General features: G+C 36.7%; 3 protein-coding genes and 1 non-coding gene across 4 annotated transcripts in view; 1 reads left to right on the top strand and 3 right to left on the bottom strand.

The window, feature by feature from the left end:
- Smp_134480 (hypothetical protein) overlaps positions 1–2334 on the bottom strand; it is a 12130-nt gene extending 9796 nt beyond the window's left edge. Inside the window, exons 1-3 of the mRNA XM_018798740.1 lie at positions 2260–2334; positions 2035–2222; positions 1924–1980 (exon numbers count right to left, since the gene is read on the bottom strand). Coding sequence (XP_018653652.1) covers positions 1924–1980; positions 2035–2222; positions 2260–2302 — 288 coding nt within the window. The 5' untranslated portion in view covers positions 2303–2334. The remainder of the gene's footprint in view (positions 1–1923; positions 1981–2034; positions 2223–2259) is intronic.
- An 8257-nt stretch (positions 2335–10591) lies between these two features.
- Smp_134490 (putative thyroid hormone receptor) lies at positions 10592–47120 on the bottom strand. The gene is made up of 7 exons (XM_018798739.1): positions 46450–47120; positions 36533–36793; positions 30743–32301; positions 27011–27154; positions 22301–22438; positions 19617–19998; positions 10592–11224 (listed from the first exon to the last, which is right to left on the bottom strand). The coding sequence occupies exons 1-7, from the start codon at positions 47000–47002 to the stop codon at positions 10917–10919; spliced, it is 3345 nt and encodes a 1114-aa protein (XP_018653651.1). The 5' UTR covers positions 47003–47120; the 3' UTR covers positions 10592–10916.
- Positions 47121–47872: 752 nt separating this feature from the next.
- Positions 47873–47939, bottom strand: Smp_tRNA_00137_Gln_TTG.1.1. The gene has a single exon. It is a non-coding gene (tRNA).
- Positions 47940–70113: 22174 nt separating this feature from the next.
- Smp_022990 (putative voltage-dependent anion-selective channel) overlaps positions 70114–71097 on the top strand; it is a 3909-nt gene continuing 2925 nt past the window's right edge. The window contains exons 1-3 of the mRNA XM_018798738.1: positions 70114–70296; positions 70346–70509; positions 70540–70650. Coding sequence (XP_018653650.1) covers positions 70144–70296; positions 70346–70509; positions 70540–70650 — 428 coding nt within the window. The 5' untranslated portion in view covers positions 70114–70143. The remainder of the gene's footprint in view (positions 70297–70345; positions 70510–70539; positions 70651–71097) is intronic.

Here is a 71097-nt window from a genome sequence, read left to right as displayed (position 1 = left end):
TCTGATAAATACCCAAAAAGGCGATCTCAGCAAGTGTGATAACTGCAGGGGCATCACTCTTTCTCTCAATACCAGGAAAAGTCTTCAACAGAGTATTGTTGAACAGGATGAAGGATTCCGTAGACGCCCAGCTTCGAGACCAACAGGCTGGATTCCGTAAGGTTAGATCGTGTACAGACCAAATCGCAACTCTACGGATCATTGTGAAACAATCAATTGAATGGAATTCATCACTCTACATCAACTTCATTGACTACGAGAAAGCATTTGATAGGGTGGACAGGATAACACTATAGAGGCTTCTTCGACACTACGGCGTACCTGAGAAGATAGTCAATATCATACGGAATTCCTATGATGGATTAAACTGCCAAATCGTGCATGGAGGACAACTCACTGGCTCGTTTGAAGTAAAGACCGGTGTCAGGCAAGGTTGCTTACTCTCACCCCTTCTCTTTCTCCTGGTGATCGACTGGATCATGAAGACATCAACATCTGGAGGGAAGCACGGGATACAATGGACAGCTGGGATGCAGCTGGACGATTTAGACTTCGCAGATGATTTGGCTCTTCTATCACACACGCAACAACAAATGCAGGAGAAGATGAACAGTGTAGCAACAGCCTCAGCAGCAGTAGGTCTCAATATAAACAAAGGGAAAAGCAAGATTCTCCGATACAATACAGCATGCACCAATCGAATTACGCTTGACGGAGAAGCTTTGGAGGATGTGAAAACCTTTACATATCTGGGCAGCATCATTGATGAGCACAGTGGATCTGGTGCAGATGTGAAGACGCGGATCGGCAAAGCAAGAGCAGCATATTTACAACTGAAGAACATCTGGAACTCAAAACAATTGTCAACCAACATCAAGATCAGAATTTTCAATACAAATGTCAAGACAGTTCTACTGTATGGGGCGGAAACTTGGACAACTACAAAGGCCATCATCCAGAAGATATAGGTGTTTATTAACAGTTGTCTACGCAAAATACTTCGGATCTGTTGGCCAGACACTATCAGCAACAACCTACTATGGGAGAGAACAAACCAGATTTCAGCGGAGGAAGAAATCAGGAAGGAGCGCTGGAAGTGGATAGGACACATTGAAGAAATCACCCAACTGTGTTACAAGACAAGCCCTCATATGGAATACCGAAGGCCAAAGAAGAAGAGGAAGACCACAGGACACATTACGCCGAGAAATGGAGACAGACATGAGGAGAATGGACAAAAGTTGAATAGAACTAGAAAGGAACGTCCAGGTCAGAGTGGGTTGGAGAATGCTGGTCGGCGGCCTATGTTTCATTGGGGGTATCAGGAGTAAGTAACAATTAGATTCACGAATGTCACACCATTGGTAGTCATTTAAGTTAATTTTGACATAAAATTAGTACGACTGCGGTAATATGTCAGCGACAAATTTTTACTGTCCACTTTGCTTTTATGTGTCTACGAATTAACCGTTTAACGACAAGTTCCGTTGAAATAGTATACCTCTTGGGGATAAAGAAGACTTTTCCTTAAAATGAACAAGATTTTCCCCCATCATCCCCTCTTTACTAGCTGCCCGGGTAGGATTTTATTTAAATCAAAATGTTTTTTGTTGTTTTACAACCTGACCGCAAGTTGCTTGATCTTTTTATGCTTCGTAAGAGATGCCCCAATAATAAACTAAGGAAACTATTAACTATATTCTTGTTAATTATTTGACATATCAAATGTTTAGCAGGAAAAAAAACAATGCCTTGGGGACATTGTAACCAACATCCTTAGATGGAAAAAAACCACATATATCTTAGATTAGTTCAGACTGCCACAAAGCAACATTTCATGTGACTACAGCGCCACACAAATAAATATAACAACGGACGGCATCAAAATCAACTTGAAGGAAAACTGGCGTTTAACTTACGTACCTTGTTATTCTTGGCTAAACGACCGCTTTCATCATCACTGTCATCTGACGAATCCAACTGCAAAGAAAAATAAAAAGTATGCACGATATTATGCAACAAATATACACTTACCGCCTCTAAATCGGGGACGGAAAGCAAGACCTTACCGTCTTTTGTCTTGACAATAGGAATGTTTGGGACGAGGTTAGGCAGCTTAGCACTTTTAGGGACTCTCATTTTAAACTCAGGTTCAACTCGGTCTTTTAATATACTGCCAGCTGCTGTAGTACTCTCATTGCTGGCAACCAAATCTTCTTCATCTTATTGATGAAGCTGTGACTTTTATACTACACCTACCATTTGACTCCTCCCCCGAACTCCCATAGGACACTAAGGCCATCACACGGACCTGTGACGCAAATTTCAAAAGTGACGGGAGTTTTCCTAAATCTAAATGTTTCAAATTGTTGTGGCTGAAGCTTTAGCCTAATGGAATTCTGTATTCACTAGTAGTGGGTTACCGATACCTGAAAATACGGACTAAAGTATAGTTAACTGTGAAAAGAGAAATATTAGTAAATTATAGTGAAAAACTGTCTCAAGTCCCTAAGAATATATCAGGTTTACTCTTAAAGGACTCCCGGGAAGTCGCTTGGACCATCTCATCTGGCAGCGAATTCAAGAATTTGACTGCTCATAAGTAGCAAAAGGTGTCTATATACTCCATTCTGCTAAGTCTTTAATTTATAGATGCTACCTCAAAGGTTTGTGTTGGGACTGAGCTTAATGAGTGGGTGCTCAGGTATGTTTAGGATGCTATAAGTGTTTAAGAGTTCATCACTGGGACGCCGACACTCTAATGGGCAAGGAATCAGTGAGTTGTGTTAATCTTCTTAAGAATTGAATTTGAATCCTCAGACTGATTCCGTGTATTCTCATCCTTTAGAAGCGAGTTAGGAAACAATATATTACCATGTCCTAAGTGAGGTATGTGTGTAAAACTGTTAAAGATTAAATGGAACTTTCTAACATCAAACTGATCGAAGTTGTGCTTCATTGTTACCAGTAAAAGGTTTGCTCGAAAGGCATTTTGGTCGCAGTTAGCATAAGACCCTAGATCACAGGGTACCAAAACTCCTTGATCTTTTTCAACTTAGAATACTTCTTGAGAGAAGTTACCTGAGTGATGTGCGTAGCCTGCGGAGTGTATAAGATAGACTACTTCACACTTTGAAGTGCTTAACTTAGTAGGCTTGTTGTTATCTGCCCAACTTTGAGGTAGAGTCAAATCCTCTTAAGTGCCAGCTGAGCATCTTAGTTGCAAACTTCTCTCCAAATTTTCATGTCGTCAGCGGAAAGTAATAAATTGGATGATACTTCCTGAGGAAGGTTATTTATACAAATTAAAAGGAAAAGAAATCCTTGGACTGAATTATGAGTGGCCCCACAAAGATAATGTTTAGCCCAAGGAAAAGTGAATGATCATTTCTATCTAACGCGACCCAGTTCATTAATGGTGACCTGAAGCCTAGTAGTTTGGGCTTATTGATGAGAAATGTTCACCTGGCCATATCAAAAGCTTCTGAGAAGTCAAGGTTTGTAACGTCAACTTTCCCCTTGGGATAAGGGATTGTTGTCTGTATATCAACCGCAGTCACTATATTTGTTTGTAAAAGTGATTCTTCCTGGAAACGTGTTGCTGGGGTAAAAAAGTTGATGGATAATAAGCGCTCGTATAGACTGTCGTGTATCAAGTACTTTATAACTTTTTAGTACAATGATAGAAGTGTAACTTGCCGGTAGCCTGAAGGTTCAGTGGATTGGCCTCCTACGAAAATTGATGTAATGTGAGCCAGGTTCCGATTCTATGGGACTGTGTCTCGGCTCAGCAAATGTGAGGACATCACATAAAACGGTGTTGTCAAGATTGAAGCCGATTCTCTTAGTATAGTCGAATGAATCATACCGGGGTCAGGAGAAATGTCTTTATTCAAATGCTGCAGTCTCTGGTATATCAATCTAACGTATTGGATCACTTCTCAGAGTTCATTCAGGTTTCAGGTACAGCTCTCGTAGACATGGTTTGTATGTGATTGTTGAAACGTTTGAAAATATTGTTCGGACATCTCCTTCGCTGTTGGTTGGATCACTAGGACATAACAATTAGTAAACTCCGGCACAGAATTTTCGAAAAGAGGCTGCATGACGGAATGATCTTTTCGGATTGGAGACAAATTTATAGGTTAGATTTATCTGGCACTGAAGCCTATCCCATTTTATCCATTTTTTGCATTGACTCCTTGCTTATTTGAACTTTTTTTATATGCCGTCTTTACTAGTTACTTTGTATTCCGATCAGTAGTATCTTTCTAGTTTTAACATTCGAAGAGTGCGACTCTTTATGAATGTACGTTGCTCGTAATTTTTAGGGACCGTTTGCGAAACGGACTAATTTGTCGCACGTAAGATCGTACTCAGTAAAAAAAATCCCAGTGTGTCCACATCAAATTGAAGGTGGAGTTCCAGGTTCACTTGCTGTAAGTTGTTTTGTAAAGCTGACACACCCAGCCGCCTTGAATTCATACGCTTTTTGTTCGTAGGATGTTTTAGCCCAGTTTTACTGATAAGACAGAAAGTTGTGATGACGTGATCAGTTTTCCCATAGGAGCCAGGACTAAGTGGTTGATAACTAGACATTCTTCATTTGTAAATATATGGTCTAAGCGTGACGGCGTCCGGCTGTTTCTTCACTGAGTTTCTAAATTCATATTAGCGAGCAATCCAAAATCTTCAATGAGGTCGAACGACCGAGTTTTAGTAGAGTTGTCACCTTCAGTGTACGTGTGTGTCAGCGAAGATGACTTTAGGAAGAATAAAGTCTCTTAGAATCAGGATGAGTGCAGACGGAACGGATAGAGTGGGATAATCCTTCCAGTACACAATTTTAATGCTTGCGACGTCCGTATTTAGGCAACTTTTGCTTTCTGTTTGAAAAGCGTGAGCTTCATTCTGTTTGTCTGAGTGAGCCTGGTGTAAAAGGATATTAAATTCAATAATGTAAGTTTCAAGTTGTAGGTAGAGATAGGTGTTAAACGCTGTTAGAAGTAGTGCAGAAATCTACATTTCCAGCTACCTTAGAACTAGACGGGGAATTGTGTAGTCTTCAGGTGCATCTCTCCGACAGTTTGTGCTAGTGATCAGACTGTCCGTTGTTAACAAGCTTAGATAGCTCTCCATCGACGTCCCGAAGAGGTCATTACCACGGAGTAAGTAGTTAACCTGATGTTCTGTGTTCTTCGTTAGAGCATCGTTTGGTAATTGACGACACTGAATTTCAAACCATCGTTCGCTGTCCCATTTTGAGGTGATACTAAATACCTTATAGTTCTTGTGAATCTTCTCCACATCTTGAGGTTCCCCGAAGTTTACGGTCGTCTACATGGAGAAGCTCAAATGAACTTGGGTATTCTGGTAGGTCTTTGATAAATATGAGAAGCAGCCGAGGGCTCGGGATGGTTTCTTGTAAGACCCTAGACATTGAAGCCGTTCAGTTTGTTTGCAATCCTGATGAATGGTATTTTTCACTATCATGATATGATAATGTCATAAAACAACTCTGTAATACTGAGTATAAATTTTGGGCATTATTTTTATTGCTTTATTGCTCGATCGTCTTATCGCTGATCGTAATTATGTTTCGAAACCACATTTGGAGTTACCGTAGTCGCAGATTTCATTGAGCTTGGGAAACTACGGATATGGGTGATCAATAATAAATCTGTCATATTTATCTAAGTATGGTATTACAGATGTAGCATATTGCTATGTGGAAACAGATTACTATCATTACTACACAGCACGATAGTGAAAGTCATATCAGGATAACAAGTCACTTGTTCTAATTAGTGAAGACCGTCAGTTACATTGATCAATATCGTATCTTATTCTTAGCCCTATATCCGTGAACAACTAGTTTCGGGATCTTTTCTGTCATCACTTGGATATAGCACTAGGCAGAAATCTGGGGGTTTGGATAAGGTCCTGGTTGTTTAATGGTATACGGGGTTCAGGTGTTTGAGTTGTGAGAGCAAAACAATGTGCATTAGGCTGATACAATTATCCAATGTCAGTTTGATGTTTTGGTAGTTTTGTCTAAAAATTGGAATTCTTGACCTATTATCAGTGGCAGAAGTTATGGCAGTCAGCTTCGGTTGCAACTTGAAGGGCTACGAAAACGATAGAATGTGGAGGTAATATGGAGTGCATCAAAAATTAGAATATGCGGAAAATTATGATGTATACTAACAATAAATCATATTCGTAAATCCATTGCTTCAGTTCATGAAGAATAGTCCTAGAGTACATACATTTTACTCAAGCATTATTTTAATTAGCTCTTGTGAGGAGTTGGTGGCAAGCGATTATAAAAAGTGCATATTCGTAATATGTAAGCGCAGACCACACTTAAACGTAAGTGTTTCGGTACCGTTTTAGTACCGTGACGGTTGCCTTTCAGATCCTCATGGTAGTCCAGAGATAAAACCATGTTCTTTAAGTGACTCAAGCTAAGTCTTAGGCTGTAAACCTTGATCAGGTAGCTGCTTTTTGATCTGTTGCAAAGGGTCAGCAATTAGTCACAAGGTTAATTAGCTTACAGTTTAGCCCCTCATTCGTGAGACCCTTTTAATGAGACCCTCGTCATTTCCTTACGGAGATTAACCTTCTTTTTATGATGGAAAGATTTACAAGTTTTAAGAGGCCGGTTATACTTTTAAAATGCCACTGGTCATACTCAAGTGTATGTTGCTTCGCCTGAGTAGTCAACACTGGTGTTTAAGGCGTTTATTTGCATACGGCAATGGCAAGGCTTTCTCTAGATAATGAAGTGCTAATGACAACAGAGCAAGTAGTCACTACACCGTATTATAACGTCGTCAGAAGTTAACCAAACAGAGAAATGCCTTCAGTTCCTTGAGTGTGGATGGTAAGGTGTACTTCATTATTGCACGTACTTTGTCCTCACAAGATAAAATACCTTCTTGCTTAATGATGTGATCTAAGTTCACACTTGTCCGGGTTGACTATTATTCGATTATTCTGAAGGCGTTGGAATAGTAGTGTTAGGTGCTGATAATGTTCATCTATGTTTAATGATGCGATTAGCAGTTTATCAATATAGACGTGAACAAAATCTAAGTTCCGTACTATGCTATCGATAAATCTTTATAAAGTTTGAGCAGCATTCCGTAGTCCGAATGGCATACAAGGCACTTCAAACAGACCGAAAGGAGTCGTGACAGCGGTTTTCTCGATGTCTTCAAGAGCAACTGAGATCTGGTGATATGCTCGTACTAGACCGATCTTACAAAAAATAGTCGTGCCCTTGAGTGATGTCGTGATGTCATGTATGTGGGGGATGGGGTAGCTATTGAAACGCGTAACCGCGTTTAATGCTCGGTAGTCTCCAAATGGTCTCCAAATAATCCCATCCCTTTTGCGTACCATGCGGAGAAGTGAGGCCAAGGGACTGTGAGAAGGACGAATAATACCAGTAACTAATAACTCACACTTAGCGAAAGCTAATTTGTCCGGTGCCATTCGGTGGGGTTTTGACGTGACTGGGGGGCCGCGGGTGACTATATGGTGTACCATACAATTGGTTACTGATGAGATCTCCTCGAGAGGTTTGATTAATTGGGAGAATTTCTGAAATAAAGCGTGGAATATATCGTCACGCGAATGAAATATGCCTGTGATTTCGTACGCGTTGGAATTTACAGTTGGACAAAGTATCGATTAGCTGCAGCCTATGTGACACGATTAGCAATTCATAGAGCTGTAGGAAATCAATACCGAGTATGGCTGTGGGAATATCGGCAATGATGGACGTCCACAGATACTGTTGTTGACTGCCCAAGTTGAAAGTCAGCTGTCCTGTACTGTAGGTAGGGACGACTGAGCCATTCACAGCGCGTAGTTGAAGCATCGTAGCTTGAGACCTATCGTTATCAATAGGTACGACAGAAACTTAGGCACCTGTATCTGCTAGGTACCTAGTGTTCGTGCAATAATCGTGCAATTATCGGAAGGCAACTGATGGTTGTAGTAAGATGTATTTGTTGGCGATCTCGTGGTATCTAGATAATACCGAAATCATGCCAAAGTTTACAAGCGGGACTACTGAGCGTACACGACTTCGTGCAAGGTCACAAAGCAACGGTAAGGTGTTTTCTGGTAACATTAAACAAACAGTACAATAAAACAATCACTGGTACAATCGGTTATAATAATCAATAATTATATCAATGGCGTTCTTTTCATTAAAGTAGGTTACTACAACTGTATCAACTGGTACCACATCAGTAAAGCTGTGCTGTCTGGGTAGAAACCACAATGTAGCGAAAAATAAGCCTACTTCATTCAGAGTAACTCTAAATTCAGTACACTTCATAAAATAATTCTTACAGGCATATCAGAAACCATCAATAAAAACCGTTTCACACAATGAGTGTGTCATAAGAGATACCTCTAGATTATCAGTAAACACCCAAGAACTAACTGACATGGTGGTGGACGGAGTGTCTGGGCTGATAGATGGTATTCGGGATGAGGCTCACGAACACAACTTCACACATTGGCTGTGAATACAGAAAGGAGGAGGACCTAAATGAGGTCCTTCAGGCTTGATACAGACGCAAGAATGTTCGATACTACCGGTTCAGGTAATATTCCTTAACTTCACAAAAGCCTCAGATACAGTACCACAAGCACTCCTCATATAGAAATTTTGAAAGATGAGTTTCATTGACTCGCTAACTTTTTGCCTCCGAAACTACCTGAAGAACAGGATTTCCTGTACCACAGTAAACAGAGTGCACACGTACTAGATTATCTTGATATAAGGATTTTCACAGAGGACCATCTTAGGTTCGCTCATCTTCCTGATCCTTACTAATGACCTTCTAGATAGACGTAACTCAGAAGCACCAGTCTATAGAAATGATGAGAAGATCTGGAGGTCTTTCAAGAGGCAATCACCCTGGAACTGTTTCTAACTCCTCTTGAAACGTACACACTGCCTTATTTTAAGGTCTGCAGTGTTGTCACGTCCCCTGTCTTTAGAAGAGGCATAAATCTCTTAGACCAATCATCAAGACGAGCAGCTACATGAGTGACTGGTCTAAAACATAAACCATACGAAGATAGGCTCCAACATCTGGGATTATTCCCGCAGAGCTACCCAAGAATAATATATGATGCAACATATTAAGTACACCAAGTCACCAAAACAAATGAACCCTATCGTAACTTCACCACCGTGCTCCTTGAAACAACATATTAACGAGAAAAAACCCAGGTGCGCTCCCACTTTTTCTCATTAGGAGTTGTCCCTACTTGTGATGCTCTCCTAGACGAAGTGAACACAAACCTGTCATTGGATAGTTTAAAGAGGAGACTTGACAAACAAATGCTCACCAATAGATTACAATCTCCTGCTTCGACCAGCTGTGCCCTGATGCATGTTTTGTAACTTGCCTAACGTTATCATCACCGTTTACCAGTAAATAAGTCGTACGACAAAAGTTAATCTTCTGATAGTGTTCTTATCTTGTTTTGAATATCAAGCAATCGAGTGTGGGAAGCTAGATCTTAGATCAAATGGATTAAATACTAATTTCAGTTGTTATCTCACTATTATTGAGTTATTGGTCAAAAGAAGCTCATTGAGTAACAAAAGGTTATTATTTTTATACATTCAAATGAGATGAATCAATCAACTGTTTTCCTAAACGACCCCCCCCCAATAATAACTCTATAACTGACTTGTATAACATAATAAGAAAGGTAATTTAAACAACCATTTATTACAAAACACTAGGTATATATATATTTATTAATAAAAACAATATTATCAGTAGTATTATTAGTAGTATTATAGACTAATAAATTAAAGATGTGAAATAAAATGGTATACTATGTGTTTTTCTAATACCAGGTTTATTGACAATTTTTTTTCTTTCAAATCAGTTAACTGTTCGTTAAGAAAAAGAAAAAACAAACGAGTCGACAGAAAACTGACTAATTGAATAAATAATCACAGGTTTCATTCATTGAGCTTATAGGAACAATATTCTCCCTCCCTCTCCCCCTCTCTCTCTTTGTCTCTTAGATACACAGATGAAAAACAATCAAAAAAACTATTCAACATTCAATTTGTTACATACAATAAGATAATTCACAAAAAAAACAAAAAAAAAAATTTATTTTACTTTTTCTAATCCGATAATTTTTTTCTAATTTGAAAAAGAGAAGAGAAAAGAGAAAACAAAAAAAACAAAAAGAGTAAAATTTATAGATTCCCTGAGACTAATTTACTACTCCCCCCTTTTTTCTTTTTTTTTATAAAATCGTATTATATAACTTTTTTTTCTTTTTTTTAAATAGTAAATATTTTGATAAAACTCTAAATTCTTTGTTTTTTTTGATAAAAAAAAGAAAAAAAAATGTGAAAAGACTTAGTATTGTAAACAAAATTGATTTTTTGTTTTGTTTTATCACATTCAAATTTTTTTTTCACTAACAGTAAGAATGAAAGTTATTTTTTTACCCCCCCCCTTCTTTTTTTGTTTTTCTTTAAATACATGAAGTTTGTTTTCTAAAATTTTACTTCAAATAACAAACATGCCAATTATGTAATAAGGTTAACAAAGAAAAATGATAATAATGTTTACTGGGTTTATGTCATGTTCAATGACTAAAATATGAGAGTTTTAATAAATCGGACATTCATAGGGACATTTAAACCTTCATAATAATAATAAGAAGTAGGAGGAGAAGAAGAAGAAGGGGGAGGAGGAGGAGGAGAAGAAGAAGAAGAGGTACCTCTCATTATAATGTTATACATTTGAAGAATAGGATTCGAAATATATAAACATGAATGAATGCAAAACTTCGCAAATGCAATGTAGATTTACATTTTTTTTCTTTTTTTTTGCTTCTTGTTTCAATACTACTTATTCCATAGTGTTTATTTTTTCATCAGCTAAAAATAATTCATGTAAGTACCATGGTAACTGATTATTATTATTATTATTATCACTCATTCCATAAGTTTGTGAAAATAAATCTTGTGCACACATAGTAACTGAACGTAATTCAGTTAAAGTCATTATAATTCTTGGCCAACATTGTGAACTAGATACTGGATATAGACCGGATTGTTTAATTTGACCACGTGTACGATTAACATAACGATTAAATGTTTCTAAAAGATTATTTTGATTATTTTCTATAGATTCTACATCTAATAAATCACTCCGATCTAAATTGTTATAGAGAAATATAAAGGAAAAATAAAGATAATGAGAAAAACAAACTGTAGTATACAGATTTACTTTTTTCTATTTGAACACATAAATATTTGTACAAGGGGGCACCAAATATATATATGCGCCACAAAAATCTCATTTAATTTGTGTGAGGACTGTGATAATGCCCAGGTGATACCCAGACCGAAGCAGGTGGTTTTCTTAACGGGCCACAACCGGAGCCTTTGACCTGAAGATCTGATCCACAAGGCAGTGGAGCATCATGAGGCGATGCATTCCCATGGTAGCCAGTGACCAACGATTGATTCATACACAATTTGTTCCTTCAGGATACTGGAGCCCATGTACACCATTGGTTTGGAATGAGGGTTTTCCAACTCCCCTAGGTGGACTCGCCGTGTCCAACAACCCTGTTAAAGCGCTGGACATTTGCTTTTCGTCCTCTCAATTTGGTTAACAACACCCCCGACACGATAAGGCAGTGAGTAGAACTTCACTTGCAGAGGCTATATACGCGTGATCATGTGAGAGCATTTCGAGAGGGAGAGTGGACTCTATTCACTCTCGGCCCTACCAAGGCATTTGGGGGCGGCCATACCACGTTGAAAGCACCGGTTCTCGTCCGATCAACGCAGTTAAGCAACGTTGGGCCCGGTCAGTGACTTGCATGGGTGACCGGCTGGAAAGTATACAGATGCCAAGTAATAATGATTACAGATAGAGTAGAATAAAAGAAGGCTATGAGAGACCTAACCTATACATATATATATAGCATTGGTATAGGAAATCAATAATTATTGGTTTGAACTGCAAAGGCAGATGTATATAACCTGGTGATTGAAAGCATTGGCTAAAGTGGGTTATCTTATTTTTTACACAGAGTCCCACTATTGTTTCATATGTATCTTCTTTTCAATCCGTCTTTTAGAACAGTGTTCCGAATGACTAGTTTTCTTAAAAATCATAGCTGCTATACTGTTTTGATCCATTGGTTACTCGTAAATTTAAGTTCGCCTCGTACATTAGCTTGTGTTAAAATCCATTTATGACAAGCCCTACATTGAACAACAGCGACTGGCTGACACATAAGATTATAGCCAGCTGGAACGAACTCGTCAAGATATAATTAATTTACATTAACTTAGTTCAATTATTATTCTTACTCTATTCAAAACTGGTTAAAAGTCTGTTTGGTGTGATAGATTAATTATTAAATCAATTAGATCTATAACCATTAAATACAAACATTACACCACCTGGTTCTCATATTTTACCAAGACATTCTGTAATTTTGTAACAAAGCACAATCGGTTGTCCCCACTTATGTTCTCGTTCACAACTATAACAATCACTGTACTGGTGTGATTTGAAAAATTTTAAGATTATGAATTATACTACTAAGAATTTGAGAAAGTAGAAAAATGACTACTTGAAAAAGAAACTAGTAGATATATATAGACCATGCAATTTATTTATTTATTTAAACCCATAAATATTGGTACAAAGGGCACCAGATATATGCGCCACACAAATCTCATTTGATTTGTGTGAGGGCTGTGATAATGCCCAGGTACCCAAACTGAAGCAGGTAGTTTTCATAGGGGGTCACACCCCGAGCCTATGACCAAAAGGTCTGATCCACGAGGCAATGGAGCAACATAAGGAGATGCAGTCACATGGTAGCCAGTGACCAACGATTGATTCATACGCCATTTGTTCCCTCAGTATAATGGAGTCCATGTGCACCATTGGTTTGGAATGAGGGTTTTCCAACTCCCCTAGGTGGATGCATTGTGTCCACCAACCCTGTTAAAGCATCGGACATTCGCTTTCCGTTCTCTCAATTTCGTAAATAACACCCCCACCACGAGAAGACAGGGACTAGGACTTCGCTGGTAGAGGCTGTATACGCGTGGTCGTGTGAGAGCATTTCGAGAGAGAGCTGACTTTCCCCACTCTCGGCTGTACAAGGACACTTGGGGGCACTCCATGCAATACATTCCAGGTTGTTATGTTGAAATCATGAATAATAAAAACTTTGACTAAAGTTAGTATTTGGAGTGTCTAAACTAACTTGTACGATTTTCAACATAACATTTTATTAGATAATGAACAGAACACTGTAAATTTTAAAAGCAAATTTCCCTCTGTCAAGTTGATTCCACCATACACAATACTATGTGCTAAGTAATATAAACGATATGAGTTAAATATCTATCATATATTACTTCCAAATGCATGTATCAATTTACATGTAAAATGCAAAAGGATATAGATTGTTAAGAGAGAAAGATGACTGGCTCCATTAGGTATTTCCTGCAGTTCTAGTGAGAAGCAGTAATCAGTGGAGTTCAACCAGGTCTGTTGTGAGATATCAACTCACTGAAGACAATGGTGAATGGTTGCTCAAAATCGTGGATTGGTTGAAGTTAGACATTCACACCGTTGGATGCCTGCCAGCTCAGTGGTTTAGTGGTTAAGCGCTCGCGCGCGAGACTGATAGGTCCTGGGTTCGAATCTCGTGAGGCGGGATCGTGGATATGAACTGTTGAGGAGTCCCACAATATGACGAAACGGCCGTCCAACACTTCCAGGTTTTCCATGGTGGTCTAGATTCTATTGACTCATGATTACAACTATATAAAATTACTAAAATCTCCACAAAACCGCCTTCCAATGAGAAAGATGAAAGTCTACTCCTTTTAATGTTCATCTTGCGAAACACTTACACCTTTGAGGAAAAAGTTGTTCATGGAGTTCAGTAGTAAACCATTTACTAAACAAGGGACACAATGTGAATCTAATGCATTTATTCAACGCTATCAATAAACAACTCAATTGCATATTATTAAAATTAATAGAGACTGTAGCAACTAGAAAGTTTATACTTGACCTTTGAGTCAATAGTTAACCTTCAAATGCCTTGGTAACAGCTTGACCCTTTTTTTCAACTAAATATATTCACAATTTAGTGAGTTGACCTGATATGTTCACTTTTCTATCTAAACTTCTAAAATTTTGTTTTATTCACCAGTAAAATTGTTTTACTATTCTAGAACTGTTACCTTAACCAACTATTTAAGGACCTGACTCTGGGTGACAAGGCTCAGAATCGACCACAATAGAGTCTTCCCTTAAACCTTGAGATTGAAATTACTTTACACCTTTCTTTCTATGAACTAAGTTATTCTCCCTGTATCATATTCTTATGTACAATCCTTATTTATATATTACTACCATTGAAGTAACTGCTACTATGTGTTCGGTGTTCATGTTGTTGCGCTGATGAGGTGTGGCAACTTGAACCGATGCATATTTGTGCCCAGTTCTACGTTGTAGCTGACTGACTGATCCGCCTTTCTTAAAGCTCTAATTCTTTCTTCACACTGATTATAGTTTATTTATTATTTTCATAGTTGAAATCATGAGTCAATTGAAGCTAGACCACCATGGAAAACCTGCAAGCACTAGACGGTCGTTTCATCCTATTGTGGGACTCCTCAGCAGTGCGCATCCACGATCCCGCACTCGCAAGATTCGAACGCAGGACCTACCAGTCTCATGCCAGAGCACTTAACCTCTAAACCACTGAGCTGGCAGGCATCCAACGGTGTGAATGTCTAACTTCAACCAATCCACGATTTTGAGCAACCATTCACCAATTGTCTTCAGTGAGTTGATATCTTTACAACAGACTTGGTAGAACTCCACTAGTCACTGCTTCCCACTAGAACTCAAGGAAATATCTCTTGAAGTCAGTCACTAGTGAGCATATGATTATAGATCAGAAGGGGTTTTGTGGAGAATTATTCATTATTGTCTGACGATTCAATTTTAACCATTATATTATTGATTGGAAATGATTAAAAATATTATATTGCATGTAGAAATCGATGAATTGGTTCTTATTGTATAATTCATTTAATACTAAAAATATAAGGGTATAATAGAGTACAATATAGCGATTAAATACGTGCTATCATAGTTGAGTATATGTGATACGTCTGATACTTGAAAGTTTGACAATGACTATCTAATCTCTTCCTAGTCTTCCAGAATTCTACAAAACTTGAACAGGAAGCATGAACATAAATTTCTCAACTAACATTAGATTGTGTACAGAGAATAAAGGTGGTCTTGACATTCTGGAAGTTTCTGAAGCATACCAAATTTGGTAACAAAGTAAATAGCTATCTAGTCAAGATGTGACACAAAAGCTGTTATCGTTCCAGACATTTCCAAGGAGTTTCCATTACATTATTTATTTATTTATTTATTTAAACACATAAATATTGGTACAAAGAGGCACCAGATATATATATGCGCCACAAAAATCTCATTTAATTTTTGTGAGGACTGTGATAATGCCCAGGTGATACCCAGACCGAAGCAGGTGGTTTTCTTAACGGGCCACAACCGGAGCCTTTGACCTGAAGATCTGATCCACAAGGCAGTGGAGCATCATGAGGCGATGCGTTTCCATGGTAGCCGGTGACCAACAATTGGCTCATACACCATTTGTTCCTTCAGGATACTGGAGCTTATGTGCACCATTGGTTTGGAATGAGGGTTTTCCAACTCCCCTAGGTGAACATTCCGTGTCCACCAACCCGGTTAAAGCACCGGACATTCGCTTTTCGTCCTCTCAATTTGTTAAACAACACCCGTCGTGCGAGAAGACAGTGAGTAGGATTTCGCTGGCACAGGCTATATACACGTGTCCATGTCAGAGTACTTCGAGAGGGAGAGCGTACTCTCCCCACTCTCGGCCGTACCAGGGAAGATCACCATGTAATAGCGATCCGACGATGTGTTTCCAGCTTTTTTTCAGCTTATGAGGGTTTTTTCAAATAATTATTAAAGGCTTCCAACATTGAGGCATACTTTTTCATCATTGACTGAATATACTATACAGAACCTCAAATTAATTGGGAAGCAATGGATGAAAGTCTGAGTTTGCAAATCAATAGTTAGACAATATTTGTCAATTTAAACAGTTTGGACACATTTCTGCTGTTACTCCAATGTAACTTACTACTCAATTCAAAATTTGTTCAGATTAGTAATATGTATAGTCACTTATTCATTTCTTAACTATGTGAACCACTGAATCAACCTCTTATATTAGCAATCAATATAAGTTCTATCATTATATTTCTTGACACATCATCAATGTAATTAAGTCATTTAGATACAGGTATTATAGTATTTAATCAATTAAATCGGTCTAAAATCATTAATAAGTCATGTAATGTTTATCAAGATATTACATTATAGTTGATGAGTAACTATAGTTCTCCATATACGTGATCTATCTAACAAATCTTTGTTGAAAGAATACTTCTTATATAAACTAATATCGTTCATGGTTAGATGAATGTCAATTTTACAGACTATAATATTTTTATTTTCTTTGTAAAATCAACAAAATCATCAATATTTATATATAGTTCAAATCATGAGTCAATTGAAGTTAGACCACCATGGAAAACCTGAAATCATTGGATTGCCGTTTCGTCCTATTGTGGGACTCCTCAGCAGTGAGCATCCACGATCCTCCTCGCGGAACTAGAACAGAGGATCTTCGATCGCGAGCGCGAACGCTTAACTTCTGGACCACTGCGCCGACATCCGACGGTGTTAATGTCTAACTTCAACCAATCCACGGAATTGAGGGACACATCCACCATTGTCTTCAGTGAGTTAATATCTCCCTACAGACCTGGTTGAACTCCACTGGTCACTGCTTCTCACTAGAACTTGAGGAAATACCTCGGTTGAAGTTAGACATTAACACCGTTGGATGCCGGCCAGCTCAGTGGTCTAGAGGTTAAGCGTTCGCGTGGGAGACTGATAGGTTCTGGGTTGGAATCTCGCGAGGTGGGGTCGTGGACGCGCACCAATGAGTAGTCTCACAATAAGACGAAACGACCATCCAGTGCTTCCAGATTTTTGATGGTGGTCTAGCTTCAATTGACTCATGATTTCAACCATATATAAAAATTACTAAAAATCTCCACAAACAACCCCCAAAATTATCAATAGTTTAAAGCCGGATTTATGTGTTAATCTTTACTTACGTTATTGTCAGTTTATTACATAATTCTTTCAATTTTCCACTCACATAGTTCAAATTTTACCTGACTGAACTCGATTCATGCCAGATATGAGAAGAATGAACGAAAATTGGATAGAACTAGAAAGGAAGGCCCAGGACAGAGCGGGTCGGCGGCCTATGCTCCATCGGGAGTAACAGGCGTAAGTAAGTAAGAACTCGATTCATCTTACTCTTAATTAGTATTAATTTATGCTCGACTACTTCATAACATAATTGATTGATTGTTTCAGTTCTATCATATCTTGTTTCTATGTTTAATGATTCAATATCTTCTTATCTACAATACTTTTTTAGAGTGAATAGTTGAATTCATACGTTAATTAAAGCTAGACCACTATGGAAAACCTGGGAGGAATGGATGACCGTTTCACCCTAGTATGGGATTCCTCAGCAGTGAGCATCCACGATCCCGCTCGTGGGACTTGAACCTCTAGATCGATGTGCCGGTATCCGATGGCGTTAATGTCTAACTTCAACCGACTCCCGAAATTGCGCGACCGTCCACCATTGTCTTTGGTAAGTTATCGCCTCACAACAGACACCGTTAAACTCCACTGGTCACAGTTTCTTTTTTAATTGTGTTCAATCTTATTACATTTACTCAAATCATCATTTCATTATAACAATATACATCCACATCTGACCAATTTCATTGTTAACTTTATGATTGATTTTAAAATATCATAGATTGTATGCAGATAACGATGAGAACTGAACGAAATAAAGAAAGAATTCATGTTACTTTGTCTCAATTCTTTGTTCTTGATCTCTTCAATACAATTTATAGGTAGGTTATCAAAAAGGGTCATGGATAAATTAATACCTGACATAGGGTTGTATCGAATCAAATCACCATATTTTACATTAATTAACACAGGAAATGAAGTAGTTGACATGTTACATAATCCAATGATGTCAAAATAATATTTAAATCCCAAATCTTATCACCTGATCATAGGATGATAATAATCTTACAGACTTTAGACCATACATAACCTTAGTCACATAGTCAATAACATTAATAACCAACTGATGTTAGCGGGACATGGATGGAATTAAGCATGTTCCATGCACGATTGCGTTGGTGCACGTTGATTGGATAAGAATTAGCAAATCAGCGCTAGTCGATACTTGGAGTAGACTCTAGAATCTTTTCATGTAACAACTATAAATATACTAACGTATCTATCATCGCGGTCCTTGCTTCCATCTACTCTTGTTACTTTGGATATAATTTCTTTCCTGTTCAACCCTGTTCTGATTTGGGGACTTGTCGAGTGAATTGGTACCTAAGAATGCTAAGCAATAAGAATAGCTGGGTTGTAATAAGAAAGATTATAACAACTGAAAATGTTTCAATGTTTTTTAGTGAATGAAATGGATTCTACTTCAAAATAAAGTTATAAGTAGTATCAATAAGTAAACTTCTATTGAAACTTGTAAGCAAAGATAGATAGTAGCTAGCAGTGGAATACAGTTTGGCGCGCGTTTCGTCTTATTTGGGACTCGTCAACTGGATATACCTGCATCTCAGAATTGATGTTCACTCCGGGACTCGAACCCAGTACTTTTCGCTTCAAACGCCATCACGTTATACATTCAGCTACTGAGTTCTGATAGCCACTTGCTTGTGCAATAGGGTGAAGTTTAAATTCACTCTGAGATGCAGATACATTCAGCTGACGAGCCCCAAATAGGACGAAACGCGCGTCAAACTGTATTCCACTGCTAGTCACTATCCATCTTTGCTTATAATGCTTGCGAATTAAGGCTATATCGAGACAATACGCACAGTATGCACATATGGTCAATAAGAGACTGACCAGTTACAGTCTATAACATCAATGAGAAGATTCAAACAAACAATACTAAGTGAACTTCTATCTAAACTCACTTAGTATTGTTTTGTTTGAATCTTCCCATTGATATTTTAGGACTGCAACTACTAGCCACTATCCATCTTTTCTATCTAAACTATTTACCGATAGGTTATTATTAGTTAGCTCAATCAATAAAATTGATTATCCTAATTCTTAAAGGAGTTAGTATCTCTGTCTAAAGAAACAATAATCAATCCTAAACTGATACAACCATTCGGTAATCATATATGATTAACCAATGAGTATATATCATTCAAAACATTGAACTCAATGATAACTTAACATTGAATGTCCTCAAATTGACCTTATTTCTAGCCTAAATGAATTAGATAGAAAGAAAATCTAAGTAGACAAGTTGATGAATTATAAAGCGATATCTTTACTTACCAGGAGACATTAATAAAATAGCTGCCATCATTGCAACATCTGTTTGATCAATATTTAAACGTGCCATTTTTAATGCTACACCACGAATTAATTGAGCACATTTTTCATCAGATATACCAAGTTTTGGATATTGATTATTAGGTATATATGGAGGTGTTATTGTATTATATTGATGAGTTAAATTTGATTGATTATTCGATGGTCGTGATGTTGATGTTGTTGTTGGTGGTGTTGTCGCTGTTGTTATTGGACCTCGAATCAATAATGAATGATCAACTAATCCTTGAATTTTAGCTGATTTACTAAGACAATAAGCTGCTCTTAAAGTGATCAGATCAATACAACAGCCACATAATAAACGAATTTGATCATCTGCTTCAAGCTTTTATAATAAGTAAATAAAGGGAAAGGTTTTAATTGTTTTTGTAATTAGTAATTTGGCTTACTACGGTAAATCAGCACACTATAAGTAATACGATAATAGTTCATCATGTGATCAACACAAGATGTCGGTATCGTCAGTTTTCATAAACTACATTAGACCGAAATACATAGTCATTAAGTGATATCATAATAGTATGCTATTATATAGGTCGTGTCATTAATACATATCCACTTTTACTTATGCATATGGTGTCCGATCTGGACGAAAAGTATGTTTAGATAAGATGGTAGTTGGAAGTAGTCGACAGGAAACGCTGGACCTATGTTTCGCGCTACTTTGCACTCGTCAGCAAGGTGTACTTGTAACTTTGAGGGATCTGATACTCCCTGACGGATTCAATCCTGTGTCACTCAGCTTCACAGTCAGAGACGTTGCCACTAAGCTATCTAGGCCACAATCGACTTCCTGTAGGACTGAGATGTATTTACAATTGATTGATCACTGGGTAGTGATCAATGTCATATGTGTCAAGTTCTTCATAATGCAAATCGAATCCTATCAACCAAGTATGTTTTAAATATTGAATTCTGTTGAAATCAATCTCTTAATAATACATCACTAGATATTGATTAAACAAACACTGTGCTGAACAAAAGAGTTGACCCTTATTGACCCGAAGGTTATCACATAATTTAATCCAATAAAAACATTGTTTAACCAATTGACCGAATTTTTTACCATCTAAACTGATAACAATGGATATAATTAGGTTGTCTCTTGTTTTTATAAACTTTTATAAAGCCAGAACAAATATTAATGCAGAATAATATGAATTATATTTGGTGGTTTCTAGTCAGTTGCTTACAACCAACTGAGATTGCGAGGAACCAGGGCTCTCAACAGTGCGATAGCTCAGCATTTATTTGACACCGAGCGTACCATTAATAAGTCTCATGCTTCCAAAATTATTATCAGACAAAGAAGTACGGCTGCTCTCCGGTTTGCTGAAGCGATCGCAATAAAGAAAACTTAAACCGGATATATGTATTCAAAAAGAGACTGTAATAAACTTATTACTACCCTGATAATCCAATTTTTTTGTTTTTTTGATTATTAGTTTTGTTTCGGTTAATATTTGGTATTGTATTATATTCCTCTTTCATTACCCAATTCTTAAACCACCCTTTCATTCAAACATTTCCGCTCACGTGATTCTCTTAAATTATGTGAACTATTCAATTATTACGTAACCCATCTTATACTTTATTACCTCTAGAATTATCACACAATTTATCTTATCTGCCTCTGAACTCCACTCAACTATTATACCACCCATTCTTTATGTTTCCTTGATTCCAACACCTAATTACATCTGACCTGTTCTTGGACAAAATTACCATAAGCATTTCAAAAGCTATAATTACAAGTCTCGATTTTATCAGAAGGGGGTCTGTGGAAATTTTTAGTCATTTTATAGTTGAAATCATGAGTCAATTGAAGCTAGACCACCATGGAAAACGTGCAAGCACTGGACGACCAACTCGTCCTACTGTGGGATTCCTCAGCAGTTAGCATCCACGATCCCGCCTCACGAGATTCGAACCCAGGACCTATCAGTCTCACGCGCGAGCACTTAACTACTAGACCATTGAGCAGGCATCCGACGGTGTTAATGTCTAACTTCAACCAATCCACAAAATTTCGCCACCATCCACCATTGTCTTCAGTGAGTTGATATCTGAGGAGTCCCACAATGGGACGAAACGGCTGTCCAGTGCTTCCAGGTTTTCTATGGTGGTCTAGCTTCAATTGACTGATGATTTCAACTACATAAAAGTGATATCATCTATTAGTTAACTAAATCTTTCACAAACTATTAATTTGAAAAATAATTGATCTATTTATATCTTCAAAATCTAGGTAATACTACTTCGTATTCCGTTGCTGGCATCAATTCCTTCAAGATTACATATATTTCTTACTGATGAGTATCAGCTAACATAAAGCCTAAGTTTAGGTCTTCCTTTCAATAATCTTCAGTCATCTAATACTTTAATGAACACAATTTTAAAAACCTATCGTGTTGGGGATGTATTTTTGGAAAGTCACTTGGCGTTGTGGGAATTTTAGTTGATCTTATCTCCCCACGTATAAGAAGTAGGACTACGAATACAATATAGCTGACACACATATAATGGAGGCGATACATCAGACATAAGACCTTTACTGCACTCTTAAATATCCTTCTATAAGATTCGATATTGAAGTAAAATTATTTTGATAATCCATTAAAACTTACTGTATCAAATCCTTGAATTTGTTTAGCAAATTTCACTAAACGTGTTATTGCTGGTTCAATAAGATAAGCTAAATCATGAAATGTTGTCATATAAAATGTTCTAGCATGTTGAATATCTTCTTGTTCAACTTCATCTAACTAAAACAATAGAAACAATTACAATCTGAATAATTAAAAAAATTATAAACAAAGATGAATAGTGGCTAGTAGTGAAATCCAGTTTGACTCGCGCATTTCGTCCTATTTGGGACTTGCCAGATGGATGTACCTGAATCTCAGAGTTGATGTTTTACTCTGGGACTCGAATCTAGTACGGTTCGTTTCAAACACCATCACGTTATCCCCTTAGCTACTGAGTCCTGATAGCTACCTGCTGATGCAATGGCGTGAAGTTTAAATTTACTTGGTATTGTTTGCTTGTATCTTCCCATAGTTGTTTAGGTCTGTAATTGATCAGTCGCTTGTTAGCATATGTGCATACTATGTGTGACGAGTCCAAAATAGGACGAAACATATATCGTGGATTTCACTGCTAGCCACTATCCATCTTTAATTATAATGCTTGTGACTTAAGTCAATATCGAGGCAATCCGTACTCGATTCACATATGTCAATAAGAGACTGATCAATTGAAGTCCTAAATATCAATGGGAAGATTCAAGTAAACAATGCTATTATCGTAAAAGGTCAATAATATCTCTTTTCTTTGATCTACTTAACCTTCTGCTGCCAGGCATTTCACTTTCCATTGATGATACATATAACTTATATCTGACGACATCAGTAGCACACATCACAGTACTCTAATATTATGTTTGATCATATTTTCGTGTTGTTTAATAGCGAAGTTATAAATTCACTATTCGATAGATCTGTTTTTTTCCAAATGAATTCATGAACGTTTATGTTTACATTAGGCTATTTCAAACTGAACTGATGATTGAGAATAGAACTGTATTTTTGGTTGCGTTTACATATTGCTAGTCACATTTTAGGGGCACAGTTTACCTAAGGAACTTCCGGAGAGACTGAAGCAAATACTCACAATGGCGTAGGTGTATACACTCTTTATGTTCCCTTAAACCTTGAGATTAAAACTGCTTCATAACTTTCTTCCTTCCTATACTATATCCTTATATACAACCTATCTTTTATATATTACCACCACTAAATTAACTACTTCTATGAATCCAGTGTTTATCTTGTTGTGCTAACGAGGTATGGCAACTTGGACTGATGCATATATGTGCCTGGTCCTACGTTGTAGCTGACTGACTGGACTGACTGAAACAAATACCTGAAGCCACAGCAAACTTTATAATTCAAAGAAGACTAGACCATTTTTTTACTTAAGCTTTGATAACAGTTAAAATTTCTGAAGGATTATCAGATCATCATAACATTAAGTAGGCTTTATATCTAAAGAAAAACCTAGAATAGACTAATCTTGGTTTACATTAAGGCGACTACTAAACAGGTAAGGTGTTCGACGTCCAACTATTACATTCTAGCTTCGAACCCTGCCACATCTTCGGTTTGAGCAACTAAACAGCATCATTAACCCCTACATTCACAGTATAGCTCACTCTTAAGTGCCTGATATATGAAGAGATTCTAAAAGAAAACACTTTTTAAATACTAAATTAGCTTAATAGCTTACTATGTGAACTATAATCCATAGAATATGGTCAGTAATGAGAAAACATTAGGATACACTTTTAGTTACTATTGGACATTAAACGTATAATTAATTATAACCCCAACTTTTGGTTACATAAATCCGATTATTATTACTTAAACTAACTTTTATTCAGTATGATTTATAGTTTGATAGTATAATCCAAATATACTACTGAATACTTTTTTTTAAAACGACCTATTGTCAATTTGGATTAATGTAAAATAATATTCACAAGACATAAAGTCACATGTTGAACTAATCTAACAATTATTTTTATCGTATAAAATGTAAGTAGACTATAAGTTCTAAAGATATTGACTTATTATCCAAATTGAAGTTAAGAAAGATCATGAAACAACCCCCAAATGCCTTGGTACGGTTGAGAGTGAGGAGAGTCCGCTCTCCCTCTCCAAATGCTCTCACATGGACACGCGTATATAGCATCTGACAGGAATGTCCTACTCACTCCCTTCTCACGACATTACTGTCGTTTACCGAATTGAGAGGACGAAAAGCCAATGTCCGGAGCTTTAACCGGGTTAGTAGACACGGCGAGTCCAACTAGTGGAGTTGGAAAACCCTCACTCCAAACCAGTGCTATACATGGGCTCCAGTATATTGAGGGAACAAATGGCGTATGAATCAATCGTTGGTCACTGGCTACCATGGGACTGCATATCCTCACAATGCTCCACTGCCTCGTGGATCGAACCTTTAGGTCATAGGCTCCGTGTGTGACCCCCTAAGCAAACCACCTGCTTCAGTTTGGGCAACGGGCAGTATCACAGTCCTCACACAAATCGAATGAGATTTGTGTGGCGCATATGTATCTGGTGCCACTTTGTACCAATATTTACGTGCTTAAATAAATAAAATAAAGTTTATCATTCAGTCAGTCATAATGTAGAAGTTTCATTTATGTATATCGGTTCAAGTTTTCATATTTCATGAGCACAGTGACATGAAGTTGTCAGATTAAATTCCAGGATAGTGGAGGTAGTAACAATATCAATAGTAATAGGAAAGATTAGTCATTGAAGATACGACTCGAAAATATATGAATTTAATTTGGACAACCAATGAAAACTACGAAACACTGTACAGTTGTTTTGTCCTCGCTTGGAACTCCTCAGAAGTGATAGTACATGACCACAACTAGAATCAAACTCAAGACTTTCAGGTATTACAGGTAGCTAGTTTCCCTTATAAGCTGATATCAGTCAGTAATCTTTAGACCACTGAGTTGGTATTGTCTGCATGTCTAACTCCTATTGATTTATGATACTGCCCAACTAAATGACATGGTTGAACTCAATTGTTCACATTTTCCCACTAAAACTGCTGAAATTTCCTGTCGCAATTAACTACTAGTGACGCACTCTGCTAACGAGTTCTGTACTACAATGAAACAGCTGTATAGTGCTTACTTGTTTTCAATAGTTGTTCAATATATGTTGGTTTTCGTTGAAATCATGAGTCGATTGAAGCTAGACCACTATGGAAGCACTGGACGGCCGTCCGTAATACTATCATAATGAGCTAGTTTAGTCAACCTGACAATACGTTACTTTGTATTGCTTACAATCGTCAGTTAACCCCTAATTACTTATTCAAAAACTAAATAAACGTAGAAAACTGAATCTATATTTTCTCTGACTAGTATCGGATAGTTGAATGGTCATAAATCGATAAAACAGTTTACTTGATAGAATTTATTTAGGAGTTAAGGGTCACGGTTTCACACTGAATCCTGTCGACAATAGTTATCTAAGAGATAGGTAGTATTATTTCTGTGAACGAGAAGTTAGGTAGGGATAACCAATTTGTGATTTCATATAAAATTACAGAGTTCTTTCATAAAATGTGAAAACCATACATTCAATATGTCACTTATAAATACTCCATCAATTGTCTCACACTTCATTGTTCCATCATTGCTATAACAATTACTCTCTGTTCACATGTTCTTCGATTAGATCTTTCCAATCTTGTGCTTCTCGGTATTCCACTTCTGATTGGTATCACATACTACTTATGTCGACAGACATCAACTCTGAGATGCAGTTACATCCAGCTGACGAGTCCCAAATAGGACGAATCGTTCATCAAACTGGATTCCACTGCTAGCCACTATCCATCTTCATACAATAATTATGATATTTCTCCTATACAAGGATCTGTGTATTACTTTTGAGTTAAGCAAAAGTATTTACACATACTTATAAGTATAGTCTACTCTCTGATTCATCAACTTGTAGATTACATGTGATTCATTTTATGAGTACAGATTGATGTACTCAACTTTCCAGTCACATTCTTTAGCATAAAAACGAATTATATTATTCGGTTATTTACGTCAAATTAAATTAGGCAGGGTTCGAACTAGTGACCTACTGATTGAAAACCTAGTCATTTAACCAATATGTTTCTTCACTCTTAATATCCAATTAGTAAGTTGATCCATCTTTTACGCTTAGTGTTTCTCATCAAACCAAAAAAAACAAAAAAAATGGGCAATTCAACTTTATATAATTACCATAATGAACATTATGATTACTAACTAAGTAACTAACTGACTGACTGACTGACTAACTATTTAAATAACTAATTAACTAAATAACTAGCCAACTATCTTACTTACTTACTTACTAACCAACTAACTATCTTACTTACTTACTTACTAACCAACTAACTAACTATCTTACTTACTTACTTACTAACTAACTAACTATCTTACTTACTTACTAACCAACTATTTTACTTACTTACCTACCTACTTACTAACTATCTTGCTTACTTACTTACTAACCAACGAACTAACTTGCTTACTTGCTTACTTACCTACCTACTTACTTACTAACTAACTAACTAACTAACCAACTAACTTACTTACCTACCTGCTTACTTACTAACTAACTGTCTTACTTACTTGCTTACCTACCTACTTACATACTAACTAACCAACTAACTAACTAACTTGCTTACTTACCTACCTACTTATGTACTTACTAACTAACTAACTAACTTACCTTTGTGAGAAATCCGGTCACATGTGAGTCCACAATACTTTTAATTACAAATTCACCTGAATTCTGTTGAGAATTATCACCAGATTGTGTAACATCTTTATTATTTGTACCAGATAATTGATTTTGAATTGTTTTGTTATTAGGCTTGAGAAATACACATACAAAGATTCATGTAAATTTCTTATTTAACAATAAATAATTATATTTATTAGAAGGGGGTTTTGTTGAGATATTCAGTCAGTCAGTCAGTCAGTCACAACGTAGAACTTCGTACGTACGTACATCAGTTCGAGTTGCCATACCACATTAGCACAGAGATGTAGTTGTCGATTCAAATCCAATAGTGATAGAAGTAGTAAGAGTATAAGCAGTAATCCGGAAGATTACGGTTTGAAGATGTTATTGAAGGAGTATAATATAGTGGAATAAATTCGGAAAGAGGAAAAAGATAGAGACATGAGGAATTCAGAAGATCAGAGTTTGGGAGAACACAAAGAGTGGATGCACCTTCGCCATTGCAAACGATTTTGAACCATGTCATTCAAGGTCTCTAACCATCGGTTGCTATCATCTCGTGAATCCCAACCAGGTAGTCTACACCTACTAACATGGCTCAGTCCAGTTGTCAGTGTCTTCAGTTATACCCGTAACTGTTGAGATATTAATAATTTTATATAGTTGAGATTATGAGTTAATTGAAGCTAGATCACCATGGAAAACCTGGAAGCAGGATCGTGGATGCACACTGCTGAGGAGTCCCACAATAAGACGAAACGGCCGTCCAGTGCTTCCAGGTTTTTCATGGCGGTCTAGTTTCAATTGACTCATGATCTCGTTTATATAAAATAATATTTATTATTGATAGATTTAATGATATAAATATGTAGCGGAGTTGAAATCGCCACGTATGACGTGACAACGCCAGATTCTATTTTCTTTCTATTACAGGGCAACCAAGCATAAACTCTTTGGAGGAAGAAGAGCAAGCCCTACATACACTGAGCTTACAGGATGAATCATAAGACTACTTTGTAAACTGACTTTTCCCTCTGTACTTCCCTCGCGAATTTTGACTCGTGACTTCCACTCCGTATGTGTGAAGTTCTCGATTAACATTGTGTGCTGTGCTTTCAGATCTGTCCTGCCTTCTTTTGACTGCTGATTCCACGTATTACACATATATTAATATTTTAATTAAGAAAATGGAATGTAAACAGAATAGGGGAGATATACAATGGCTTAATCAGATATCAGCCAGATGATAAACACATGGGATTGGTCCGGATTTACATTTTATTTTTAAGGGAATGAGACGCACACATATGGTGGAGATATGTGGCTCAAATTTCTATGGGATATATATATATATCAGTTTCCCCACTCAGGTAGTTGGTTGGGCTGCGCATCGGAAGCTAATGTATCAATATCATAGTCGGACACAACAGAATACAACAGACAGATGATTAAACGTACCTACAATGAACCTAGTTCACTCAAATATTAGACAGGCTTCATTTGTGACTATATGTATGTGAGACAGTGATACTAACTAGCTTCGCAAATCTATATAAACGAGGTAGGGTTGGAATTATTAACTCAGTGTTTAGAAGTCTAGTGCATCTATCTCTAATCCATCTACCCGTCAAAGATATACCATTTAAAGTTATCACATTTTACGAACGCATAGAAACACACAACAGAAATGAAATAACGTTTGAGTATAGAAAGAGGGAGACATATTCCAAACATTATAAAATTGTTAATCAAAACCTTTAGAAAACTACATCTTGTCAGTATCTTCTTCCAGAAAAAAAAAGTGTCTTAGTTCCACAATCTGGTGAGAAAGCCTCTTTGTAGGGCATCAACGGAAATGTCTCTCTTGGCACTAAATTACAAAATATTAGAGAAAATGGATACCTTTAAAAGACACTACTTGACCTGATTTTTTTAAAAGACAACTAATCATAGGCTTTGAAATGATGAATAGTATTTAAAGAAAGAGACTAAAATAGGTTGACATATTACTTCAGTACAATTTCCAGAATACTAAAACATGACCTGGCGAGTAAATTAATTCATGACTAAGATTACCGTTTTTCGCCCCCAAATGCCCTGGTACGGCCGAGAGTGGGGAGAGTACGCTCTCCCCCTCCAAATGCTCTCACACAGACACGCGTATATAACCTCCTCCAGGTAAGTCCTACTCACTGTCTTCTCGCACCACAGGTGTTGTTTACGAAATTAGGAAGACGAAAGGCGAATGTCCGGTGCCTTAACAGGGTTGGTGGACACAACGCAACTACCTAGGGGAGTTGGAAAACCCTGATTCAAAACAATTGGTGCACACGGGTTCCAGTATCCTGAGGGAACAAATGGCGTATGAATCAATCGTTGGTCACCGGCTACCATGGGACTGCATCTCCTCACGATGCCCCACTACATTGTGGGTCAGACCTTTCGGTCAAAGACTCCGGGTGTGGCCCCCTAAGAAAACCACCTGCTTCAGTTTGGGTACCCGGGCAGTATCACAGCCCTCACATAAATCAAGTGAGATTTGTGTGGCGCATATGTATCTAGTGTCCCTTCGTACCAATATTTATGTGTTTAAATAAACAAATAAATAAGTTATCCTATTCATTCTCCACTCCGTTAAGCGTAGAGGGCACAATAATTTTCCCCAATTCAAATCAGTTGTTTCTCTATTAGTTTTCCTAAATCAATTTCAAGGATAGATAGTCCTCCACTAACCACAATCAGAGCTGGTGGATAAAGATGAAACACTTCTATTTTCGCTGTTGATTTAACTCAACAGACAGACAGGTTATCTATTTGTTGGGTTTTTATACAAAATCCCTCATCACTGCATATTTCTTCTCGGTTTAACGCACCTAATTTAGAGTTAATGTCAATCATCTAAATTGCTAGATATCTTCTTGTGTTCCGAGTAAGTTAAATGGCTAGTGGTAGAGTTTGTCTTTTGTTATATCACATAACCACCAGTTTATATCTTAATCTTTCTAGGTTCAGAATAGTGAGACTACATACTGACTTATTTGACATTTCGGTCTACATAATCTTTAACTTCAATAAAGTTGAATAATGAAAAGCCGTAAAATCCAGGATGCACATTTTATCCCATTTAAAACCCTTCAGCTAAATATTAGCTGTATTTTAATGTCGATGTTCACACTGAGACCTGGTCTCAATGACCTGAGAGCGTGACCGCAGTGCCCAAGGGATAACTGCTTGAGGTCGGTCACACACGACCTTTTCGTGGGTAGTTTTTGTGTTAGCTATGTACTTGTTGGGACCTTACCACCGGAGACGGATATCCGTGGGATAAGGTGAGTGTGCATTTTTAGGGTCGACCTTTTCTAACCCCGCCCCTCCTTGTGGGAAGTCAGCATCGCCGTTATGCTGGTTGTCTGAAGGAAACACCTTACTGCTGTCACACCTCTGTACAGTCAGCAGTACGACTTCGCCTTCGGACCTTGGGTTTGCTGCTTTTAGTCTTACCGCTCTTCAACCGACCTGTCTGGCATGGTAGGACCTTGAGGAACGATTGTTCCAGCCATTATAGCTCGATTGGTCCATCACGATAGGAAAGCCCGACCATCACGTCAAGGTATCAGCAACGGTCGAGAGACCTGAACCCAGTAACTTTCATTTCAAACATCCAACTCCTCTAAAGTTTCATACATCTGAAACAAATTAATAAATAATTAAACTCACTGAATCTTTATCAAAATATGTAGATTCATAAGCATTACATATTGAATTAATTAGATTTTGATCATCAACTGTCCATACAAATAATTCGTCGGTTACATTTAAAGTATCATCGTTTTTTGAATTTAACTGTAATTGATCTTCAGTGTTTTTTGTTAGAGTTACCGACGACGAAGATGAGGATAATGACAACGATGATGATGATGACAAGGAACAAGACGACGACGATGATGATGATGATAAAGACGATGAATAGTCAGTATTAGAAAATGAATTAATAGTAGAAGGTGTATTTATAGAAGTAATTGGCATAGTAAATTTTCTCTCATCCAACTTAGCAATTTTCATTCCACTAACATCATCATTCTTTATCAGTGGATCGAAATGAAAAATATTCATAGGATTCGTTTGTTTCATAACTAAATTAACATCATGAGTTTGATGTGACATTGATGACGGTTGTTGTTGTTGCTGCTGCTGCTGTTGCTGTTGTTGTTGATGATGATGATCATGATGATGATGTTGGTGATGATGATGAGGATGTTGATTTCGTTGATGTTGATCATATGATAAAGTATCATTGATTAAGCTTACTGGACAATATTGTGAAATATTGTTACCAGTATCGATTATCGATTGGGTAAATTGTTCATTATTCCAACTTTGATCAGTTACAATTGGTTGAATAAAATTATTTTGATGTTGTTGTAATGGAAGTTGATGATGTTGATGAATTGGATTGATACCACTATGTATAGTAGTTAATGGATGATGATGATGAAATGTATTCTCAATTGTTGAATTATTTGACCAATATAGTTGATTGGATTCATCTAACGGAATACTGGAAGATATATTCACTAATGAACTTGAATGAAGTGTATTATTTGGCATTAAATCTGTTGTTGGTACTTGAAGTGGATGACCAGTAGGATGTTGTTGATGATGATGTTGATGATGTTGATGATGATGTGGTTGATGATGATTAGTACTTACATAGTGACTATGTTGATTTATAGGAGAATTTCCATCGGAATAGATAAGATTATTTCTTGTTGGTGATGTTTGTAATAATGGAAGCATAGCACAATTTGGATCATATATTGTTGGTTGAATTGATGTTGAATTATGTTGATCAAGATTATTAGTAGAGGATTGTATTGTTGGACTAAGATTTGTAGATATATGTAATTGAGTTGAATTACCATCAGTTGGTGATAAATTGGTAAAATTCATTACACCTGTTTGAGCTGTTATCGATGGATAATTATGTAGTACTGAACGTGATTGATTAGTTGTTACCATTGGTGGTTTAATTTGTGATTGTCTAATTTGTGCTGAAATTACATTCTGTTGAGACATTAACGGAGAACGATGAAGTGGTGAAACAGCACTTGAAATAGAAGAAGGTGTTGGAGGTAGGTAACTAGTTTGTTTAGGTGGACTTGGACCAGAATTGATTTGACTTTGTTGTATTGCATTATCAGATTCAGCACGTTTACGTGCACGATTTGCTTCAATTAAACGACGTTTTGCTAAACGTTTTTCTTCATCCAAAACCACTTTTTAAAGAAAAGGAAATTGAGAAGTAAATCCATTGGTTAGTGTTTCATTTCAAAACTAAACTTATTTGGAGAAACTTGAACATCTTTGTTATTGTCAAAAACACTCTTATCATATTACTTATCAAGAATCAATCTATCAGGAGATTCTTTTGTTAACCTAGAATACGCAAATGATATCATTCTGCTTGGCAAAGACTCTCAAAAACTTTAGTCTTTTAACCGCCTTAAGTAACAATATTAGCATGTTTGGGATTCATTTCTCTCCATTTAAATACAAAATTTTGCAAGAGGACTGATCTGTATCAACGCCTCAGCTAGTGATAAGGAGCGAAGCAGTTGAGCACATCCTGTGAGTTTCATCAGTCCTGATGGGTTGGTGCCTAGCGAAATTTCATCAAGAATTTGTGGCATAGGTGAGATATCCGTCTGCCAACTAAAGGATGAGTCTATTACCCAACAACTTGCTTTCGTTTTTCTTTATGAGTGTGAAATATGGTCTTTAAAAATAGAGAACCTTTGTAGATTATTAGTATTCAATTATAGACGTCCTCATATATATCTTGGGATCATCGTATTAAAAATTCTGAGGTGAAATGCAGAGTACAAGGTAAGGATGATGAATCAATTGATGAGTGAATTGTTATTGACTGAGATGGTTGGGATATGTGTGACGTATGCCCAAACACCTTGACGCGTGATCATTTTCTATGTAGGAGTATAGGAGACCAAATCAAGGCATGGCATCAGTCCATAAAGACACTGACTGTTGGGATGAGCCATGTAGGCAGGTGCAAACTACTTGATTAAGATCCGCATGATTATTGTAACTAATGGTTAGAGGCTTTCAGTGACATGTTTCAAAATCGATCTGAATGATGTAAGTCCATTCACTCTATTTTCTATTAGATCTTAATTATTCCATTTTTTTAATTTTCTTCATGAATCATATCTTCGACTCCTAGTCTTTCCTATTAACATTAATTCTGTCACTGTCTCTACAACTATGGGATTTGCCCTGACAATTTTATCTCCTTGTGCTAACTGTGTATGGCAATGTGAACCTATGTGCTCATTTGCCAGAATCTATGTTGCGTCTGAATGACTAATATCTGTGTTTACATCGTAATTTTGGATCATTTAACATCACCAATCACTGATCTTGACTGTTTTAGGAGTCACATTCTTCTTCTTATACCTTAATTCGACTGGAGATCTAATTGATTAATTAGATGAGGCTTTTGCTGTACATTCTAGTTACCTTAGTCACCAAGAGTTAATCACCTTATCAACCTGTTGACCTACTTCATATTATATTTAACAACAACGTACAAGTTCATTTACTAGGCTGAGAACTTGTGGTACTATTTATCAATGAAGCTTTAACAAACGAAAAGAGACATTAACTGTACCTTTCTGCTGAACCCAAAAAAGTTTATTTCCAGGATGTTTTACATAAATATTGATAAAAAGATCTGAGATAGTAATTCGCTTACAGAACTATACTAGTGATAGAAGTTGAATACTGTCAATCTTAATTTTACAAGGGGAACAAAATGTAACCCTTTGACTAAAAAATTCTATAAGAATAGCCAGTTTACAATGGAGATATGATTACTTGTTGGATGGAAAGTAGTATAAGTCTTAATTTGGAATTTCATAGCATAATGATACTCATAAACTCTGTTGTTAGTTTCCTTCGAGTACAAGAAAGATAAATTAACTGAAAAATGATTCTGTTCATAATGAATATGATACAGAGAGATCCATCAAGCATTCATTTCATCTCATCTAATTAATACTCGCTTACATCAGAGGTATTTCCTGGAGTTCTAGTAAAAAGCAGTGACTAGTGGAGTTCAACCAGGTCTGTTGTGAGATATCAACTCACTGAAGACAATGGTGGATTTGTCGCTCAATTTCGTGGATTGGTTGAAGTTAGACATTAACACAGTTGGATGTTGACTCAGTGGTCTAGAGGTTAAGTGTCCGCGTGTGACACGAATAGGTCCTGGGTTGGAATCCCACTGCTGAGGAGTGGCATACTAGGACGTAACGGCTGTTTAGTGCTTCCAGGTTTTCGATTGTGGTCTAGCTTCAGTTGACTCATGATTTAAACCATAAAATTACTAAAATCTCCATAAACCCCCCTTCTGATTATATCAGATAAATGAAATACAAAGATCTATTTATAGCAAAATATAAGAAGTTTCATCCACTTATTCCAGTTACACCCCATCAAAATGCTCGAAGACTGACCCAATACTAAATGCATAACTTTAAGATATTGTTAACTCAAATGTGAATATAATTTAGACTGATTAAATTTATATTCACTTAGTATTGTTTGTTTGAATCTTCCCGTTGATATTTGGGACTGCAGTTGGTCAGTCTCTAATTGGCATATGTGCATACTGTGCGTATTGTCTCGATATAGCCTTAATTCACAAACATTATAAGCAAAAATGGACATCAGGACACAGTAGCTGAGTGGATAACGCGATGGCGTTTGAAGCGACGGGTACTAGGTTCGAGTCCAAGAGTGAACATCAACAAGTTTGGGATGCAGGTACATCCGGCTGACGAGTCCCAAATAGGACGAAACGCGCGTCCTGTATTCCACTACTAGCCACTATCCATCTTTGCTTATGATTAAAGTTATGTTAAACATTACAAACAGTAATCAGAATCAGTCAGTCGCAACATAGATACTGAGACGTACGTACATTGGTCCTATTTGAAATACAGTATTAGCAGAGTGAAAAGTCAGACCAAATCCTAGAATAGTAGAAGCAGTAACGTCATCAGAAGTATTAGAAAAGATTAAGCATCGAAGATATGACTCGAAAAGAAAAAAATACAAATTAGCGAAATATAAACAAAAAAGAGTCTGCACTTATTAATATGACTCATTCCTATGGTCAGTGACTTCATGAACTGATGGGATATTTTGGTTTGACCATCCCTTAATCTCTTACATCCTACTCCAACACCAAACAATATTTGTTGTTAGGGTAGGCAATATTTTGTGATACATAATACATGTTCGAACCACTTGATTTTTGTGAAGATTTACTACTGCATCAGTCGATTTGTCATTCTTACATAGTGCCCTTTTTTAACCTAGTATATGTATAGATTACTGTTAATAAGAAATCTATGTGAAGAAGTTAGATGAATATACTTATGGATGTTCGAAGAAAATTTACCAAAGCATTACTATTAATTGGGTATATTTGAAACCCAATGATATTGCTACAATATTCGTTCATATGAAAAACAGTTTACTCACATGAAAGGGTCAGAGATAGAGATAAGAAAAGCTTAGCCTCTAGAAAACACTACGGGTTGTGGAGACTGTTGAATGTTATTGAGAACACGGACTAACATGTTCACTAGTGACTAGCTTCCAGAGCGAATTTCTGTAGTTCTAGTGAGGAGCATTAAACAGTGAGGTTCAACAGTGTTAAATGTGAAGAGACTTTACACTGAAGGAAGCTGATGATCGCGCGTTACTACTGACTGACTAAAGTTACATTTGTACACCGTTTAGTCTCGGACTAGTGGTATGAATGTTAAACATTTATTTATTTATTTAAACACATAAATAATGGTACAAGGAAGCACCAGATAAATATGCGCCACATAAATCTCATTTGATTTGTGTGAGGGCTGTGATACTACACAGGTGCCCAAACCGAAGCAAGTGGTCTTCTTAGGGAGCCACACCCAGAGCCTTTGACCTAAAGATCTGATCCACAAAGCAGTGGAGCATCTTAAGGAGATGCAGTCTTATGGTAGCCGGTGACCAACGATTGGTTCATACGCCATTTGTTCCTTCAGGGTACTGGTGCCCATTTACACCATTGGTTTGGAATCAGGGTTTTCCAACTCCCCTAGGTGGATGCATTGTGTCCAGCAACCCGGTTAAAGCACCGGACATTCGCTTTTCGTCCTCTCAGTTTGGTAAACAACAGTAATGCCATGAGAAGGCAGTGAGTAGGACTTCCCTGGCAAAGGTAAGTGCGCACGAGATCGAAGGTTTTGTGTTCAATCTCAAGTAGCGGATAATAAATGGACATTGCTAGGAAGTCTGATACTCAGCGATTCGTTCAATTCTAGCTTTCAGTTTGCGGCTTAAATAACAAACTTAAATAATAATACTAATCATCAGTTCAAATTAAAATACAAGACCATAGTTATGCAAACAAAATAATTGTTTTCAACTTACAATCTTTTGCCATACCACCTTTAATACATCGATCAAAGCGACATTTTTGACAACTATTACGATTTTGTTTATCCGATACAGAACATCGTCCATTGTATTTACAAGTATAAACTAGTTTCTTTTGTACTGAACGTCGAAAAAATCCTTTACAACCTTCACATGTCATAGCACGATAATGAAATCCAGTTGCATTATCACCACATACAACACAAGGTTCAGGACCATTGGCTGGATCCATATAACTAGGAATATATGGATCTTCTGGTAAATAGAAAAGAAAAGCATATTAAAATGGATGAACAAATGAAAATTGTATTTTACATCATTTCAGTGACTAGAATTTAAGTAATTCCAACTCTGCCTGTAGCTCCTCCGGGGGCTACTGCCGGTCCCAAGCCCGGGTAAAGGAGGAGGTTTGGGCATGGGGTTAGCAACCCCATCCTGTAGAAAACCAACTGGCTAAAAAAACGCTAACCAGAAAGAATTATTAAAATGTTTTATCCAGCTATGTTGTAGTCAAAGCTTAACAGGAGTTGTAATCTCATTACAAAGAAAGGAGATAGACAGATGAAATGAACTTTTTGTTCATACAGTGTAAACAACTATGTTAAAGGGATATAAAAGAAGACTGCTAAGAATGAAAGAAAGACTAACTTAGATTGTATACTGAGAGAATGAAAGAACGTTGTTGTCACCTCATATCATGCAGAAACATCAGAGGAAATAAACAAGATTCTAAATAAACGTAATGTAAGGGTCTACTTCCGTTCAAGTGATACCATGAGATAAACTTTTAAGTGAAGAATAACAAGATTTTGTCTTTGAGATCAAATTTCATGAATGAAACGGTGAAATAGTGTTTGAAATGTGTCCATAAGTCCCCGATTGATCTCAAGATATTTGAGCATAGATTGACAATAGTGCTACGTTCGTACAAAACAGGACATAAGATCAACTTTGATGGGAGTAAAATACTTCAAAAAGGGTTTAACACCGCGGAAGAAAGATCCTGGAGCCATGTGCACCATTGGTTTGAGATGAGGATTTTCCAACTCCCCTAGGTAGATCCTCCATATCCACCAACCTGGTTAAAGCGTCGGACATTCGCTTTTCGTCCTCTCATTTTAGTAAACAACACCCCAGTTGAGAGGAGGCAGTAAAAAGGACTTCCCTGGCGGAGGCTATATACACATGTCCATGTAAGAGCATTTGGAGAGGGGGAGTTGACTCTCCCCCACCCTCGGTCGTATCAGGGCATTCGGGAATCAGTTCAAAAATAATTTCTACATGTAATGTCTTCTAAATAATCAGGACTCAATTTCAGTCAAGTTATTGGGGAATGTTAATTTAAATTAATAATTTACATATAAGCACAAAAATTTAGGTAAAAAACAGTATTTCTTTTATTTGAAAGCCTAAATTTTGCCGAAAATGATAGTAATCTTAGGAAGCACTGAAGGATTCTAATAATAAGTAAGCAGGAGAAAACTAGGAACTTCTGTAATTTATTTTAATAAGCAGAGTTGAATAGTGGGTAACGATGGAATCCAAGAAGCGCGTCTCATCCTATATGAGACTCGTCAACAGGATGTACCCGACCCTTAGAGTTTATGATTTCACCGAGAATCTAACCCAGTATCTCTAGCTTCAAACACTCAATATATTATCCACTGAACTACTAAGTACAAATAGTTAATGATTCGTTCAACTGGGTAGATTTCTCCTAAATTTGTATTGGTTGTCTGAATTCAAACCGAGGTGCAGGTATGTCTAGCCGACTAGTTCCAAACATGGGTTAGAAGTGGTCTTAATGACCTGAGAGCGTGACCGCAGTGCCCAAGGGATAACTGCTTGAGGTCGGTCACACACGACCTTTTCGTGGGTAGTTTTTGTGTTAGCTATGTACTTGTTGGGACCTTACCACCGGAGACGGATATCCGTGGGATAAGGTGAGTGTGCATTTTTAGGGTCGACCTTTTCTAACCCCACCCCTCCTTGTGGGAAGTCAGCATCGCCGTTATGCTGGTTGTCTGAAGGAAACACCTTACTGCTGTCACACCTCTGTACAGTCAGCAGTACGACTTTGCCCCTCGGACCTTGGGTTTGCTGCTTTTAGTCTTACCGCTCTTCAACCGACCTGTCTGGCATGGTAGGACCTTGAGGAACGATTGTTCCAGCCAGTATAGCTCGATTGATTTATCACGATAGGAAAGTCCGACCACTACTTCAAGGTAGCAGCAACAGTCGGGCATATATGTGTCTGGTCCTACGTTGTAGCTGACTGACTGATTCGATATATAATTTCTGACTAAAAACAATTACAACACAATAACCATATATATGATGGTATTTAAATCTTTGAGTCATATCTTTTATCCTATTTAATTATATTATTCATCTGTCTAGTTGAATTATGTTAAATGAATTCGGATTCAAGTTTGTGCGTACTCAAAATTATCGATTTCTCGTTTAAGAGTCAAAGTTTCATAGGTCACATTATGGAGTGATCTCAGTTAGATAGCCATTGAAAATTGGTAGGCACTAAACAATCCATTTTTTAATATGGGATACCTCAGCAGTGAACATCCATGAGCAACGGAAATTGCAGCCATGACCTTCAGGTTTCACTGTGAGAACATTAGTTTAATCCAATGAGCATTATTACGTAACCATCTTCTAATGCCACGTATGGCTAACTGCACTGCACATAAAATGGTTAGACTCAACTGGTCAATGCTTCCAACTAGAACTCCGAAAATCACTATTGAGTATCGGCTTAGTCGTAAACAGGTTAAGCGATAATGGCCCATTACTAATAAATTTCATGTTAAGGTGTAACAACTCTCGAGTGTTTCTTGATTTTCGGTTGTTGTCAGACTAACTAACCATCTGATGTAAACCAATGAAAACTCGACAAACTCCACAACCCCCTTTAGTAGAAGAGGTTAAATGATTAATATTCATTATCAGAAGGGGGTTTTGTGGAGATTTAGTATTGATCGTGGATGTGCACTGCTGAGGAGTCCCATAATAGGACGAAACGGCCGTCCAGTGCTTCCAGGTTTTCCATGGTGGTCTAGCTTCAATTGGCTCACGCTTTCAACTATGAAAATTAATATTCAATCATAGGCGTGCACGTTTTTAAATCATTTTCATTCTACTTCATTTCATACAACTAAATAGTACACCCATACACATTAGCACAAACTTCTAATCAATTACTAATTTGTGTTAATTTAATTCTAAAATCAATTAGTTCATGATATTATCACTAAATTGTATTCTTCAACATAGAATATAATTTAACAGTTGAATTCATGAGTCAATTGAAGCCAGACCACCATGGAAAACCTGGAGGCACTGGACGGCTGTTTTGCACTCGTATAAGACCCCCACAGCAATGCGCATCCACGATCCCACACGTGGGATTCCGACCTAGGAACTATCGGTCTCGCACGCGGACACTTAACCTCGAGACCACTAAGTCAGTGTCCGACTGTGTTAATATCTAACTTCAACCAATCCATGAAATTGAGCAACCATCCATCATTGTCTTCAGTGAGTTACTATCGCACAACAGACCTGGTTGAACTCCACTAGTCACTACTTCTTACTAGAACTCCAGGAAATACATCTTGAAGCCAGTCACTACTGAGCATATGTTGATTAATATCAGAAGGGTTTTTATGGATATTATAGTAATTTTAATAGTTGAGATCATGAGTTAATTCTGCTTTAATAATCTTTCTAGTTTAAAATTCAATATTGAATTTATTTCGATTGTGTTATGTAACCGAATTTCATTAGAGTTGATATATATGAAATTTCTGAACAAATTTTTTTCACTATCAGAATAATGATTTCAACTATATAAAATTACTGAAATCTCAACAAAACCCCTCTCTGATAATGATCATATGCTCACTAGTGACTGGCTCCATGAGCTATTTTCTGGAGTTCTAGTGAGAAGCAGTAACCAGTGGAGTTCAACCAGGTCTGTAGGGAGATATCAACTTACTGAAGACATTGGTGAGTGGTTGTTCAGTTTCGTGGATTAGTTGAAGTTAGACATCAACACCGTTAGATGCCGACCAGCTCAGTGGTCTAGATGTTAAGCGCTCGCGTGCGAGACTGATAGGTCCTGAGTTCGAATCTCGCGAGGCGGGATGGTGGATGCGCACTGTTGAGGAGTCCCACAATAGGACGAAACGCGAGAAGAACTATTCCACTGTTAGCCACTATCCATATTTGCTAATAAAATGTTCGTTTATTTTCTCTTCTTTTATTATTTTATTCCATAAGTTATTGTTGAAAACAGTCGTTTAATATGATTATTATTGTGGAGACAGTATACAATCGCTACTGTGAAATTTTGGAATCGGAATGAGTGTAAAAATATCTCTTTACTAGTCAACTATGGTATCAACTGGACACTCATCGAAATCCAAGCAGAACTAGCTCTCTATCTGAAGTCAGTACATTATGAAAACTTTCTTTACATTGAACTAGTCTTCATAAACCCCTTCACCAGATATATTTTTATAGGTTTTATTCGTTACAGGAAGCACTGAACATCTGTTTCTTCTTTGTATGGGACTCCTTGACAGTACGCGCCCACAACCTTATCAGGGATAGAATCCAGAGCCTTTACGTCTCGCGGTAAACGCTTAACTATTAAAACCGGGTTGGCGTTTGATTGTGTAATTCTAACTTAAGTCAATGTGGTGATTATCTAATACCACTGGTAGCATATGTTTCATTTCCAACGTATCTGAGCTCTACATTTAACAACATTCCAATAGGACTGCGAGAACATCTTGAAATAAGTCACTAATGAGCTGATCAAATAATTTTCTTAAATTTCTAAAGGTAGATAATCAGTCTCACGTTATTCTTATTAAATTCTCTGATGAACATTCGTCCGAGACGAGTACTAAATTATATCATTTGAACTGAGGTTAGTTGTTTTGAAATTCATCACGTACAAAATTGTGTGCTTGACTTCCAGTCACACTTGGTATATTAGAACTAGTGATAATAGCTGATTGACGAAAATAAAGTAAACGAGATGGACTTCGAATGTGCGACTTGGTTCTAGAGAGTTGAATTACCAGTTTACCTAGTAGCGGATGTCATAAGTTGAGTGAATGATTCTTAGTTATTAGAACGTAATAATCTTTCAGTTATTTGGTTAAAGGGGTCTTTCTACCTAATTTTTTTTTTATATATAACCCATATCATCGAGTTTCGCATAAAAAAGTGTGGTATGAATATGGTTTGATCAATGAATCGCGTTTTATGCTTGAAGACTTTGTGTTCAAAGAAGTAGGTATTAATCTTTAATCTTCAAGGAGACATTACTTAATCATAGACATATATTCACATCAAGATTATTAATCACAAATAAACAACAAATAACAGTATCAGGTTGTGAATTGTTTGAAGTTAGACATTAACACCGTTGAATACCAGCTCAGTGGTCTAGAGGTTAAGCATTCGTACACGAGACCGAAGGCTCTGGGTCCGAATCTCCTGTGCGGGATCTTGATCGCGTAATGATGAGTTCCATACTAGGAAGAAGAAGCCATCTAGTAACTCCAGGCTTTTAATGGTGCTCTTACATCGATCTATTCCTGATCTCAACATAATAAATAGTCGGAATTTTAATGTTAATATTTGAATATACCTTAAATTTTCATTATATCTCATGATAAAGGGAATTTCTGAGAGCATACAGAAATAGATTTCATTTAACTTATACTCAATGCACTCTAATTATTGAATTCACTTGGTATTGTTTGTTTGAATCTTCCCATCGATGTGTTAGGACTGCAATTGATCAGTCTCTTATTAGCGTATATGCGTACTGTGCGTATTGCCTCGATATAGCCTTAATTTACAAGCATTATAAGCAAAGATGGATAGTGGCTAGCAGTGGAATCGAGGAAGCACGTTTCGTCCTATTTGGCACTCGTCAGTTGGATGTACCTGCATCTCTGAGTTGATGTTCTCTCATTATCTAAGTAAATAACGTGTATGGTGTTTTAAGTGAAAGGTACTGGGTTCGAGCCCCAGAGTGAACATCAACAAGTTTGGGATGCAGGTACATCCAGCTGACGAGTCCCAAATAGGACAAAGCGCGCGTCCTGGATTCCACTGCTAGCCACTGTCAATCTTCACTCTAATTATTGTTTATTTATTTTGCCACGACATTTTAATGTTCACCGTTGAATATTTATTTAAATACAAATGGTTTACGCGCCTTACTGATATCTCAAGAAAGTAAAATCATACTCTGAATTGATTATTTAAATTGAGTTTGTTATATCTATAGTGGACGAGGAAGCCAGTGAGAACAGCCAAATGCATTTAAACATAATATTACAGAATTTTTTGGTATAATCTGAGAAGCATACAGTAAATTATTCATTTACAAAATGTCAATCAATTGTCTCAGACTTGACTATTCCCTCGTTTCCATACCAATCACTCTTTGTACTCGTTCTCTTTTCTTTGCTCTTTTTAACCTTCTGCCTCCAGATATTTCACTATCGATTGATGATACATACTACTTATATCTGTTGACATCAGTAGCACATATCACATATCTAATTCATTTTAAATCTCCAATAAGTAGCGTATAGTTGAACTAGAATTATTATTTGCTCACTAAAGATGACAGTTCGCTGGAATCTATACAATAAAGCATGTAGATGCATGTGTTTAAACTAACCTATGTAAATTTGTACATATAACTAGAGGCAAGACAAAGGGATTGGTTTCCTACTATTGTTTAAATTATTAAATATAATATGGAATTAGTTATACAAAGGGAAACTTGCTTTTAAGTTTACTCTCAAGTTGTGTTTCTATCAATCTTTCTAACATTTTAAACATGATTGCATAATACTTGGATAAATAAATGCTTTGTTTCGGATTAATTCACTTTAGACATTTTTTTCTTCATTATTTCACAATTGTTTCTAATATGCCTCCAAACGCCTTGGTACGGCCGACAATGAGGAGACTCCGCTCTCTCTCTCCAAATGCTCTCACACGGTCACGCGTATATAGCCTCTGACAGAGAAGTCCCACTCACTGTCTTCTCGTGGCATTACTGTTGTTTACGAAATTCAGAGGACGAAAGGCTAGTGTCCGGTGATTTAACCGGGTTGCTGGACACACAGAGAGTCCATCTAGGGGAGTCAGAAAACCCTGATCCCAAACCAATGGTGCAAATGGGCTGACTCCAGTATCCTGAGGGAACAAATGGCATATGAACCAATTGTTGGTCACCGGCTAACATGGGACTGCATCTCCACTGCCTTGTGGATCAGACCTTTAGGTCATAGGCTCCGTGTGTGACCCCCTATGAAAACCACTTGCTTCGGTTTGGGCACCCGGGCAGTATCACAGCCCTCACGCAAATCGAGTGAGATTCGTGTGGCGCATATGTATCTGGTACTTCCTTGTACCAATATTTATGTGTTTAAATAAATAAATAAATAAATAAATAAATAAACGTTTCTAATATGCTTGAGAAGATTTGCAGCTTATGTAGATGATTTTGGTGGGTTTTTTTTCTCTGAACTGATCAAACCATTCCACTCAGTGAACAAAACTCCACTAAAAACAATTTTTTCTCAATATCTTTGTCAAGTATGACTGCTTAGTTATTTGTCCGAGTGATTTACTTTCTCCATCATCATCGTCATCATCATCCAAATCATCATCATCATCATCATCATCATCAATATTGTATGAACATTAAGAAACCACATAGTAATAAATACAAATTTGAGATTACATAAACTTAGCTATAATCCGCAGTTGTTGTTGTTTAATGGATTTATATACACTGATGTACATCTGTTCAAGTCACCATGGCCCATTAACACAGAGAAAGGAAAGCGTCAGTAGTAACAGTATCAGAAGTATTAGGAAAGATTAAGTATCAAAGATATGACTCGGAAAGAAAAAATACAAATCAGTGAAATATAAACAAAAAAAAAAGATTTATGAGGAATTTCGAATACCAGGATTTCGTAGAACACAAAGATTAGATGCACTTGAGATATTGTAAACGTTTTAAATATATATCATTCAAAGTTCCTAACTATTGATTTCGATAATCATAAAGATCCCCAACTGTATAGTCTACACTTATCAACATGACTTATTCCAATTGTCAGTGACTTTATGAACTGATGAAATGTATTGATTTGACTAAACCTTAACTTACCAACAACAACCTACTCCCACATCAAACAATATTTGTTGTTAGGGTAAGCAATATTTTGTAATATATAATACATATCCTAGCTGCCTGACTTTTGTGAAGATTTACTATCTCATCGAAGATAACAAAAAGCTGTTAGGGAAATTGATTATTTGAATATAATGGTCTTGAGTACTGTGAAAGGTATGAGGATGGTTTTCACTTCCATTGAATTAACTACGTCCATGAATTTAGTGATAATCTTGTTGTGTTAATGAGGTATGACAACTTGGATCGATTAATGTTTGTGTCTAGTCCTACGTTGTAGCTGACTGATAGATAACAAAGGCAGATAACCGAATACAATTATTTCTTCATCTGGTACTATTGGTGTTACTCAAAACACGTTTTTAGAAAAATAATTCTCCAATTTCGTTATACAGAGAAATATCTTAGAGATAATGAATTTATTTACAAGTGCTTTACAGGGGATATTAGGTCTAAGTACGATGAATATCATATTCTAAAATCAACCATCTTTTTATATATAGTTGACGTCTAAAGGCCGTTTTGTTATCTTTTCGAAACTCAAGCTTTAAAGAAAGTATTTATGAAATTCTTAATCTCTGGGTAAAGATAGATAGGGACTATAAGTGGAATCCAGTTTGAGTCGCGTTTCGTCCTATTTGGGGCTCGTCAAATGAATGTACCTGTATCTGAGAAGTGATGTTCACTCTTGGACTCGAACCCAGTACCGTTCGCTTCAAGCGTCATCGCGTTATCCAATTACCTATGAAGTGCTGATAGACACTTGCTTGTGTAATCCCACTGCTAGCCATTATCAATCTTTACTTATCATACTTCTGAATGAATGTAATACTGAGGCCATACGCACAGTATGTACATAAGCCAATACGGGACTGATCAGTTGCAGTCCTAAACTACTTCTATGAATTCGGTGTTCATCTTGTTGTGTTAACGAGATATGACAACTTGGACTGATGCATATGTGTGCCTGGTTCTACGTGGTAGCTGACTGACTGACTGACGAAACACCAATGGGAAGATTAAAGTAAACAATAGTAAATAACTATTAATCTCTGGTTTTTAATATTCTGATGCTTTATCTGGATAATTTAAATAAATTTCAACAAATTCAATTTGGTAAATGATAGTATACTGTAGGGGCAGTGAAATCTCGCTAAGCCCTAGCCAAATCATCCAAGAGTTGGGTCACTGAATATCGAACAGATCATCGGTCCCTGATGGTCTACAATACCATCCTAGAGTATGATATTTTTATGTTAGTATACAGTTCACACAGTTCAGAAATTTGTGCATGCATCAAAGGAAGTTCATTGTAATTGTATGGTAGCTGAGTGGTTACATCTCTGACTGAAACTGAGTGATATGGGGTCGAATCCGTCAGATAATATCAGTTCCCCCAAATATGACAGGTACACCTTATTGACAAGTGCTAAATAACATGAAACCTAGGTCAGGAGGAGTATCTTGTTGACTATCTCTAATCATAACTTTACATTTGAACATAATGAATACAATATCGAATTAATTAGACTAATGAAAACATTGCAGTTTGATTAATTGAATCTGATCAGCACTAAAAAAGATTTGACATACATAACATCAATTTATTGATCATGTACATACACCAAAAGAAATTAATCTATTAACTTACTTTTACGTTGTCTTGGAACTTTAGTAGTTCCATTCCCTGTAGTACTTGATACATTTCCTGATGAAGATGATGATGAAGAAGATCCATGTAATGAATTTGGTACATTTGAATAATTCATTGTACAATTATTAATTGATGATTGTGAAACAATAGATGGATTAATAATAGGACATAATATTGATGATCCAATTGAATTTGAATAATAACTAGGTATTGTTTCTCTAAGTAAAGTAATTCCATTCCAATATGATTGTGAATCATTAATTCTTCGACCTGATGATGATGATGACGATGACGATGATGAAGACGATGAAGATGATGACGAAGAAGAAGCTGACAATGAAGAAGATGATGATGGTGTTGATATTAAATTTACTAATTCAGTAACTGGAGGATTACTATTATTATAATTTCCAATAAATGGTTGTTGCATATCCGTTGTTTGTTGATGTTGTTGTTGTTGTTGTTGTTGTTGTACAGGTAACTGAGATAAATTTGTCGTAGTAACTGATGACCATATATTTGTTAAGTTTGTAGTAATCGGTAGATTCATATCATTATCATTAGACAATTTGTTACTAAGAGAGTAGTTCTTTTAACTTATTCATATAGATATATATACATATTTTCATTGTAGTTCATTTCCCTTCAAAATGTAAAACTACACAATTAGATTGATCAAGTCAATGAAGGGTATGTTTGTATAATGTTACTATTACTATTACTACTATACAATAAACATATTAATGATGATCATGATGATTAAGTAATAATAATAATAATAGTAATAATAGTAATAGTAGTAATAAGGTTTATATATTATGATTAGTTTTGGACATGTTTTAATACTACTGAAATAAGTGAAGACTGTTTTCATGGCTAGAATCAGGTCATGACCTAACTTCAAAAAAGTGATATATATATATATATATATATATATATAGAGAGAGAGAGAGAGGGAGGAGAGAGGGAGGGAGAGAGATAGGTGGTTAGATATAACTAATTGTTGATTGGTTCATATATTTATAAAACTCATTTAAATGTGCGGTTTAAAAAATAGAAAAAAAAATTTATGGATCTATCTATCTACTACTTATTTCTTTTTAATGAAACGAAAAAAATTTTTTTATTTCCATAACCATTTCTTTGAATGATGATTTCATTTGGAAAAAGTTTTACTCTTATTGGTTAATTCGTTTTTTTTTAAAATTTATAAAGGGGTCAAATAGGGGTCAATAGTGATCAATCAATAGAATAGGTATGACCTTAGTTCTATTATAATAAAAATTTTGAATAAATTTTATACAAAGTTTGATATTGTAAGCAAAGATGGATAGTGGCTAGAAGTGGAATACAGTTTGACGCACGTTTCGTTCTATTTGGGACTCGTCAATTGGATGTACCTTCATCTCAGAGTTGATGTTCACTCTGGGATTCGAACCCAGTACCTTTCGCTTCAAACGCAATCACGTTATCCACTCGGCCACTGAGTCCTGATTGTATATGATAATGTGTAATAAATTCGAAGGGGTTTTTGTCGACATTACCACGGTTGGATGTCGGCCAGCTTAGTGGTTTCAGAGGTTAAGCGGTCGAGTGCGAGACTGATAGGTCCTGGGTTTGAATTTCGCGAGGCGGGATCGTGGATGTGCACTATTGAGGAGTCCCATAATAGGACAAAACGGCCATCTAGTGATTCCAGGTTTTCCATGGTGGTCAAGCTTTAAATGACTCATGATCTAAACTATAGTAAGTTTGAGATAAGACTTTTTCTCTCCTCAGATTCGTACTGAGAGAGGGGGTTGAAATAGTCTCATTGTTAAAAGTTGTTTATATTAAGACATGACTTAAAAAATCGGGAATCACAGAAAAACTGTCTCATTCTAGTGTGAAACTTATCAGCTATGAGCTTGTATAGCAACTCATTGGGATCGAACTCAAAACCTTCTCGTCTTATGGTGAAGTTATCATTATAGTGAAGTGATATTTACTGGAGAACCGCTGAAAATTTAGAAGTATTAAAGAAGTGTTTTACGTTATTTGAAAACACTTGGCAATCCATATCCATGATAATTCACTGATAAAAATCACATGGTTAATATTTCAAATTCACTATGACATCACCAGGCTACTAAGTCAGAGTTCAACCTTCACATTTCAAATTTCATTCAATTCGTGATAAGATTACTTACGTCTGTTACCCCTCATGGAGGAGTATAGACCATCCACCAGCACTCTACATCCAACTCTGTTCAGGACAATACTTTCCAGTTCTTTCCACTTGCTATTCATCATTTTCATGTCTGTTTCCTATTATTGGTGCAGTGTGTTATTTGTTCTTCCTCTTTTAAGTCCCCGTTCAGGATTCAGAGTTAGAACTTGTCTCATTATGTAGTTTGATGATTTGCATAATGTATGTCCTCTTCACTTCCAACGTCATTTCCTAACTTCATCTTCAGATGGAAACTGGTTTGTTCTCTCACACAGTATGAAAGCAGTTGTTGATGGTATTCGATCAACGGACATCTAGTGTATCTAGTGTAGACAATTATTTATAAATACTTGTACAGTTTTGGTTTTCAATAATGGTCTGGTTTAGATAAACTCATGAATTCAACCATTAAAATTACTACAATCTCCACAATTCCCCTATTCTCACTTAATATATCTCAGAATATCATTAATTTTCATTCATTTATCAATTTAGGTTACATCGATTCGATAGTTAACTCGTTTAACAGCTAGAACTCAAAACCATCTTGTTAATTAATCACATTTTAGAAGTTTTCACGGTATAAATTAAAAGAACCAAATTTAGCGAGTTTGAGTTATTGAATTCTTATTGATTTTAGTAACTAATCTGGTACCTGACGTATCATACCTAGGACTTTCGGCTTCGCTTGCATGCATACCATCGGGTAATAAATTACTGATCTAAAGTTCAAGTTTTTGTCACAATACCTGAGGACATTGTGTTATATCTTCAGTAGAGTCGTGGATGAACACTCTGCAGTGATCCCACAGTAGTATGGAATGATTTTCTAGTACTTCTTAGTGTTCATTAGTGATCTTATTCAGATCAGTGTGTGATAAAATCTAATTATCTAATAACAATCAGTATCTTCCACCCATATTTAACGGTTGGGATTGTCTGCTAATCAAGATCTTGGAACTATTTTCCAGTTCACCATATATTTATGATCCTTAAATTCCACTATATTTAACTCTCGTCTTTTTTTCAAAAAAACAAATAAAAAGAAAAAAATGTACGAAAAACTCCAATGTCACAGATCATGAACCGATTTATGTTAACCACCACTGAAAATCTTGAAGCACTAGACAATCGAAGACAATGGATGATGGTTGCTCAATATAGCGGATTGATTGACGTTAAACATTAAGATTGTTGGATCCAGTCTAAGTGGTTTAGAGGTTAAGATTTCGCGCGAGACTGAAGGTTCTCGGTTAGAATCCCTTAGTGCGGAATCGTCTATGTGAACTACTGAGGAGTTTCACAGTAGGACGAAACGGCCATCTAATGTTTCCAGATTCTAAATCGCGGTATGAGGCTGGTCGGCTCTTGATCTCAACAACAATAATAATCTTTAAATCGAGTTGTAGCCTCTATTTCATAGTTAACGTCACAGATTACATTCATCTGAAGTAATACGGGCTGGAAGAAGATTTATTACACTGGGATTTATCAATGAAAATATTTCATCGCTTTATTCCCTACAGCTCACTTAAAAAATCTTAAAATTGAATATCTACACAGTATAATCTCAATGAGAAAACACGTATAGATTCTTCCATATTCTGTGTGGACATAAGTGTGTGAATGTAGTTTTTCCACGTGATACATGAATTAAGAATAGTTTATGTGAAAAAAAAACGAAAAGGAAATAGAATATTTTAGTAAGCTGGATGCTTAATGGCAGTGGATCATCGGACTTGAGTTTCATTATCTTCAGGATTCGTCAGTTGGACGTCTTTATATCACAGTGTTTATGTTCACATAAGGACTAGACTCCAGTACCTTTCTACTTTAAGTGTCTAACGCATTATCCACTGAGCTACTGAGTTCAGAAAGCCACTTACTTGTGGAATGAGGATAAATTTACAAGTTACACATTTTTAAATAAATATAACTACATGTATTTCCGGGGATGAGGATGGTTCCTTTTGTAATCCTTTGACTTAAAACGCTAACACAAAACTGATAATCAAACAGACGCTTTATGGTTATACTGGATAAAGGATTTAAGAGGTAAATAATTCCTAAAAATAAATAGTCTTGTGAGTAGTCGATTATACTGTTTGATACTACGATATCCAAGTCACCTTCAGTTTAGATCACATTATGACTGAAGTTTAAAAATGTAAATCATATGACTCTATTTTACTATTTATATGATGTTGAGTTCATTTCAAAATCTGATTAGTATAGATCTGATTTTATAAGTGATACTTAGTAGATGAGTATTGCTGGTGAGTCTCAGATTAGGATGAAGCAATCATGCATTGTTATATTATTACTTACGCCTGTTACCCCTCATGGAGGAGCATAGACCATCCACCAGCACTCTACATCCAAATCTGTTCAGGACAATACTTTCCAGTTCTTTCCACTTGCTATTCATCATTTTCATATCTGTTTCCAATCCTCGGTGCAGTGTGTTATTTGTTCTTCCTCTTTTACGTTTCCATTCAGGATTGCAATTTAGAGCTTGTCTCATGATGTAGTTTGATGATTTACATAATGTATGTCTTATTCACTTTCAACGTCATTTCCTAACTTCATCTTCAGATGGCACTTGTTTGTTCTCCCCAACAGTAAGTTGTTACTGATGGTATTCGTTCAACGGAAATTGAGAATCTCGTATAGACAATTATTTATAAATACTTGTACAGTTTTGGTGATGGTTGTAGTATTTCTTCTCGTTCCAACTCTGTACTGTAGGACAGTAATGACTGACGTTGGTATTGAAGATTGTGACTTTCATATTGGTTGACACAGTGGTTTTGAGTTCCATATGTTCTTCAATTGTAGGAATGCTGTTGTTGCTTTACCAATCCTCGCCTTTACATATTAATAGCTGATCATACTGAAGGTCCTACGGGTTCAAATACTGCTGAACTTGTTCATTGTCAGTTTGCTTAAAATCAAATGTTAATTACAAAACTTTATAGAAAGTATATTTTAAGTAACTTTCTGAATTATGAAGAACAAGTACTCAAAAGTAGCTGGTTTGAAAAGGGTATAAAGTTAATCCACGTTTCATTCCCAGATAAATATACAAATTTGTATATCTTTCCTGATCCCTTAAGATCATCATTGTTGACAATGATCAATGATAGTTTTTTTTAACGGCCGCTAAATACATTAAATTGTCTGATATGGGAAATATATATAACTGGATCGTTAATCAGTAATCTAAAATTATAAACCCAGTTGGAAGATCGGAAGATCTGAGCATGATTATTGATGAAAAAGATGAAAGAACTGTCTAATACTCCCAGTTTTTTTAATATTTTTGGAACTATGAAAAAAAAACACTATCTTCTAACTGAACTAATCCCTAACCAAGTCGAGTGTAAGAAAGTTATCCACCGAAAACAATGGAAGATGGTCACACAGTATGGAAGATTGATCGGACTTAAACTTGTACACTATTAGACCCCGGATTAGCGGTCCAAAGATTAAGCGCTCACATGCAAGACAGAATGTCTCTAGTTTCACTTCAAGTTTCGGGATCGTAAATGCTCATTACTGAAGAGTCCTATATTAGAGCGAAACGAACGTCCAATGCTTCTAGATTTTCAATAATTATCTGGTGTATATCGATTCCAGATATCAATAATTAGAAGGGGTTTTGTGGAGATTTCATTATTTTCATAGTTGAAATCATGAGTCAATTGAAGCTAGACCACCATGAGAAACCTGGATGCTGACTGAGTGGTCTATCGGTCAAGCGCTCTGGCGCGAGACTGGTAGCTCCTAGGTTCGAATCTGGCGAGGCGAGATCGTGGATGCGCACTGCTGAGTAGTCCCATATTAGGACGAAACGTCCGTCCAGTGCTACCAGGTTTTCCTTAGTGGTCTAGCTTCAATTGACTCATGATTTCAACTATGAAAATATCAGTAATTTCCAAAATTACACTCATCTTTATAATATTCTTCTTCAATATAATTTTACTAGTCAATTCATTCATTTTCTCCTTTTTAACTTTAACACAACATGATTATAGTTGAAACCATGAGTCACCACCATGGTAAACCTGGAAGCACTGAACGGTCGTTTCATCTTAGTGTAGGACTCCTCATTAGTGCGCACTCATGATCCCACCCTGCAAGATTCGAACCCAGGACCTATCAGTCTCACGATAAACATGATTAACCTTTTATCATAACAATAAACCATCTGGTAATTTGTCAATATTTTTCGTTTTAAAATTTTCTTAATAAGTTAAAAGTTCATTTCATTCATTCAAATAATCTAACATCAAATTGATGTAACTATTCTGATTTAATTTCTTTGTCAATTTTGTTAGTATGTTGTTGTTTCATTTTTCTTCTTCCTCCTCCTCCTTTTAAAAGAACAAAGAAAATTCATGCGATCATCATCAACCATCATCTGACCGACCTTGAAATCATTTTTTCAGATCTATCTCAATGATGGAATCATTGTTAATCTCTTTCTTGTTCTTCTTATTCTTCATCTTCATCTTCGTTTATTTTTCTTTTTCTTCCTTACCCTTTTTAAAATGAATTCAGATCATGTCAGTGTGTATGTATTTGTAAGTGTGTATGTGTGTGCATTATCGTCCTCCAATTATATGTCCATCAATGTGTATGTGCATGTGTGCGTGCATGTCTCCACGTGTATTACTCTACATTACCATCTTCATTACTTACATACCTAAATGGTGTAACATCACTTAATTTGTTTGTATATGTACATCAACAACTGATATCTTTGATCAAATCTTTTGGATTCTACTTCATATTCATTCAGTAAATTAAAATGTTTAATACAGAAAATAGTTACTATGGTCATGTAGAAAATTAAACTTCAGTTTAACCTCTATTTATCATAAATGTAGGTTCACCAAAATCATTTGGAATGATATTAAACAAACATCTTTGATTATAAAGCTTGTGACTTAAGGTAATATCTAAGCAATTCATATAGGATGCACATATGCCAATAAGGGACTGATCCATTACAGACCTAAACAACAATAGGAAGATACAAGAAAACAATATCGAGTACTAGGTACTGAGTTCGAGTTCCAGAGTGAACATCAACAAGTTTGAGATGCAGGTACATCCATCTGACGAGTCTCAAATAGGACTAAACGCGTGAAAAACTGTATTCCACTGCTAGCCACTATCCATTCATCCATGCTTGTGAATTTAGGCTATATCGAGGCAATACGCACAGTATGCACATATGCCAATTAGAGTCTGACCAGTTGCAGTCCTAAAACACATCAATGGGAAGATCCAAACAAACAATACTAAGTAAATTTCAATTTGCATATTTCTTTGTACTGTTATGATCACTAGAGTAAATGACAGACTCTAACCAAAACGTTGATTGCTTAAATATCATTCGATGACTCACCCCCCCTCCCCATATATGTATGCACTCAAATCCTATTATTAGCTTTTGCTTTGTTTTGCTGCGCCCTTATACAATTCGACTATAAATTCGCCTATGAAGTTGCTGGTGCTTACTCGCTGATACCTACTCATGTGCTTGTAGCTTTGTGGCAAGCGTCATTTGATAATAAACTGCAGTTGCAGCTTCTCTTTGCCTTCTGTTTTCATACTTACTTACTTACGCCTGTTACCTCTCGTCGAGGAGCATAGGCCGCCCACCAGCATTCTCCATCCAACTCTGTCGTCAGCCTTCCTTTCCAGTTCTTTCCAGTTGTTATTCATCCTTTTCATATCTGCTTCTATTTCCCGACGTAATGTGTTATTTGGCCTTCCTCTTTTCCGCTTCCCTTCACCATTCCAAGTTAGGGAATGCCTTGTAATGCACATTGTTGATTTCCTTAACGTATGTCCGATCCACTTCCAACGTCTTTTCCTAATTTCCTCTTGAGCTGGAAGCTGGTTTGTTCTCTCCCACACAAAGCTATTGCTGATAGTATTGGGTCAGTGAATGTTGAATATCCTTCGTAAACAACTGTTTATAAATACTTGCACCTTCTAGACGATGGATGTAGTAGCTCTCCATGTTTCAGCTCCGTACAGTAGGACTGTCTTGACGTTCGTATTAAAGATTCTCACTTCGATATTGGTTGAGAGTTGTTTTGAGTTCCATATGTTCTCCAATTGCAGAAATGCTTCCCTTGCTTTGCCAATCCTCGCCTTTACATCTGCATCCGCTCCTCCTTGTTTATCAATGATGCTTCCCAGGTATGTGATGCTGATTTCATGCACCGTTGAAATTTGTATTATAACGGTTATGGAGGTGAAAGATTAAAGAAGCATTGCACTACAGATTCTTAACATTACATGTAACACACACACCATCATTTTTACGTGATTTATTCTCAAAACTATTGAGAAATACACCATGATCAGTAATGATAAACTGATCAAGAGAATTGACTGAAGAATAACTAGAACTTAAAAGTCACATGTCATTAATTAAATAATCCATTTAGCATATTTACAAAATGAGGTCATCGAAACCTGACTTCATAGACTTTGGGTTAAATCAGTTTTGTTCTTTCCCAAAAGATACCTATCCCAAATACATTTTTATCATTTAAAACATTATTGGAAGTAATTTTATAGTTGAGATCATAAGTCAATGGAAGCTAGACCACGATGGAAAACTTGAAAGTACTGGATGGCCATTTCATCCCATTGACCAATTAACTCATGATCTCAACTATAAAATTACTGAAATCACCAAAAACACCCTTTTGGTATTCAGAAGGGGTTTTGTGTAGATTGAGGTTAGACATTAACATCGTTGGATGCCAGCCAGCTCAGTGGTCTAGTGGTTAAGTGCTTCGGCGCGAGACTGGTTGGTCCTGGGTTTGAATCTCGAGAGGCAAGATCGTGGATGCGCACTGCTGAGGAGTCCCATAATAGAACGAAACGGCGGTCCAGTGCTTTGGGGTTTTCCATGGTGGTCTAGCTCCAATTGACTAATGATTCCTTCTGATATTATTGGAAGTTTTCAGAAATTATGATCTTCAATTATCTTTTCATTTTACTGGTTATTATTAATTCTCTGCTTTGTAATTTCAACTGAGATTTATACCTTCAGAACAATGATTCAGTAACTTATAGTTTTTACTCATGTACCACTAACATTTGGGTAATTTTTACTAACAATTCTCACAACCTAAATGTTTTGCTTAATTTTTTGTTGAAAGCGTGAGTCAACTGAAGATAGACCACCAGGGAAAACCTGGAAGCACCGGACGGCCAACTCGTCCTATTGTGGGACACCTCAGCAGTGCGCATCCACGATCTCGCCTCGCGAGATTCGAACCCAGGACCTACCGGTCTCGCGCCAGAGCACTTAGCCTCTAGACCACTGAGCTGACCGGCATCCAACGGTGTAAATGTCTAACTCCAACCAATCCACAAAGTTGAGCAACCAGTGCTTTCAGGTTTTCCCTGGTGGTCTAGCTTCAATTGACTCACGCTTTCAACTATGAAAATACTAAATCTCCACAAAAAACCCCTTCTGATAATAATTTTTTTGCTCAAATTTAATAACCTCACTTTCAGAGTTTGTCAATATTCATTAGGAAAGTGATTAGGAGATCAGAAAACTAACGAGACCTCTCAAGTTTGATTTGCTCATCAACGTAGAAGTTTGATAACCTTCCTGATTTTGTACTGTTCTCTGAATCTTCACTTCCTTCACTGATGTGTTCGGTTCATTTGAAGAAAATAGATTTCTTAATCGTATTGTCTCCAATACCATCCATGATGAGTTCATGAGTTTTTGAAAGAAGGTATACCACTCATTTTTATTGGACAAATTATACCGAACTAGTTAACTACGACAATGGTGATCCGTGTTTCTGGACAAAAATACGTTGTTTAAACGGTACTCCTCTCAGTAGATATCGGAGAGTAAAATGATTCCGAAATCCAAAAGAATGATAATGAAACTGATATTACTGGTTGCAGTTTCACGATGAGGGAACTTCATGACTCTAGGAGTTAACAATAGACACATATTTCAATTCAATGTTGAAAACTTCCAGAAAATATGAAGTTATTTTGTATCTTCTTGTAATTTCAAAGTTAGTTTTCATCATTAACCTACTATCCTTACTAAAAAATATTACCGAATACTGATGATGTATATCATCAAACTCCTCTGCCAGGGAAGTCCTACTCATTGCCCTCTCGTGGCACTACCGTTGTTTACGAAATTCAGAGGACGAAAAGAGAATGTCTCGCCCTTTAACCGGGTTGGTGAACACGGAAAGTCCACCTAGGGGAGTTGGAAAAACCTGATTCCAAACCAATGGTGCACATGGGCTCCAGTATCCTGAAGGAACAAATGGTGTATGAATCAATCGTTGGTCACTGAGACTGCATCTCCTCACGATGCTCCACTGCCTTGTGGATCAGACCTTTAGGTCGAAGGCTCGACATGTGGCCCCCTAAGAAATCCACCTGCTTCAGTTTGGGCACCTTGGCAGTATCACAGCCCTCACGCAAATCGAATGAGATTTGTATGGTGCATATGTATCTGGTGCTTCCTTGTACCAATATTTATGTATTTAAATAAATAAATACATAATAATGACCAACATTTCATACAGTAAACATAATTCCTTTAAATTAATCTGTCAGAGTACAATGATCTACATTATCAACTTCACTATACTGACTATACTAGTTAATGATCAACCAATATGGATTGTTGGCATCTGTTTCAATCCTGACTTGTCTGATTTATCACTGGAATACAATAAATCAATTTAGAAACCAGCTGATACATATTACATTGATGAAATACAGTTTTATTATACATAAAAATTGACTTATCAACCATAATCCTAATTTATCTTCTGGATTTCTTAGTTCACGAACTATCTCTTATGTTTCTTTAATAACTCTGAAAATGAAACTCCTGAGAGGATTGCGTCATTTTTTTTATTTCTCTGTCACACTTTATGTGAGAGGTATAATGCTGCTTGGGCTTCCAAATACATGCAGGTACTTTTTTCTAGGGAACCTTCTACAGCTATTTAATCTAAAGGAATAATTTACTAGTCAATTGTTGTAGACTTGCAGTAGCCGATGACCAGTTTATTTTTATTCACTGTTCATTTTGATAGGATACTCAGGTTCATGTGCACTTACTTACTTACTTAATTACTTCCTTATGTCTGTTACCCCCTCCCATGGAGCATAGGTCGCCGACCAGCATTCTCTAACCCATTCTGTACTAAGCTCTCCTTTCTAGTTCTATCGAATTGTTGTTCACTCTTCTCGTGTCTGTCTCCATTTCTCAGTGTAATGTGTTCTTTGGTCTTCCTCTCCTCCTCTGGCCTTGAGGATTCCATGTAAGGGCTTGTCTTGTGACTTAGTTGAGTGTTTTCCTCAATGTGTGCCCTATCCACTTCCAGCGCTTCTTCCTGATATCTTCCTCCACTGCAATCTGGTTTGTCCTTTCCCACAGTAGGTTGTTGCTGATAGTGTCTGGCCAACGGATCCGAAGTATTTTGCGTAGACAACTGTTAATAAACACTTATGTCTTCTGGATGATGGCTGTCATAATCCTCCAAGCTTCCACCCCATACAGTAGAACTGTCTTGACATTTGTTTTGAAAATTCTGATTTTAGTATTAGTTGACAGAGATTTGTATTGAGTTTCAGATGTTCTTCAATTGTAGACATATTTCTCTTGCTTTGCTGATCCTCGCATTCACATCTGCATTAGATCATATATACTACCGTTTAGTAATCAGAGCTTTCAAACATCTCAATGTGAATTCACTTAAATAACCAAAATACTCTTTCATAGTTTTATTTCCTTAAAATCATCAGGATCACACAAAACTGATGACCAATCTATCCCTAGAAAAGGTTATAAACTTGTAGTGACCTACTTTTATGACGAGATATAATGGAAACAATTATTATTGCAACCAATTGTACCAGTGATTGTTTTACTGCACTTGTTTGTCTAACTGTACCAAACACACTTTTCCTTCCGTTGCCTGTGACCTTGCACGAACTCCCCTACACTCGTCCGTTCCGCCCGTAAACTTTGACACGTCTCGATATTCTTTCAATACCACGAGATCATCAACAAATATATCTTATTTCAACCGTCAACGGCCTTCTGATATTTGGCCTACCGAGGGATATACGTCGATACCTAGAATCTAATCTTCATGTAGTGGTGATCATGGTCAATCGTGACTTGACGCCATCTACAAACTAATCAAAATATATAAGAATAATTTAAAGATGCCAAATAAATTGTTTTTAAGATAAATCTACTAAAGTATTTATGATTTCATGTAGTTGAAATCATGAGTCAATTCAAGCTAGACCACCATCAAAAACCTGGAAGCACTGGACGGCCGTTTCATCCCATTGTGGGACTCCTCAGCAGTGCGAATCCACGATCCCGCCTCGCGAGATTCCAACCCAGGACCTATCAGTCTCGCGCGCAAGCGCTGAACCACTAGACCACGGAGGTGGCCGGCATCCACGAAATTGAACAATCATTCACTAATGTCTTCAATGAGTTGATATCATATTAGAAAAGAAATGATCATTTCGTTAAATAAATAATAAATCATTATCATTATTGTTTTACTATTGTTAAAAAATATTTTAAAAAATCACTAGGTCGTTTGAATTTTGTCGTGTCCTTATTTAACCTGAACTAGTTTATCTAAATTATGACTGAGTATTCATTCGTTTACTTTTTTTTGTTGTTGTTCAGATCAACACATCTATACCCCCCCCTTCCCCCCAAAAAAACAACGTATCTACGTAGAAGAGAGTAATATTTGTGTTTTGTTTTTTTCACATCAGTAGAAACAGTTGTCATACACTTACTTATTCAACACACACACACACACCCACATACACATTAAGATAAGCAGTTTTGGGATATTACATTCATTCTTTATAATTCCTATTTGATTCTTAGTATAGATAGATTATTACTATAATATGTATATAGTAAAGTGTATATTGATAATGATTTGTAGAGTTCCGTAATATCTAACCTACGACTTTCAGGTCACATTATTAGTTATGTATGACCTGAAAATAACCTACTCTATATACATATGTATATTATTGAAACTGTATAGATATAAATGGATGGTTAATTTGTAAATTCACCCGAAATAACCCCTTTGGAAAATCAATACTTTTCTATTTGATTATATTTATCAATAGACTGAATGATGATAACATAAAAATTGTACAAGTTAGCAACGCGCGTCAAACTGGATTTCACTGCTAGCCACAATCTATCTTTGTTTACAATGCTTGTGAATTAAGGCTATATCGAGGCTATACACATAGTATGTACATATGCCAATTAGAGACTGACCAGTTGTAGTCCTAACACATCAATGGGAAGATTCAAACAAACAATACTAAATGAATTCAAGTTAGAAATAGTTTACAGAAGTATATAATGTAACATTTAGTATTTTAATGTTTTATAATAAAATATAATCAGAAAGGAGTTTGGTGAACGGTCTCTCAAACTTCGTGGATTGGTTGAAGTTACACATTAACACCGTTAGATGCCGGCCAGCTCAGTGGTCTATCGGTTAAGTGTTCGCGCGCGAGACTGATAGGTCCTAAGTTGGAATCTTGTGAGGCGAGATCGTGGATGTACATTGCTGAGGAGTCCCACGATAGGACGAAACGGCCATCCAGTGCTTCCAGGTTTTCGATGGTGGTCTAGATTCAATTGAATCATGCTTTCAACTATGAAAATAAAATATAATTAACTAGTGATATCTGAAGCATTACAGAGTAAACACTTATAACACCGTTGGATGCCGGTTTATTGGTTTAGAAGTTAAGTGTTTGTGCTCGAGACTCAAGGTTCTGGATTTGAATCCTGTATACGGGATTGTGGACATACACAGTTGAGAAGTCCTATACTAGGACGAAACGCCCGACCAGTGTTTTTAGGTTTTCAACCCCTTACTGATAAACCTATACAGCCAAACTAATTAAAGTGAAGTAGTGACTTAGGTGTAATTTTGTAAATGTCAACTACTAGAGAGTCTGAGACTACACATTTATTTAGTTACCATTAATTGTTATCAGTGTATAAATTGATAATAATTCGTTATCAAATCTAAAATCACTGCTACTCATAGTTTCCCCAAATGATACATGACAAGATTCCCAATCTTAGTTCTGAGGTTTCCGTATTATTACTTTATGAGAAAACTCAATTAGACGATCATAATGATAATGCTCTCTAATATGTATAATGGAAAACTAGGCTACTAACCTATTTATTTTTGATAACACTTTCGAAGATTGATTAATGTGAAATACTAGGAAATTATTATTTGTGCTTAATATACAAAAGAGGTATTCTGTGTATCAAAACTAAATGGTGAAACTAGATAATTTGAAAAAAAAACTGATTAAGCAGAGATGGATAGTGGATAGCAGTGGAATCCAGGACGCGCGTTTCGTCCTATTTGGGACTCGTCAGGTGGATGTACCTGCATCTTAGAGTTGGTGTTCACTCTGGGACTCGAACCCAGTACTATTCGCTTCAAACTGCTAGCCACTATCCATCTCTGCTTACCATGCTTGTGAATTAAGGCTATATCGAGGCAATACGCACAGTATGCACATATATCAATCAGAGACTGACCAGTTGCAGTCCAAACACATCGATGGGAAGATTCAAACAAACAATACTAAGTGAATTTAAAAAACAGATTGTTGGAAGATAGATATGGTATGACAATACGAGCTACAGTAACGGTAAACGGTGAAACTATAATTTATGAACGACCTTTGAGTTTCACTTAAGTAACCTGGAAAATGTCCACGTAGTTACGAGGGTCAAGTGAAAACTTGTAAATCAATGTGAGGAATCAAGATTAGGATTTACAGTTGGAAGTTAGGATCAAGAATTAAATTTAGGGTTTTCATCATGAACTGATATCAACTATAATGTCAAAATGCTATTTAACTATATGTATAAATGAATTTCGCTCCATAATCTAAGACTTCCTAACTTTAATTTCATTGGTTCGTCCATAAAATTACAGTTTCCCCAACCTATTTTATGTTCACATTTTTCTTTGTTCGTTCTTTCGTTGTTCATTATACTATACTACTTACTAATTCTCAACAGTATGTGTTATTATCAGTCAATTTGAAGCGTATGGTTTACAATCTCTCCCGATTGTAATATTGCAGTTGGTAAGCATTTATATTCATTTCTGACAATTAAACCATTTTATTATTGTCATTGTATTTCCATATCGTTCTTACTAATCTACCTTCATCATATTTTGTTAGATGAGACTTTGTTTATTCCAACTGGCTCTAACATCCGGTGTAGCGTAGAGCTCATTTTCATTTTAGTAACTACCAGTATTGCTTGGACACAGCTATATGCTACTATCCAATTTATCGTTTGTTTTTATAACTTGATTTTTACATAATCACCTTATTGATTCATATTTTTATTGATTTGTAGTGACCTGCTTTTCTCGATGAGAACGCGATTGGTGTAATGGAAACAATTATTATTATAACGAATTGTACCAGTGATTATTTTATTGTACTCATTCTTGTTTAACTGTATCAAAATCATTTCTCGTTCCACTGTCCATCTCGTTCGTTCGAACATTCTTACGCTCTGCTCTTATTGCCTGTAATCATCAACAGATTCTTGCTTGAAGCATCAGTACTGCAATGTGAGACTTGTCAAGCCTATTATTTATATTTATTTTTTGTTTTCTAATGGTAACATTCCCAGGGAACTTTAGTGTGTTGATTGTAGGAGTTTACATGCCACTAAACTGTCAGGTCAAAATCCTTAGAAGGATTTCGTAATTTATCCTTGGACCACTGAAAACTTCAAAAAATCTACCTGGATACAAAAGCGCAAAGAAAGCGATTACTTCAAAACAAATGATGGTAAAAGAATCAAATCCTTGGATTTAAGTGAAATATAATTGTGATTAGCTCATGTCCGTCTTCTAGATGATTCTATTGCAAACTATGATGCGATTAAGAGATTTTTCTGAAACTCTTCCTGGTGAGAATGTTTAAGTTTTCTAAATCTGTTCGTGCGACTTTGGAACTTGTTACTTTCTTTTTATTGGTTTCTATTTTGATCTTGTTTTATCAAACTTCACCTCAGAAATTGCAGCGAGTTCAATTATTTTGCTGGATAGTTTGCCATGTTTTTGATGCTTCTTTCCATGTATGTAATAGGTTTCATATGAACCCATCTCATGAATTTTAGGGATAATATATATTTAATAGCTTCAAATGACCATATACTACTATGAATATGTGTGTTGTTTTCAGGGGTTCCATATTAGATTCAACATTGATTTAACACTTTCTAGTTCTGATTATCAATACTACATGTTTATGAATTCCACTAGGCTAACTACAAGAACCACTTATAAAAATTCTATTATACCCGTTATGTTCCTAACTGTAGTTCTATATGTCATGTCCCAACCTTTAACCCTTTTCCTTATTTAGATTGTTACATTCCTCATCAACGTATATGATAACCCGGTCTGTACATGCATTGCACTATATCATCTTTATGCTATTTGAATTTAACAATTACATGAAACACCCTCAACATTTTCTCCGAAACCCATCATAGTCGTTATTGCTGTACTCATTTGGGTTTATGTAGTGGCCTATCATATCGGTTGACTAAAAAGGCGTTTAACATAGATAATATAGTCACCGCATTAAGGTATTATACTACACTTATATGATAGCTAAACTATCACTTCAAAATGAAAACTCTGGAGCCTGCTAATAAAATTGACTTTAGTGAACAGCTATCTCTGGATCCGTTAATGCTACAAACTTCTGATATTTCGGAATAACCTAAGACAATTATACCCATGTTCCACTAGTTTATCTCCAATCAAAACTATTGCTAGTTATTCATAATGGTTTCTGGATATCGTCCTAAGGCATTGTCATGACTTGACAATCACGTAATATGATTGATAAAATTGATGAGACTATTAACGAAGTCTGTCGATAAATTGTCTTCCAATTATTACTAAATAGTACTGTTTTTTTCTTGGCTATCATTATCTGTTATCAATGATTTCAGTATGTTTCTCTATCACTTGCTCATTTATTAAACATCTTAGAATTTTATCAGACTTATTGGAAGTTTATAGATACAGTCATGCATGTAAATCATCAATATAAGCAGTAGAGCGAATCTCCTGCAAGCTGGAGGCATCACTGTAGAATTTACCCCAACACTGGCAAAGATTCATACCATCATCATAGACATGAGTCGGGAGTCGTACTCCTCTTGGTTATAATTTATGCTCCCCCGATAATCAAAGGAGTAGTACTCATTGTTTATTATCTTGTGAAGATTTATTCAGCCGAAAGCATTGTGTTACGCCATGTCACCTGTATTTAAGTCACATAAGCTTTGTCGATTTCAACAACTTGTGGTGACCTACTTTTGTGACGAGAACGCGATCGATATAATGAAAACAATTATTATTATAACCATTCGTACCAGTGATTGTTTTGCTCTACTTGCTTGTCCAACTGTACCAAACACACTTTTCCTTCCGTTACCTGTAACCTTGTGCGAACTCGCCTACGCTCATCGGTTCTGCCTGTAAACTTTGACGCGTCTCGATATTCTTTCAATACCACGAGATCGCCAATAAATATATCTTATTTCAACCGTCAACGGCCTTCTGATATTTGGCCTACCGAGGGATCCACGTCGATACCTGACACGTAATCTTCATATAGTGGTGATCATAGTCAATCGCGACTCGACGTCATCTTCAAACTTATATTTACCCCATTTCAAATCAGTCGATTTCTGCTTTTTACCAAATTTGATACTTGCCATTAACTTGTATACTCTATCAACCGGTAAGCATAAATATATAAACTACTGTTAGCTATCTGCCCGAAATTCACACGACTGTCATTGTCTTCATGTATTGAAAGGATTATCGTAAGGCAATTCATATGTATTATTAGCGTTATTAAATCCTACCACGGTTAAGCAATAATGGAGTTGAGAAAGTCCCCTTCTGACTAAATAAACCGTATTACATTCGAAAAGCTAACTGGAACAATAGTTGGAATCCTTGAGATGATGAAGATTTGTAGCTCAGGTGGATGAATTTGATGGAGTTTGTTCTCCGAGCTGGATGGTTTGATCATAGAGCTTTAATCGTTCTTCTGAAAAACATCTCCAGCATAAACTCCATCAAAACGTTGAAATCCTTCCTCTCAACGGTCGTCCTTTTGTTTCCTCAGTTAACCTACTGTCGCAAATGCACTTGGAAACTAAGTCATACGGACGACATACCGACATAAATGTTACCTGACTTTCTAACTTCAACCAAAAATAATACCAGCATTAACATTTCTACAATATTGGTTGTTTTTCTCATTATGCGCACGAAATATTTGAACTGCCCATATGTTAAACTCCTAACCATCGGTGATTGTTATACATATTGTGACTTGTTGAAATATCTCTGGACTGAATCGTTTTTCATTATAATAGTCCCACTATGTTTAACGCTTAAGTTATCTTCACGTCGATTTTCATTTTGTGAGTGTTAAGAGTCAGATAAAATGTTGGAATTAATACACTATTTTCCTGCTAGTTACTGTCGCCTTCTTTTTGATTATCCTTCAGCTTATCAATACCCAGAGGATTCGTATTATTCTCTTGGTAACCTCTGACGCGCGATTATCCCACTAGATTTGGTATCGGACCAACGTTATGTTGATTCTGGTGACAGAGTAATGTAGTGTTATTGGATCCCAACCCCACTATATTCGAAGATAGGCGTTTAATTACTAAGAAAACTTACATTCAACAAGTAACTCTAGGAGATGATTAGCGATGACGAACGGGGAAAAGGTTGACCGGTATGGCATGACTCGGCTTTGCAAGCGTGGTCATTTTGTGTAACTCTAACCCTTTCAACTTAAATATAGTATTTTGTCCCCAGACAAAAGGTGTTCTTCAGGAGTACTGAACACCATATTACTGACTGTCACCATAGGACGAGTAAGTATAGACAATGATGTGTCTTCCATGCAGGTTCTTGCAAATTAAGAAGTCACAACATGACGAATTTACCATTTTAGTATAAGTTATATTATTATAACGCCGAAGATAAATGTATCAATGCCGGACTGGACTATAATTTTAAAAGCGCCTTGATTTTCTAATAAATTTCTACTTGACAGTGGAATACTAAGAGCTTTAGGGATTTATGCTGAAAGTCAGAATTTTTTTCCTTCACTGTTTATTGTCTTGGGCTCGGCATTGTTAAGAATAACTTTGTCAAGAGATACCACCAGTTTTTTTCTGTCCACCGCTGAATGTATGCCTTGAAATTAGGCTGTAGATTTATCTATGTAGAAGTTTGTTGGAGTAGTTGTAAGACTCCCCCAAAACCCCTTACACCGTTCCATAGAACTGGTTTCTGAAATCACCTATTCTGAAACCCTTGTGATTCTCATGTCAGCTGCTTTTTAGGGAGAATGTTTGGTGTGGACTTGAAAAGAGACTCGATTGAAAAGTTTATTTTACATACAACGCACATGTTCCAGAATACTGAGTAGTGGTTACTCATTATCAATCCGTAGTTTTCTCTACGTACCGTCGGTTTGTAATAGTTGTGCAACAGTTCTGCGCATGTGTTTTGGTCAAATTAGGGATCACTTTTGCCGACCGGGCGAGTGCATAATTTGCCTTTGTCCCTACCAAGCTATATCTCTCTCGGTGGAAGCACGTGAATCTACCTTTCTATAGTACTTGTGAAATACCATCCAGCCTTAGCCAAAACACTTGTCAGTCAAGTGACTGGGCGTCAAACAGTTTACCGATCCTCACCAACGTCGAACAACAAGGATCAATCGATTGCACTCTATGGACTGGTCCATGCAGCAGAGGTGGCACTCGATTTCTTGTACCCACTTGTAGATCATCAACGGTGAAAATCTCTGTCGAATGATTGGGGGCCTACTCGAGTTAGATGCGAATGGTATGACGAACCAGCCAACTTCGAAGTCACACCTCACGGTCAGCACCTAACGTGGATTACCCCTTCAATGTATCAAAGTACTGTGGCTGCTTCGAAGACTGTATAACTTGGAGGACGTTATTACATATATATATTAGTAAGAATGAGTACAGAGATGTTACTGAGACCACCACCACATGGGCCAGTCCATGGAGTATGATTAACTGATACGCGTTGGTTGTTCTTGACTTTGATAGGGAACGATGATCTGTTCAATATTCAGTAATCCAACTGCTGGATGATTTGGCCAGAGTTCAGTGACATCCCACTGCCCATGCAACTCCATTCCCGTCCAACTATGGTACGTCCCTCAATCTTCGACACAGACCACCTACAATGATGATTTATCTAGTTATTAGCTGCGATGGTTCTGGGGAATTGTACAAGCTGGATTATTTTGAAGTTATACTAGTGTTCTGCGCTGAACTGTGACCTGCTTTTATTGCTAAGCTTCTGGTGTCAACCTTACTAGACAGTACTCTGGAAAGGTATACCTATCTAACTAATATTGTACTACATAGAAACTGACTGACCAGATAACCAGATGGTCCTGTCTACCCTAATCTAAGGACCGGGATATCCTGTTCCTTTAATACAGTCAAAGTTATATTTATGATAATGGGAAGAAAGGATATTACCCCAAACAACCAATAAAGGGGAAATAAAGGCGAGCAAAGGGGAAATAAAGCGGATGAAAGCGTAAATAAAGGGGAAATGTCGCTTTTTCGCCTACACGTAACTGCAGCGGAGCTTTGGGTGATTGGAGAAAAACGCTGTATGTATCCGAGGGAGAACATTGATCTTCATCTGCAAAACAATGACCTACCTGAAGAAAATTGGTCTATGTTCAAGTGCAGTATTGTTCAAAAATGCGGTTGGTTACAGACATGCAAATTATCGCTTCTTGTAGAAAGTCTCAAATCAGCCAATGAATTGTTGGCAGCGTTGCAGGTGTGCTATGCTACTAATGAGAACTCTTCGCCCGACGAAACTACGTTGCCCTTAAACACAGATAAACAAAAGGGGTCAGTTCAACAATCTTATTTACATTTCGTAGAAGTGCATTAAAACGTAAAGAAAGTTTTCTTTACAATTCCGTGGACATGGATGTCGCAGAGATGCAGGCTGGGAATAGCCGCGTCCAATATCCAAAACTTCGGATGTTTGAGAACGTTGTCTCTCCCATTGCCAAGTAAGTATCTTTCATTTGGACATGTCTATTAAGCAGTTCGACACAATTAGACACGTCGCCCTCCACGTCCGAGGATAAAAATCTAATTGCTCAGTAAGTCATCCCTACGATCTAGTTCTATTTTTCCGATTTGAAAGGATGCATACTTTGCAGCTTAAAATGTTGGCAAGCTTGAGTGAACTGAATACAAATATGAAGCTGGTGCTCTCAAGGTTCACTGACCGCGAAGATCCGCGTCAATTTGACTGTGGACTATCCAGCCAACAGTTCCCTTTGTCATCTAAAGAGGAACTGGGAACTTTGGACGCTTGTCTAGAGCAAAAAGACGTGAGGGACAGATTTGTAAGCACACAACATGATTTTTATCCTTCATTCCTATTACAGATGGCCATGTTGACACGTTTAATGGATGATGATCCTAAAACCTCCATGCGATATATTCTGTCCTACATCATGAAACCTGAAATCGCCATTAATTTCACGTTACTGGGTACTTCATCAAAACGAGCGATTCAGAAGTGCAGGTTTTACGGCTGTGTACGAAGTAAGATAAATAAGGTTTTTAAACTTCAGGTGCACTGACTAATCGATTCCTGTCTTCATCTGTCAACGAGAAAGACCTTACGAAACTATATGACATGGCGACGCAAAGTTATTTTCACTACATGAGAGACAAAGTACAGAAGCGTCATAGACGGAAGAAAGAACACGCATGTACGGCTTTAAAGTGATTATTGTTTTTGCATTATCTATAGGTAGAGTCTTTCGTGTTCAAGGATATAACCGTAAGTTCAGCTTCAAGTACCTTGTTGTGCAAAACAAGTTTCCTAGATTTAGTAACGTTTTTCTTCATCACATTTTAGAATTCACAAGAATTGTCTTACTCGCCATAGTCCAATGTGAAATGCCTGGTCCGTGACAATGGCAATTACATAAGGAGCATTGATACTCTACCATCTGCCAACTGCTCATAACTTTGTACATTTGTGGGGAGTAGTGTAACGTTGTGTACTATATTACACTTACATAGTTTATTCTAGTTTCTGGACAAGCCAATTCATCTATAATGTTATGAGTCATATTTTGATCTTGTTAATTATTCGCTTATTGACCTTGACTATATTTTTTATATGAGCGCATGTGTATGCACATTTCGTATCTTATTCATCGCATGTCTGTCATTCATTTTTGTCCGACTATAAATGTTGATTAACGCTTGCTTAAATCGAGTTGGCTTCCCAGCCATCTCCACTATGCGTCATCTTTCCTTCGCTTACTTACATTTGCTAGTGTGCTCACTGCCTTCTAGCCTATGTTATTGGTCAATAAAAATGTAGTTGCTGTTTCCCTTTGTCTTCTGATATTATACACCGTTCAGATTGTTATAATAACGGTTATCAAGACGATCGATTAGCGAAGCACTCCACTACACATTGAAGAACTTTTTGTTTTCAATAAAAGTTTGGAAATTATACCGTATTTTACGTACTTTACATTATTCGTGTGCTGTGTTGTGGGAATGAAAGCAAACACAGGAGGCGGTTGCGGTAAATGCATCAGTGTGTATGTAGTGGAAAAGTAGACAATGTAGCGGATATTTAGGCTAATAATCGGCAAGTCGTCGGATGTTAAGGGTAGAAGTCGGGAATTCGTCGGATATTTAGGGTATAAATCGGCAAATCGTCGGATATTTAGGGTGAAAAGTATGCTATTCGTCGGATATTTAGGGGAAAAGTCGGTTATTCGTCGGATATTTAGGGGAAAAGTCGGCTATTCGTCGGATATTTAGGGGAAAAATCGGAAATTTAGCGACATTTGAAAAACAGAGCGACAGAAAGGGGAAATTCCGCTTTATTTCCCTCGGACAGGCGAAAAAGCAGACATTTTGGTGCATTTCCCCTTTATTTACGACTTATTTTCCAATGCATTTTCCGCTTTATTTCCCCCTTGTCCGCCTTTATTTCCCCTTTATTGGTTGTTTGGGACGGACATATTGAGATCAGGTTTTTGTAAATGGCAACTTAATCCTGCTAGTTAATATGCAAATACCGTTCAATATCAAATTACGGGAGCAAATAAATCAATTATTTCACATAGGAAGATAGCTCAAATTTTATCGAACCAAAACTGTTGATACACTTGAAGTTTGAAGTACTAAATTCAGTATAAGCGTTACTCTCTAGTATACTATGGTTCCCCCTGCGTTCTCGGATCTTGGTAAAGATGCACGAGACCTACTCTTTAAAAAGTTTTATTTTGGACTGTATAATATTCACTGCACGACAAAGAAAAATGACATTGAATTTAAAGCCAATATTAGTGATCGGCCTAAACCAAATAAGGTATATAAACATCATTAAGTGTTATATTTACATTTAATTATTTTCTCAGATACATTTCGACCTGCAAGAAAAGTTTTCCTTTCCACAATATGGTCTCACCATGACGAAAAAGTGGTCTTCCAACAATCTAGTTGATGGAGAAATAGTATTTGAGGACAAATTAGTTGACGGGTTGAAGCAAACTTTTCAAATTTCTCGCGATCCTTTTCAAAAGTAGGAAACTCTTATTGACTAACTACTTAGTTGTTTTCATGCCAACTTGGTCAATTCTTTTCGAAACAAGCATGTGAATTCTAACGTCGAAATGTTCTTCAAGTCTGCTATCCCTGATTTGTCGCCATCCTTTGTTATTAAGTAAGTTCGGAACTACGGTCATTTGTTTTTTAAAAACCCTTGAAAAAACGAGTTTGGTAGCTTTCTTCCCGTCTTCTAGTGCACTGATAACAACTATTCTGAGTTCTAGTTCACAAACTACTTAGCTTTCTAGCTGAATACTAAGTTTGACGTACTTAACTATTTTAGTTCTCTTAACCACGTTTGTTTCCCAAATATTCACTGAGATTATGCAAAAATTTGACTTAATAATTGGCACTTTGAGTTTTTAAACTGCATATATATATCGTTGAAATAGCGAACCAATCTGAGATATGCAACTATTGAAAACCTCAAAACATCAGACGGCCGTTTCGTCGTGGCATTAAACTCGTCAGCAGTGCTCATCTACGACCCTTCAATCAGAAATCAAACCCAAGACCTCAGTCTCACGCGCGAATGCCCAGGCTGTAGAGCACTGAAACCAAG

The sequence above is a fragment of the Schistosoma mansoni genome, chromosome 7 (assembly GCF_000237925.1).
Source record: "Schistosoma mansoni strain Puerto Rico chromosome 7, complete genome".
In the NCBI taxonomy this organism is placed as follows: Eukaryota; Metazoa; Platyhelminthes; class Trematoda; order Strigeidida; family Schistosomatidae; genus Schistosoma; species Schistosoma mansoni.
Note: the sequence above shows the minus strand (reverse complement) of the source record. Positions and strands in the feature narration are given on the sequence as shown.

Excerpts from the sequence above, each read along its gene's own strand:
- Smp_134490 (XM_018798739.1), bottom strand. The coding sequence starts at position 47,002 with ATGAATCTACCGATTACTACAAACTTAACAAATATATGGTCATCAGTT. Across the intron at positions 22,439-27,010 it reads TGACCGGATTTCTCACAAAG|TTAGATGAAGTTGAACAAGA; the intron begins GTAAGTTAGTTA and ends CTATTGTTTTAG. Across the intron at positions 19,999-22,300 it reads AAATTCAAGGATTTGATACA|CTTGAAGCAGATGATCAAAT; the intron begins GTAAGTTTTAAT and ends TTATTATAAAAG.